Source organism: Amphiura filiformis, chromosome 2, assembly GCF_039555335.1.
Source record: "Amphiura filiformis chromosome 2, Afil_fr2py, whole genome shotgun sequence".
Taxonomy (NCBI): Eukaryota; Metazoa; Echinodermata; class Ophiuroidea; order Amphilepidida; family Amphiuridae; genus Amphiura; species Amphiura filiformis.
The window spans coordinates 32,060,713-32,121,660 of record NC_092629.1 but is presented as its reverse complement, the minus strand read 5'-3'; the positions used below and the strand labels follow the sequence as shown (position 1 = coordinate 32,121,660).

The window sequence follows — 60,948 nt, the reverse complement described above, 5'->3', positions numbered from 1 at the left end:
CTACTGAAGATAGTTCATATATCCAACTTGCTATCTACTGAAGATAGTCCATGTCCAACTTGCTATCTACTGAAGATAGTCCATATGTCCAACTTGCTATCTACTGACTTGCTATCCACTGTATAGTCCACATATATAACTTCCTATCTACTGAAGATAGTCAATATATATCCACCCTGCTATCTACTGAAGATAGTCCATATATCCAAATTACTATCTACTGAAGATAGTAAATATGTCCAACTTGCTATATACTGAAGATAGTGAATGTGTTCAACTTGCTATCTACTGAAGATAATAAATATGTACTACTTGCTATCTACTGAAGATAGTTAATATATCCAACTTGCTATATCTACTGAAGATAGTCCATGTCCAACTTGCTATCTACTGAAGATAGTCCATATGTCCAACTTGCTATCTACTGACTTGCTATCCACTGTATAGTCCATATATAACTTCCTATCTACTGAAGATAGTCAATATAATTATATCCACGCTGCTATCTACTGAAGATAGTAAATATATCCAAATTGCTATCTACTGAAGATAGTAAATATGTCCAACTTGCTTCTAATGAAGATAGTAAATATGTACAACGTGCTATCTACTGAAGATAATAAATATGTACAGAGTGATATCTACTGAATATACCGTAAAACCTTGTCTACAAGCATATATATGCCTCTAAACGGGGTTTTTTTTAATGCAAGAGACGAGAGGCAGAAACTCTCCACAAAAACATTATTTGGAGTTTGAACAACTATATTACTGATATAGGCGACTGTACAAACACGTATTATTGTAAGACCAATCTATTGTAATGTATTTGTGGAGGGTATTTGCCTTTCGTCTCTTTCGTCAAAAAATACCTCGTTTAGAGGCATATATGCTTGTAGACGGAATTCTACGGTAGTTTGTTAAAAACTTCTGAAAAAATGCCCAACTTGCAATCTACTGTCCATATGTCCAGCTTGGTATCTACTGAAGATGGTCCATGCATATATGTTCAGCTTGCTCTATTGAAGCATTGAAGATAGTTCATATATCCAACTTGCTATCTACTGAAGATAGTCAATATATATCCACCCTTCTATCTTATGAAAATAGTCCACATAGCCAACTTGCTATCTACTGAAGATAATCCATATATCAAACTTGCTATCTACTGAAGATAATCCATATGTTCAACTTGCTATCTGCTAAAGATTGTCCGTTTTATATAATACGTAAAGGTATAGGAGGCGTTGCGTACGAGTATAACACGTTTAAACGGTTTATAGAAGGGCTTAAGTTGGTTTTTTTTCCAGTGCATACCAGTGAAAAAGGCCTGCATGTTACTTAAAAAAATGTCCAAACTTGGCCAAACCTGTACAATATTGCATTGCCTGTTAAAGTTGCGCAAAGGCTGGTAACATTTTGCAAAGTTGCAGAAAGTTGACAATTAATATGGCAATATTGTATATCAATTAAGGTCCAAATTATACAGGATACTTAACAATATGGCCACTTTTTTCAAAATGTTAAACCCTTTAAACTAGATTGGATAAGCCAGGGGGCTAGTGTAAGTTCACGTTTTGCATGCATTATGATGTAAGCGATAAATATATTTCGGAAAAGGTTTACTTTTTGGAAATTTGGCACCCTCGCTAAAAAAAACCTGGGTATAGCCTAGGCCTATTATAGGCGTATAATACGCCCCTGCCATGCCCTCGCTGATGAAAAATGAAGTTCCATCTGCTAAATTCCGAGCAGGAATTATTTCTTTTATTTGGCTCGACAGCTTTTAAAAATTAAAATCACACTTGATATTGTTCATATATAATTGAAATTAAAAAAAACCGTGAAAAAGCTCGAAAACACACCCTTAAAATCAAACAGATATCCATCCAGAACTATCCAGATTACAATCCACACAGAGCTTCACTGAAATCTTTCCTTGAAATTGAATAAATTCAATCTGATTTGGATCAAATGTAACCATATATGGCATGAACGTATCAACTCGCCTTTTTTTTCACGAAATCTCTTCTTCCGTGTAAATTTATGCCCGTCACTTTACGCGCATTCGTATCCCAATCTTTTTATATATCTTTATTTAATACTATGAGGTGTGTGACGTGATCATATCGTCATAGCATATGATCGCCCGTAAAAACGTCAGTATAGTTCTGTAATCTGTATATCGGAATATTTTAACGGTATTAATATTTCGCGATTTTATCTGATCTGATTATTTTCACGGTTTATTTTATTCGCGGTCTCAAAAACAGCTGCACATTGAACTTGTTGAAGCCTATTTTGGGTTTAAAATATTTCTGCGTGAAATCAATCGTTAAAAGCGCGAAAATGTACCCCTCACAAAAATTTTCCGATATAGAATATTAGTTTCATCATTGAAGTAAGTTCTCCCTTTCTGCTCGAATATGTACGTCACCCCCGGGACGTTAGTATTGTGATAATGCCCATTGTTGAATTGATTACTGAATGTTTAAAGCAACGAACATGCCGGCCTATCAGTGTTAAATTCTTTGAATGTCCCGTTCAGAGATGATTTATCTTGAGATAACTTGGATAACTTAAGAAAACAAAAGAAAAATTAGTGTTTAAATTGAAATCGGATCGTAAAAGAAGTGACAAAGTTGCTCAATTGTTACTACCGTAAAGCATGTAGAGTAGGCCTATAGTTTGCGCATGCAGGGGTTAACTTTAGTGATCATCGATTACGTTGCGTTGGGTGAGAAAGGGCATTTTTATTTATTTTTAAACCCTGATACCTGATACTCAAATGCTAATGCTAATGCTAAACATTATGATGATACGATGTTTTGATGTGATAGGCCAATCAATCAACCAATCAGTTATCGATATAGGCCCCTATTTAGTATTTTATGATGAACGTTAGCCTATATCAGCAGTTAGGGCCTAATAGGCAATACATGTAGGCATAGGCTAAATAGCCTACGAGCTATCTTCAGTAGATAGCAAGTTGTACATAGGCCTATCATCAGCTATCTTCAGTTGTTGGTGCTAGGACCTACGGTGCAGGTGCTATCTTGCCCCAATCTTGAGTAACTTGAAACATCAATCGATCGATGGCAATCAATCGATCAAACAATCAATCAAACAATCAACATATCAACCAATCAAATCGATCATCACATTCAATCACCATAGGCCTATATCAATATCAATATCAATCAATCAATTAATTAATTGTTGTCATCATTTGCATAATTTTATTTTTCTTAAGATTTTTTATTTTAGTAGGCCTACTAGTTTTTGTATCACAAAATATTAATCAACTGGCCTAGGCATATCACTTTTCAGTTTATAGCAAGTCAAAGTCCGGGATCAAAGTACAAAATATTATCAAAGAAGAAAGAAAATCGCTTCATGTAGCTACATGAGCTTACATGGTTCAGCTGTCATTTTGAATGTCACTATGCAATTAGGTCAAGTTTTTTTCTTTTTTTTTCTTTTCTTTTTTTAAAACTATTTTATGTGCCTAACAAAGTTGGATCTGTGCCATATGACATAATGACAGTCATGTCATGTGCTCATGTGCCAATTCCATATTAATTATCACATTAAAATAATTCGCAATTATACTACATCAACTAAGCCGGCTGACTCGGGAAACCCCCTTCAAAATACCAAGAAACTTACTGCGGTTTGTTGTGAATACTGACTCAGGTGTTGGGGAAACACCCCTGCACCGCAATGATTTCTTCCCATTCCCGGCATTATTGACCAATCAAAGCCCGCCATTCAGTCACATGACCGGCTGCTTCGGGTGCATTTCTTTGTACAGCTTGTACACACAGAGCGAATGTGAAATGTATTATTTTTCCTAAAATGACAGTTATTTAACTAGATTTGTTAAATTATACAGACAGACGGATGGAGTGAAGATCGGAGAAGTATTCGATGGCGAAAAGAATTGAGATTAAATAGTCCGGCAGGGACAGAATCGGCGGTTTATTCGTGGCCACTACAGCACACGGTACAGTATTATTTTTATACTATAGCGTGTGTACGTGTGTACGCGTGTTGTATACAATTCCGTAGCCAGCGTGCATAGACTTGTGACATTTAAATTTTGGGATTTTGTATAGTGTACAGTGTAAACGCGGTATAATACCGTTCTGGAATTCTACTACATGTATGATCTTATGGCTAGTGTTGTGCCAATGGTTAATGTCATCCATCATGTCTATGGATGCGTGTTTTGGGCTTTTGTTCTTGTTGATTTCACATGTTTGTACGCATGAATGATTGTCAACTGATTTGTTCTTGTTGCTAAATTTGTGTGATGTCTTTCATGAGTGTTTAGTCTGTTTATAGTGTACTGACTGTGTCTATGTACTGACTGTATACTGTATGTATGATCATGATGTGTACAAAGTGTAGATTGTACTCGGTGGTTGTTGTCCTCCAAAAATAGATCAACAATGCAATATCATGTACACTCGGTTTCAGAGAACTCGAACGGTAGTCCATGATGGCGGATGGCCCAGTAATGCGAGCGCCCTCCAGTCCGTGGGGGTACATACAATTACAAGGGGCAGCAGTCCGCAGCACCCCTGGAAGCTCCTGTCCTAGGTTTGATGCATGCTTTTTCACATGTGGACAAATAATTACTGCACAGCCCTTACCTGTTTGTGCTGTACAGTAATACATGTGCATCGTGTACTGATTGTCGGAATTATGGAATATTTAGAAATACTTGCAGAAGTTGCAGTCTGCAATTCTGGTGTTTCCTGGATTCACAGTGATGCCTGTGATAGATCTACATGTAAGAGAATGTTTGTAATGTATACGCTACAATTTCTAGCATTTTCTGCCATGATGATAGTGGTTTTTTTTCTGTACCATAAATCCGTTGCAGTACACTATTTAATGAAAGACGGAGGTATAATTAGACTAAATCACGCCTAAGTTCTAACGCCAGAGCAAAGGGGTGCCATGATTGGTTGGTTGCTGACCTGCATTTTCTGTTTAGTTGTCAGAATTTTAGATGAGAACTAGTCTTTTTATCTCTGTCTTTAATTATACATCATTTAGGTATGCCAGGCAAACCTTAGTTAACACATAATTTGCTAGTCAGCCAAATTCGCCGACAATGTCAATGCATATTTACATAGAAAAAGAACTGGCCGGTCAAGGAAACCTACATAAATGTGTTTTCTATACTTCACTTGACCCAAATATATTCATGATTTTTTATGGTGATAAGACCAATCGCACATGGAATTTTAGAGGGATTTTGATAGCAGTTCCATTAAAAAAAGCTGCTATCATAATGAGACTAAGAAGAAAAGGTTTTCAGTTTTGGCTTTGTTTACTCAAGGGCTTATAAAATGATGCAGTTTGATGGCAAATTTGAATTCACCTAGCATACCTACATCAATAGACGATCAGGTGAACTAGAGATGTGACACAGGGGCAAATATTTGTTGGTACATAAAAAGGGGGCAAGTATCAAGTACCCCCCAACATAATTATTACCCGTCCCTTGACTTCATGCTTTTACAACTGTAGTGATTTCTCACAAAAAAACACGACATTGATGCCTGTTTTAATATTATGAATTTTTTTCCTTTTCAATTTCATAATTTTGTTTCACAGGACAAGAGTGATGGAGCTAAAGAAATTGTTGACACCATCAAGTGAGTAACCTTTTTGTCAACTTTGTTTAAAATTAATTTTTTTGCAAAAATGCAATGAAAAAGTTACTACATGTGAGTTTGTGTGATACATAGCAGTTGTTGCAATGTGAGACATAGCCAGAGGCGTGCACCGACTACCCGACCAGGGAGGTGACGCATAATTAGTTGCTCTCTGTGCTCCGCTCGAAATACTGGGCAAAAGGTTCAAAATACCGCAAAAATAATACCTTCAATTGGTATTGGTAATATCTACAAATTTTTGTTCTAATTTTGGCCCATTTTGTTTTTTGCATTGAAATTGCATTTGTTGCTAGTGATAGTATCACTGCATACTGCGAAGCTGGTTTAACTAGTTACTAATGAAAAAAATAAAATTTTAGATATATATTTTTGTGACAAATAGTAGTCGGCCTATAATATTTCGGCTATGGCTTATTTTGTTGATTTCTCTAACATGTTTTGATGGATTTCAATGGGACACAATCATCCTTGGGTACATTGACACGCAGTGATGTCAACAGGTGTTGTAAGGTCAAAGGTCATCTAGGGGGTCACTTGCAAAATTTACTAATCTACTTGTTTTTTTGTTTTTTTTTACAGGTGGGTTTGTGACGACATCCCTGAGCTGCAGTTGGCTATGAAGAATAATGTCCTCAAAGATTATGACCCCAACTGGTAAGTTTGTAACAGGATTGGGATGAGACCCTTTTTAGGAAATTCTTGTTCACAAAATATGGTGTTTACAGTTAATTAGTGTGCATACTGACTCAACTGAGTCGACTCTGTTATACTGTTATTTTTGCAAGTGCCCATTTAGGGATGCCATTTGGGGAGCGGAAGGAGCTCTGTGCTCTGCCCATATGTGGTTGCTAAAAAATATGCAAATATAAGGCGGCAATTTACATAATTTATGCACAAATCATTGCAAATTATTAACGGAGCTTGTTACCAAATCATCTCAAGATCTGTCGGGCATATGGTAGCGTTGTAAAGTGTAAAGTTTTAAAACGTTGAGTTTGACTCATTTTTAAGGACCCCTAGAAATGAAAGTACTCAAGATACAGTTTTCAGCAAGTTCCCTTCACACTTGCTGATGTGTAATTTATGTGTATGCCCTGTTCATCATGTGAAATAACCAGGGCATGGCAGGCTCATGTGAATGTGATGGCATGCAGCTTGTTCCACAAATGAACTGCTTAAGAATACAAACTCTGATGGCAAGTGTACACTTTTGTAGCGATGAGCTAAAATTACAAAGTATGTACCGTGTAGTTCAAATATGGTACATTAATGGGGATCAGGATCATCAGGTCAGATCAGCAACTGATGTAAGTTCATATGATTCAGTGAACTTACTAATTTACATGTAAATACTCTGTAGACTATATGTATCGTATCTTGAAAATGAAAGTTTTCCTTAAAAACCTTAGTGAGGATTGTCACTGAATTTGAAATGAAATGCTTCAATCTGAGAACACTGAGTGCATCTAGTCATACCCTGGCTGGCTATGCCCAATGTTTACAAACATTGACAGACAACTGGCAAAACTAAACTGTAACTTGTGGAGACATCTGTATGGTGATACTACATTGTCTTGTAATGCAGTGTTTGGAATAGTATGTATCTGTATCTGTCGTTGAACGTACAATCACCATCTCTGGTTGTCGACACGTTGGGGGTGGGTCATGTGCAAAGTTGCAGTTAATTAAATATTGAAGTGGGCCTTTGAAGTCAGCGCCTTGATGTTGATGGTTTCTAGCTTGATCTTGAAGGTTTTGACGCGGGTGCGGTGCGTGAGGTCCTGGTCGAGTTGGTTCCATTCGCGAATAGTCTTTGGATGTAGCAGAATACACAATGAGTTATCAGTTCTGTGTTTTTCATGGTTACTTATTTTTTACTCCCAACAAAATTTGTTTTCTTTGTTGTCCAAACTTGTTGTCTTGCTTGCTAAACTTGTTGTCTTGCTACTTTGGACCTGCCACTATAATCCATCCATTTTACTTCCTCGAAACAGTAGCGTTCAATGCGGCGCAGTTGACTGCTCCCTACACATACACCGCCTTTGTCGTGTGTGTATCACACATGGACGCGACTGTCCAGGGCAGGCATGATAATTTTCTTGCTTTTGCAGGATTCCCTGCTTTTTGTGGTCCAAATTTCCGCACTTTCTTTTAATTTCAGCCCATTTTTGGCCTTTTTAGCCTCATTTCACACATCTTTTCAGGCTTTTTCAAACTTTTTTTTCATAGATAGGCCTAATCGTTCTCATGCCTGGTCCAGGGTCAGAATTTTGTTTTGCAGTGCGAGAATCAATATTGATTCTTGCAAAATAAATTTGCAGGAATCATTTGATTCTTGCAAATCAATTACCGTACAAAAGTTAATTTGCAAGAATTAACTTTGATTCATGCAAATCTTTGCGAGAATCGATTCTCGGATTCTTGCCGAAATTCTGACCCTGCTGTCTTGAGGTCCAAGCCAAATAGATTCGCTAACTTGTACATCCCCACTGTAACATTTATGAAGAAATTTTAAATCATTTTGAAAATAATATACATGTGTATGTACTTCAGGCCTGGTGCCCACACTCTTCACATTAGAAACTGAAACTGGTTGCATCAATTTCTCAGAAACTTACACAATTTGTTCATATATATGAGGTATCCCTTATAAGAGTTTGCTACTATCGCATGATAATTCTAGATAGCAAAACAGGATCCGATACCTCCAGGTTAGATGAGATTTGTGGAAAAAAAGAAATGTGGGAACAATATTCTGGGAACGTTTTTTAATATTAATAAGATTATGAAGTACATGTTGTTTGACAGCCTTGCATCTTCAATCAAACACCCACCATTCATCTTAAAATATAAATTTTCTCAAAACTGTTGTCGTGGTTTCTGACAGATTTTGAATTTTGAAGTACTAAACAAAAAGAGCATATAGTACATATTTATTTACCAACTTGGATGTTTGGAAATAAGGAAAACACAGACAATACGTAGATGCAGAGGGGCAAGAGACAACAAATGTAGACACACTCAAACAGCTGACATTTCGAGCAGATAAACTACGGTACTCTTTTTCAGGGATCCTCAACTGGCGGCAAGCATGCCACTTCTTGCGCATTTTCGCATTCCAAACGGCGCACAGTTGCAAATTTATGTCCAAGGAGAGCCCATCGTAAGCATTATATAAAACAGCTAAAATCCAATCCAGGGGGCTGGGGGCGCTGCCCCTGGACCGCCACTGGGTAGGTACACTATTTACCCACCTTGAGCGACAAGCAAACATGGCAGACTGACTGCTTATGTTCTGTTCTACATCATTAGAAATACATGTATCTGTTAACAGTCCTGACTCAAAATATACGGGGCTAAGGGCGATTCGCTGCAAAATACACCCCCACCCCCAGTGAAAAATGGCAATAAGTAATAGAATATGTTCAAAACAGCCCTTGTCATCAAAAAGAAATCATTTGAGCTCTGCCAGCCTGCCAGGTACGGAAAGTACTTGCATTCAAAGAATAAATGAGGTGTATGGTCATGTGGAACAGAAGTGAAGCAGGCTCAGAAATTCTGTGAAAATCCGGAGGATCCAATTCTCAGAGATTCTCCTAAAACTGATTTGTGTGAATTATGTAATAATTCTGATTCCTGTGACCCTGTTTAATAACTGGTGAGAATATAATGTCTTTAGGGGATTGATTTTCGAGAGGAGGTGGATATTAGAAACTAAATCTTAGAATGCCAGAGGGAGTTAGCTTGATGTAAAGATTGATTGGTGTGGGAAGGTTTTTTTTGTCTGATTCTCTCATCTGCAATGATTTGTGACAAGGTGGGATGAAGTAATCTTTATTTTCTATGATGGAGAGGATAATAATTATGATACATGTCTTAGGGGTGGATTGATGGCGATATAATGAAATAGGATGATAAATGTCTTACGGGTGGATTGATGCAAGAACTGTTGTTTCATGGTCAAGTGTCTTTTGTGGGTGGGAGGTTGGTTGATTTCCTTTTTGTATTTGGTGAAAGGTTGACAACATAATGAATGAGCTGTAGTTGATGTCTGAATTATTTGAAGGGGCGGATTGCTGCCAATCTGTGTTTTAGGGTCAATACAGAGGGGTCAATCTAGTTGGCATGGGTTTAAATTCTTCGTAGGTGTGATTTACAATTTTTCTACCAAGGTAATTAAACAGTTTCAATCAAGTTATGTAAATTTACCTCCAGGGAGAGGAAGGGGTGGGTGTTCTGACCATGGTAGGGTAGAAAGTATGGATGCTTATCATCTTACACCTCCCACAATGCATTTCTTCCATTTCAATTTTGTGTACTGATTTGCTATCTAGTGTAACATGGGTCGATAATGACAAAAACCACTTGTAAGTGAACGGAGCACATCCAGATCTTATAAAATATGTTTATAACTTCATGTTTAGCCAGACTACATTTTGTATTCTCAATCTCATATATGAAAGCAAAGGAGACAGGTCTTTGCAGAGTAATAGGGGTGTCATTTGATGTAATGAGGTCATGCATCATGTTTTTCGCTTGGTGCTCCGGTTTTTCCTCCTGCATCATAAAGTGGGTCTTCCCATATCCCTGCCCCGTCATATTCGGTTGGCAGTGCTTTGCCTGGTTTCGGCTGAATGTTATGAATTAAATGGCTCTCAAGATATCAGGACAAATGTATAGCCTGGCCTTTTACCTGAAATATTGGTGGGAGGCAGCTGACATTTGAAAGGGAAGATACCAACTAACATTTTGGTTTCAAACAAAATAAATTGGAGTGCAGTGAATAATGAAAAATTCACTTTTTTTTTCAGGGCCCAATTTCGAACTAACATTATTTTCAGCCCCCCCTTTTTTGGCCATGAAAAATGTATCTTGTCAACCCTGTAGAAAAAAATGTAAACTCATGTTCTACGAGAAAAATTAAGGTGATTTTTTTAAAGGCCCCCCTTCAGAGGAATAAAAAATTTCAGGCCCCCGTTACAAGTGTTTGAATGGTCCCTTAGGTTCTAGAGGTGACCTCCTCTTCCTTGTCACTGCATATCTAAATTTCCCTGAAATGGATCAAACACCTATTACTGCATGTTACTTGAATGTATCAATATCGTCAGCACTTGAATGCTTTCAAAATGTCAACAGTTCAAATGCATTCAGAAAATGTCATTTGATGCTCAAACTATTCGTAAGACCTAATTCCGTGTAAAACATCTACAATACAACGCCTCCTATACAGCTGTTCTAGTACTACGTGTACTACTACTACTACAGGTACATAGTACCGGTTGTAAATGTCAAATGTTCAAGTCATTCATTTGTTAACTTGCTAATTACATGATTTATAATTGATTTAGTTCATTCAGAAAAAATGTCCTTGTTGCAGCTCTAACTATTCATTCACTAGACCTAATTCAGTTTAAAATGTGTGTAGCCTATTATAGCTTCTACATTTAATTGCACGTCGCCCTATTACAGAACACGCCTAACTGTTATTAACTATATTATGCACATAGTATATCAGCTGTTACTACTACTACTACTACTACTACTACAGTAAGTACTTACTGTAGTTACCGGTTACAAATGTCAAGGTTCAAGTTCATTCATACAGTGTGTGTTTGTTTATTTGGTCATTTCCAGTTGTATATTTTGTTTCATGGCTTCCTCGTTAGCTGTGCTCGGTACCCTTCTCTCAGTGATTTTAAGCAAAAGTTTTTTTGTTCAGAAAATTTTAAAAAAAGGAAAAAAGAATTAGCCTAATTGATATATTTTCTGACTATTCAGATAAGTGCAATTATTCTCAGTGTTACGGAACCCCCTGGGAACAAAGTTGCCTTACCTAACACAGCGTTTCTGAAAATTGCCTTCACCTACAGCATTTCTGATTGGTTTATTTGTGAGATCTGAGTGACCAATTAGAATACAGCTTGTAAATTTTTAGTGCAATCCTGATGCTTACCATGTTTGCTGATTGGCTCAATAAATAATACATCAGCCTTCTTGTTGCCAATCAACAGGTAGCATTTATGGGAGGGTCTCATGAAACCTGAAATGCACTTTCTGTATAATTTTAGAATCTAGTCATCCAGTGGTTTGTGTGCCACGTGCATACATGTAAAGCTTACAAAATGGGTGGCAGGCAGGGATGTGCAAAACGAGCCAAGCGTGAAACATTCACCATAATAGGAGTTACCGGTTTGGAATGTCATGTAAACAATGGCGCTTCATTCATTCAGTCATTCATTACCGGTACTTGTGCACTGTCACAATCGAGTTGGTCCATTGAAAGAATGAAAATAACTTCCTGAATGAAGTGAAAGACAAACTAATGAATGAAAAGGGGGAGGATATATCCTATTGTGACGACCATGACATTTGCGGTGTAAACAAGACTGATGGCATGCAATTACAATCATATAATTACAGTTGATAATGATACGATATTTCCTGTACAATATGAGTTAATGGTTATTTGTTTTATTTGATAACGAAAATGTGATCTTCTACTTCTAGTATTAATATTTTTGTATAGTTTAGAGAGACCCATTTTTGACCATTTTCAAAAATCCCCGCACCCTTGAAAGATGCCTTGGCACAAGTCATGAGGTGTTCACAGCAGGGTCTCTTGGGTGACAAAATTTATGATCTGTGTAACATGCTAAATGCACAAGAGAGTTTTTAAAAATTGACAATCAGCGTGTTTATACTGAGCACCTCGCATTACCGCGAATTCACCTTCACCAGCATTTCAATCCTCTCGCATTCACCGGTCGCTTTCTACTGGGCTGAAAATGCAGGGTAACGATTCTCTATACGCATCGTTAATACGAGGGAAGGCAGAAGTCTCGAAAAACTTTTCGTAACCTTAGGGTCAGATTCAGGTCACTCGCGGAGATATTTCATGTTGTTCTTTAGGGATTTTTGCAGTTGCTGCATGGTGTGGTGGCTTCTGAGCTGAATTGTTGCATTACAGCTTCCGTCATATTTTTATTAGCATCAGCATTGCGCCTAGTCTTCCCATCTAAAACCTTCCTCACGACCATGTCTTGCCACTAATAAAATTAGAAACACAACCATATCGTTCGACCAAATAATAGACGCTGTATCAGACCCTTTTCCTTTTCAGACATGATTTAGGAGCTACCACGGTCAAGTAGAAATTATAGCAATTATAGAAAGATGAAATTATAGCAATTTAAAATATATTATCGGTGTCAGATCGTGAGAATGAACCACACACACCACATGAACTCACACAAATATTCGATCTGGTATGACCCCTTGCTTACGAGACTTCCGGTATCACTCGCAAATCGTCACCCGATCTGTTTCCACTGCAAACGTTACCTCAGATATTACCGCTATTAACCACCTCAAAAGGTGGTTGACGGATTCACTCGCATCACCGCACATTCGCCTTCACCCGTATTGTTTCTGCTGGGGCCGTTACCTCGATTCCCTCGCAAAGGCTCGCATCACCCCGAATTCACTCGCATTCACCCGCATTCGTTTGCTCAGTAGAAACAGGCTGAATGTGGCTCAAAATATGCTAAGGTGTCATATTATAGCCATATATTTTGACATCTTTTTTTAAAAATAATAATTATAGAAATGGAATATTTGCTAGTTTAGTGGCAAGTTTAGGTAGTAAAGACATAGCATACACAATTTAAGTAAAATCCTTTCACTCTAAATAATAAAAAAAATAAAAATAGCTGTAAAAATGCCTATTTTTACACTTTTATTTGTAACATGCCAAGAGACGCCATTTTTCAACAGCTTTTAATTTTTTTTATGGATCCTTATAGAAATTCATGTGACCTGTTTCCCAAAATGGTGCAGTAAACCAATCAAAAAAACAGAAAGAGGCATTATGAATTATAAGTTAACAGATCAAAAAAAGGATTTAAAAGTTTGCCTTGCGTATGTTACTATTGTCTGTCAAACTTTTGATTGATTTTGAAGTCCCTCAGTTTTTTATAAACAAAGACTTGAAGCATAAACTAAAGGGTAAATCTATTGTAAATAACTTCATTTCTCCATATTATAATCAATTTGTAAGTGGCTGCCATCTTTTTGAACATATAACAATTTTAAATTTTTCTTGAAATGTCTGTCAAATAGTAACATACGCAAGACGGTGCTGTAATTCCTGCTAAACTAGGGTGATACAGCTAATTATGCTACATGACATAGCATTTAGCTCCACCTAGCTTTGTGGCACTATCACTTTGTGAGGAGAAGCTTTTTGATGACACAATCCATTGTTAAGTGTTGTCTGTCAAACATTTGTACTAAGTAACATACGCAAGATTTGTATGTGTCTGTCAAAAGTAACATACTTAATACGCTTAAAAAAATTAAAAATCACTTGATGTTCACATTATGATGATAGTTTAGAGTTTATAAAAGTGTTTTAAAACATGTGATTTATAAACTGCATGTGATCTTTATTCAATTTCCCATCTTGAACTACTGTTTTTGCCAAATTATTATTCTGTATGTTACATTTGACAGACATCTTATGTATGTTATGGCTTGACAGACACACATATTTTATTTATAACAATTTATCCTCCTTATTGTAATATTTGGACACATTTTTTTCCACAATCAGTTGCTGTAGGTCCTACACCTAAATAACCACAAAATACCTTATGTAATACTTTATAAATTTTTATTTGATTGCAGAAAATCATCAAAATTGTGTCTGTCAAATATAACGTCGTACGCAAGGGCTAGCAAATTAAATTTGTGAAGTAAATGGTCTATAACTTATCTTTCTTTTAGTGTATTATGAACGATATATGTGCATACTATAATTTAAACCTGGTTGGAGACCAAAAGAAAAGAGCTGGAAAAATAATTGTGTGTTACACTTTTATGACACCTTAGCTTATTTTGAGCCATGTACATGTACTGTATACATGTACATTGTGTAATATGTATAGGGAATGGCTGAAAATTACTTAACGTCCATGATTGTTTGCAAAGAGATATAATCAACACCCATGATCCCAGAGGCAACGCCATAGATACATTGTATATTTTTGCAGAAAATATTGCATTATTTCAAGAGCTGAACCACAGATCCTGGAAAGAGATCTGTGTTTCAACAGACTTGTTTTCCAGGATATTTCAACAATGAAAAAAAAACCCTGCAATAAAGTTACTACAGATCTCTCAAATTTGCAAAATCATGTTGTTGAAAATGTGCTCACATTGTAACGCAATGCAAGCGAAAACATCCTATCGAGGGTAAATTTTTGGCTATTCCAGTTGAAACCCACACTACCCCTGTGTAAGATTTTGGAAATATCTTCCACAGTGGGAGTATGTTTTTCAAATGTAACTGGTTAGGGTTAATCATTTTGTAACCCATACTCCCCCTGTATTATGGCTTTACATGTACCTATATCACACAACTGGAGTGAGTTTTTCAAATGGAAGATACCCAATTGTTTATTGTATTCAAAACTCATGCTCCCTCTGTGGAAGACTTTAGCTAAATCTTCCACAGGGGTGGTATGGATTTTAAATGGAACAGCCCATTTAATATCCTAGTTGGTATATGAAACTTGAAAATTAATGTCTCTCTACTATCGTAGTAGCTAGTGGCTACGTACATGGTGACACCAAGGCCAATGTGGCAGAAGAACAGCCTACAAGTAGAGGTTCATATCCTAAACTTCCTTGATGTATTATCACATTTCCTGGAAAGAGTAGCCCACTCCAGAGACTAGAGCGCAAGCGACCTTAATCCCGTGCGGCTAGTAGCGATGATTGTTTAGTACTAGACTAGACTGAAAATCTCATACTTGTCTTATTTTTTGTTGCGATTTTATTTCACGTGTGACATGTATGATGTAAATCGTGGTCGTGCTGAAGTTCAATGGTTGACTTGTCTGTGTTCTATCCTGCCCAATCCTGTTATGTCTTCACTTGTTTTACGAGAAAAATTGAGTAAATCTTTCTCGTAAAACGATGTAAAAACACACAAATGAGGATAGTATAGAACGTGACAACTACAAGTGGAAGTTGTGAGAAATGACAGCAGACTTGTATTTGTGTGGAGGAGATGTGATGCTGATGGAGATGTCTTGGAAAGCGAGTAAAAATATGTATCTTGTTATCCGTGTGTTTTTTTCTATTGTTTTATGAGTAAAAATTGAGTAAATCTTTCTCGTAAAATGATGTAAAAACACACAAATATGAGGATAGCATAGAACGTGATAAAGTGGAAGTTGTGAGAAATGACAGCAGACGTGACTTTTTGTGGACTGTGGAGTAGATGTGATGCTAAAGGAGATGTCTCGGAGAGTATCATCATATAGAAGCAAGCGAGTAAAAATAAGTATCTTGTCAATGGCGTAGCGTCATAGCTGGCATGTGCCCCCAATTGATCTGAACTTTAAAAAAATCCCATAGGAATATTGCAGAAAAACGGCTTGTGCACCAATATGATGACGCCACTGTATCTTGTTACAGGTGGTTGATGATTTTAAGAAATTATATTAGCAGTGCTGGGTCGCTGGCTGAAGTAAAGAGCCTTGAAATAAGCGGACTGGAACCAGGAGCCATTTCTTTTTGAGCATTGCTCCTGGTTCACTGGGATATTACAAGGACCAGGAGCAATTTCTGAAGAAACAGGAGCAATTTCTGAAGAAACAGGAGCAATTTTCAAATGGTATATTCCTTTTCTGCATATAAACAGCCTACCATCAGCACTACTGCATCAAGTGCAAAATTGGAACCAGGAGCAATTTGTTTTAGAAAATTGCTCCTGTGTCCTGGTTCATGTGAATTTTACAAAGACCAGGAGTATGAGTTTTTGTACCCAAATTTTCAACGGTCATTCAATGAATGTGCAAATGTATTGGGGTTAAAGAACTGTGCCTCTGATTAGATGAGTATCTTGTGGATCCTAGTGATTCTGGGCAGTTCACAGATAAATAGCCGAGTCATGGCGAAAAACAAGATTTTAGTCAATGTTTTGTTTTTCAGTTGTCATTGACAAAACTTATTAACTACCGAAGAGGAAGTTACCCAAGTTCCTATTTCGGGTTTGCACTTGAAGGGAAATGGTGCAAAGTTGAATTGGTAAATGGACTTCCTAGTATGTTTGTAGCTGCTCTTCATTGGATCTGGGTTAAGAATGTGTGTTTGACACACCCAATTTTAGAGGAGCAACCATGGAAACGGGACCGGAAAACAACAAGGAAATACTACAATAATAACATCAATATACCGTAACTACATTAATAATAAGAGGCAAAGCACCAGAGCGGGAAAATTATCTGGGAAAATTTCACTTCAAATAGCATTTTAGAAGTCTTAATTTCTCATTTTTGTATTTCTTTCATCAGGATGCAAAATTTCCCTCCAAATTCCAAAACGTCCCTGGAAAGAGCTTTAAGATTCTACATTTTTCGAATTCTCCAGGCTTACAAAAGTAACAAAACACAGTATTAGGCTAGAGACATACCATTTTATTTATTTTTTTTTTTGGGGGGCCATGGGAGTTTGGGTCGGGCGGAATTCAGAATAGGATTTGGTTTTTAAAATGCTTACAAACTCTATTTATACGTGGATAAGAAATTTACATGCACTTGGCAAAAAAGATTGACTTCAGACGAGAGTTAAAAATAACTCAATATAATCATAACCAAGGGTAGTATGTGTAATGTGCCAAGTTATTTTTAACTTTGAAATTGAAATCATGTTGTTAATTTCCCCTTCTGCGTATGTGTCATTGCTAAACGCCACGTGACATTGCAGTTTCGGGTCACACACTGTACTAGTAATGTTAGGCCGACAAAACTTTTTTTGTTTGCAAAATTAATGCTTGTATTTACCGATTATTTTGAAGGAAATCCTTGATTAAAATGTCATACCGCAGTCTAGAATGCTAGACTGTCTATATTTTTTAAAGGTGTGGGTTGGACATGTGGTTCCATTCCCAACTCCTTTTTGTCACACAACAGGTGGATGTTCAGCATCCGGGGGGGGGGGGGTCCCATCTTTGGATTGGGTGGGGTGTGTGGTTGGGATTCTGGAAAACTACCAAACTTTAAACCAAATATGATTTTAAAAACAAACCAAAATTATACACATTTTTGGAAAATCTTCACAAATCTGGCTAAAAAACAATGGAAAATTGGCATTTTTTCGAGAAAGATTTTAAAACATACACCTTTCTTAATGGAATTTTCATGAAATTGAGGGCCACTGAGTGGCAAGTGTACTCCCATGCCCCCATAGCGACTGATTGGGTGGGGTGTGTGGTTGGGATTCTGGAAAACTACCAAACTTTAAACCAAATATGATTTTAAAAACAAACCAAAATTATACACATTTTTGGAAAATCTTCACAAATCTGGCTAAAAAACAATGGAAAATTGGCATTTTTTCGAGAAAGATTTTAAAACATACACCTTTCTTAAGGGATCTAAAATGAGCGTTTATTATGCTTTTGACAGTATTTTTTGTGGGACATGAGAGCACCTCAGACCTATCGAATTGCATTCTGAATACTGAAGCATGTCTTTCTGATATCAAATAATTTTCATTTTTTGAAAATCACAATATAATACATTTTACGACAAATTATAAAAATTTGATATTTTTCAAATTTTGATATATAACAGTCCTCGAAGTAAATTATATAAATCTAATGACATATTCTTAAAGTGTATGTAGCAGGGAGGAAAAGCCGACGGTCAATTGAAAATTTTGACCTTTCATATTGAAGATATGGATTTTTTTCCCAAATAGACCTAATTTTTTTGGGTGTTTTGGGAAAAAAATCCATATCTTCAATACTGAAAGGTCAAAATTTTCAATTGATCGTCGGCTTTTCATCCCACCTACATACACTTTAAGTATAAATCATCAGATTTATAAATTTTACTGAGTACTGTTAAATATCAAAAATATCAATTTTTAATGATTTGCCATAAAATGTGTTACATTGCAATTTCAAAAATCAAAATTATTTGATATCAGAATGACATTCTTCGTATTCAGAATGCAATTGACATGTCTGATGTGCTCTAATGTCCCACAATAAATACTGTCCAAACGCTCATACCCCAGCCCTTAATGGAATTTTCATGAAATTGAGGGCCACTGAGTGGCAAGTGTATTCCCATGCCCCCATAGCCACTGTGGTTTCTGATCACATGATCTGCCCAGTTTATAACACTGGCTTTGAACCAGTGACCATGGCATGCTAGAACCTAATACCTAGTAAAGGACTTTTGGGGGTCATCTTCCACTGTTAAAGGACAGACCCTATATTGAGTGCTTTCATGAAAATAAACGACCAGTGAAATTTTAAGTTGAACTTGTACTTGAGCCAGGGCATAAATGTTTTGAGTTGTCCCCACTTCCCTATGAGGTATTTCCTCTCCTGCTATTAATAGATTGCCTGTCTCACTCTAGTTTAGACAATGAATATTTTGATGGACCGGTATTTTCATGCGACATAATATTCCGTAGTGGTGAATGAGTGGCTACTTTGCGGCCAAACCATGCACAGGGTTGGAATATTTATGGGTTATAAATGAAGTGCTGATTTTTTTAGGGAAAATTCTTATTAAAAATGAAGAAAACAATTAGTTTTGTGAAAAAAGTAGTGTTTCCAAGTTGATATTCTCTGATTTCTGATGAACTCATTGTGATTGTAATAGAACCCTGAACTAAAGAAAGGGGGGTGGAGGTGAAAATGGGGTCATACAGTCTGTAATCTCCATCTTGATCAACAGAGGGCTCACTTCAAGGTGTATAAATTTAGCTATTACTATTTACCAGCTTTCTTTCGCATTCTTTGTCGGTTTGGGATTCTGATTGACCTCCAGACACCAGAGATGTCGTCATTTGACGTCAGTACGCCTCAGGCCGATGCGCACATCGTTTAGCGAGCATCGTTACTGCGCATTGCAAGCAGTGTTGTAGTCGAGTCCTCGTCATCCGAGTCCGAGTCTGAGTCCGAGTCCTTGGTGTCCGAGTCCAAGTCCGAGTCCGAGTCCCTGCCAATTTCTGATGTCCGAGTCCGAGTCCGAGTCCGAGTCCTCAATGTTCGAGTCCGAGTCCGAGTCCGAGTCCTTATGTATCAAATTCAAGCATCGGGGTTTTCACCAATACTTTATCAACATAGGCCTATACTTAACCAGAATTTTAGTTCTATATTATTTTCTTGTAAATACATAATTTGCTTGTCCCACCTAGCATGCCTAGAATTGTTTTGGGGCTGTGCAATAATTATGCAGAGCCTGGGGAGGGATGAATTAGCAAAAAAATACTTATCCCCTCTCGCCCTGCCAAAAATTGCTTCCCCGGCCTGCCATAAATCTTTGCACCCCCATGGCACATGCCATTTTTTGAGATCCTAATTTACAAACCTTAAATGGTTTAGATATATAATGCGAGCGCAGCGAGCAGGAAAATTTGCATGTAAACGTTTCTGTACTGTTTTCTATAAGCGTTTTAGAGCGTTTTCTTTGAAAGGTGCCCCATATGTGCCAAAAATTATTTGTTCCCCCTCTCGGTTTGCCAAATATTAGTTCCACCCGCCAGAAAAATTCTTACCCCAATTTTCCCTTACCCCATGCTCACAATTTTTGCTCAGCCCCTTAGATAGCATACCTTGGAAACAGAGTATCACAGACTCACAGTTAACTTATTAGGCTTGTGTTTTAAAGAGGCAAAAGATGCAATATGACGTCACTACCAAACTTCAGGTGCCAAACGAAGGGGTGTTGGATCTGGCTGTAGGCCTATGCAGTATTATTCCGGGGGTGAGGGACTAACATGTACAGGCAGTGGCGTGGCGTGGGTCATCATATTGAGGAGGGGGCCGGGCACCGGTCTGATGGAGGGGGGGGCAAGCCATTTTTTTTGGCACTTTTACTATGGGATTTTCTAAATGTTGCCATCGACCCCGTGCCCCCATGACGCTACGCCACTGTGTAAAGGTGGTACGGGTATGTGCGGCGGTCAAGAGTCCCTTTTCCAGACTCTCCTGCAGTTCCTTAAGATCCCGATTTGCATCATGCTCCAGTTCATTAAGCCTAACACTCTGAAAATTGTAGCTCTTCAGCTCAAATTTGGAAACATTTTGAATTTGTTAGCTCCAAAGCCTATAATTTCGCCCAATTTTAGTTCACAGACCTCCACAAAAATGTTGAAATTTCAGTTCATCAAGCCCCTATTTTTCCCCCAAATCAGTTCTTAGCTCCCAAAGTTTGGCACCGGACACACACACCTACCAAAATTTAACTTGAGTGCCCCAAGGTATTATTATTCATATATGGTCATTTTCACGGTAAAGGGTGTAACTTTTGATTTTTAGGGTCAAAATTTCAAACCACTTAAATATGTTTCTGTTTACTGAAATCATGCATAGAAGCAACTTAATTTCAAGTAAAATAATGTTTCAAGGCTTAAACCTTTTGATTTCTAATAAAAATTTGACATTTGCATAACATTTTGGTTAAAATCTAAGAAAAAATGTATTTTACATAACCTCAGAAAATTATGACATGAAAGCTGGAATACATGTGAAATACCATTCCAAAGTAAGTCAACAGATATAAGTTAAATTTTATACCATGTTTTGCTATGTTTGTAATTGCAGTTTTGAAAATTTTTAACATCAAGTGTCATTTACAATGGAAATTTCCAAACCTTAAACATATTTTTTAAGTTTTAATTGGGTTCCTAAAATAATTTGAATGTCTAACTTCATGTACAAATACTACTTGATGAAAGGAACCTCCCAGCCAAGTTTCACAGAAATTGGAGTTATTTTTTAGAATTGGCAATTCAAGCGATTTGTGTTTCGGAGGCTTCAGTTAACAACACAGGTGATCATAAAAGTAAAATATTTAGCTAACTACTACAAGTTGACATAAAAAAATAGGTAAAAAACATCACAATTACCAATTTTCATGCTTTGCTTCTAAGTATTGAATTTCAGTTGTGACAAAAATTAAATTATCACAGCAAGTCATTTTTTTTGTTTCGGAGGCTTCATGTTAACAATTGTTAAACATTGCAGAAGTAGTTTTTGAAAACAACAGTGTTGGGATCATCTAAGCTGTTATTTTCTTGTGTGTATTGAATCAATGATTCTATGCGGCAGATATTGTAGATTTATCACACATTAATTTTTTCACCCATTTGTTAAGTATGGTGTTTTTTGCATGTGAAGCCTCCGAAACAGGCTTTTTAAGGTATCAGTATATTTTTCAAACATTAACCATAATGTCAATTGTTTTTTTAATTTATGACATTCTGCACATATCAAGTAATAATTACAATGCAGATATCAGTATGAAACACACCAATTTAGATATGCATAGATGATAATTAAGTTTACTGTTGTTTCGGAGGCTTCATTTGTTTCGGAGGCTTCAATTGTTAACGGAAAGTTTGTATTGGGTCCCATTTTCAAACGGTGATATATATCTCCACGATTTAAAAAACATGTGACTTGAGGATCTAGTTTGCTACATTTTAATAAATAGATTGGATGAGCTCTTTTATTTATATTTGCACAAGCTTGCTGAACAGTTTGTTTCGGAAGCTTAAAAAAAGTTAACGGAAAAACGGCTATTTGAAGTCAAGATTTTATAAAAATTTTAAAAGCTTGCAAATCGCTAATTTTTGTTACCCATTTCAAGTTAAGATAACAACTGTTATGAATCAAGAAGAAGTGAAGAAATAACCAAGAATTATGAACCAAAGCTACACCCACAAAGTTTGTTAACAATTGTTAACGGAAAATGAAGCCTCGAAACGATAAATATCGAAGTCCGGTTCTCAAAAATACAGGGCCGTTCACAATTAAATCTAATGTGGCAGTGTTTATTGAACATATGACTGTACTTTCAGGATAAGAAAAATTATCCATGAACTAACTGAAGAAAACACAGGGTTTTACAAAAATGTTACTGTTTTTTATAGTTTTTCAAAATGGCAATATTAAGTACATTTAAGCCTGCTAAAACTGAACGCAGTAACTCCCAAAGCTGATTATGCTACCCAAGGTAGCTGCTAACTAGATGACTTATGTGGCCAAAAATTATGGAATTCTGTGGCTTTATTAGAACACTACCGATTAAAATGTTAAAAATCCAAAGTTACACCCTTTACCGTGAAAATGACCATATACATTCTAGATTTGCATCTAACAAAGCAGTCATATCAAAACAAACGATCATGATTAAAATCCATTTAACCAATTAAAGATAGGCCTATAACTGAAAACAATCTTGCTTTTTGGTTGTACATTTATTTACAAACTGAATTTATTTGCATGCAAAATTACTTATAGATTAATCATGTGATGTGATCATTGATCAAGTGGAAGTTTACAATGAACAAAAATAAAAGACCTAAAAAGACCCTATTTTGCCGGACTCGAGGAGGACTCGGAGCCGAGTCCCCGAGTCCTTGGGGTCCGAGTCCGAGTCCGAGTCCAAGTCCTTAGCTCCCGAGTCCAAGTCCGAGTCCTTGAAAAAAGGACTCGAGTCCGGACTCGAGTCCGAGTCCGAGTCCCGAGTCCTCCAACACTGATTGCAAGTCCGCATGTCGTCATCTCAGGTGTACGGCCGGGGTGTACGGTACCTCAATCTGCATAGCATCGCATTGCCATGGAGTGAACTGGTTCTTTTTACGCGATGATAAAATACATGTAGGCCTACCTCAGTGATAAAAGTGAGAATTTAATTAAAAACCCATTTTTTTTTCCATTTTGTTATTGCAGTTATGAAAGCATGAGTACGCTATGTGAGAAGTACAACCGAGCCATTGACGCCATCAAGAGTATGGTAAGTTATCAAATGGCTATTCCAGTTGAAATCCATACACCCCCTATGGAAGACATGACTTTAATCACTCACTCAGTCAGAAGGTGTAGATTTCATTTAGGTGGATGGATTTTTAACTGGCATAACCTCCAAGTGAAACAAAGTCAACACGGGTTGTCAAATACTTGCTCGCAGGCTATGGAGGGCCAAACAGATCAAAAAGATCTTTGTTTGAAGGCATACACTGTTTACTGTACACTCTTAGGCTGCTCAAGGGCTGGCCGCTATTAGCTGGCAGGCCGGATCTGCCTGTGAGCTGCCTATTAAGAACTCCCTGCTTTAGAAGTTATTGTTCAGAAGGCAGAATTCCAATTATTGGTATTGGACACAAATTACACTTGTTACAGATACGCAAGTGTATCTGTGATGTTTTGCCCTCACTAAAGAGCACACATATTCAATTTGTAGATCACCTACTATGTACCGTCCTTTGTTGCTTTTATTTTCAGTGGAAGGGGACATCAGTCAACCGGCCCAAGACCCGAGCCACACCCGACCACCTGAAGCACATCATGCAGCAGGTTTACAGCCACGCTATAGACGACCCAGACAAACTTAACGCATACGAACCATTCTCACCAGAGGTAGGTCTCGTCCAGAGGTAAAGTGTGTTTGGCTTATAAATTGGCAAAAATTATTCGGTTACTGCATGCATCAATAAAGTCCCAGCTTACACTTGTGTAGATTCGCATAAGTGTGCGCCAGCCACGCAATACGCAAGGCGGAACTAGCGCAAGTGTGTTCCCCAACTGTGTGCACATGGCATGCCATTCTATATCAATACACAATGTTATTTTTTCGCCAACTATAAGCCAAACAATGTTTAATGACACCTGTGACATATACACACAATTACCATGTACCTGCTCTTTTTAGTTTAAAACAAATGAATATGGGTGTGGTTGTATTATTAAGCAGAGTTGATAAACCGCATATCATGAAGAGTTTCATCGCAAAACGCGATAAGCACCAAGTATATGAAAATTGAGATAACACTTCCAAATTGTCGAGAGATGGCGCGATTTCGTAAAAATAATTTCACTAACTCGCAATATATCCAGCAGTAAACTGGTGCGTAAGTTATTTCATTTTTGCAAAATGCGATAAATGTCACATCTATTTTTAAACACAATTTGGTCTTTTTCTCAAATATGGATTTACCACGTTTTGCGATGAAACTCTTCATATATATTGTGATAGCCTGAAAGAAGATAGAAACAATTTAACTTTCGGGGGCTACGTTTGCGAATGCTCATATTCCCCAATTATTTTTGAGCCACAAGTCTCAAACTAGTTTTCTTTTCATGGGCTACTTATAAGATGTTAAGTTATAACTGTCACTTTTTAACCCGCTTTTAAAACCAAATCTTGTAAATTTGTTGAAAAAAACAATTTTAATAACAATATACAGTTTGCCCATTAAAAATTGAACAGACTTTCTAATAATAGCAGTGCGAAATCACACAATGTGCAAATATGTTAATTTTGTGCGCTTGAAATGTTCCTGTGCAAAGGATGCTCCCGCGCGAAAGTCATTGTACAACATAAATCCCTCACTATGGCACACATGGAAGTCATTGATAGATATCAATAACTCCGCGCGGCGCCTGTGTTCGTATGTGTTTTTATATGAAAAAGTATACTATGATTGTCATATAATGTTTCTGGATCAATAGGCAAGATGTCGCCACAGTCAGTTCCTTACACATGTAAACTTATATCCATTTATAGGTATATGGGGAGACGTCCTATGACCTTGTAGCCCAGATGCTGGAACATGTCGTCGTCAAAGATACAGATTTGTTCATCGATCTCGGTAGTGGTGAGTGTCTATCCTTGGTACATTCAAGGGGTTCTGTAACTTAAAAACCATATCAACCTAAAACCATATCAACCGGTGCAAAACTTCCATCATGATGCTGTGGAGCAGGCGACCACAAGATTTCTCCATGCACAGCAATCTTTGGCAAGTGCGGCTATCTGTTTGTGCCGTCATCATACCCCAGCACACTTTGGATGTAGGTAAAATAGGAGGTGCATGGGTGTCCAGGTCACCTTTTCCCATGAGGTGGTATGTAGAGAACATACCTTCTAGCAGGCTCTTCCTCGGACGGACAAAGGATATGCCCTAGGAATCTCAGCTGGTAATTCCTCAGCTCGGTGTTGGTTGTGTCATATATGATGGTGATTGAGACATGATCTGCCTGTTTACTACTTCGCATAATCCTGTAGCAGGAGGCAGCAAAAGCATTCATTTTGCTTTTCATATCTTGTGATAGCATCCAGGAAATTGGGCTATTCCATTTAAAATCCACACTACCCCTGTGAAAGATTTTGGAAATATTTCCCACGCCTGTTCATAAAAAGTTTTCATAGCCTCCCATCCTAGGAAATCCTATGGTACGTAAGGGGGGGGGGTGGTGGTTAACTAAATAAAAGACAGGCAGGAGGGTGGGATGTCCGGTGAGTGGTCACCAGTGATGCCAACGCCGTAACTTAGATGCCCAATTGGGCTAACTTTGCGATCACTTGCCGCTACTCATAAAAGTATGCTGCAACTGGGAACCTTTGTGTATCTATATAAAGATAACACTCAACAGGATATTAACCCCCTGGACACTATTGGTCATCTAACAGCATTTTTAATTGGTTGATAACTTCAAATGCTCATTTCAATTGCCAATTATGACTAGGCTTAGAACTACTTATGGTCAAACTTGCATTTTATTAATCTTATTAATACCCTCCTTGATTGGTTCAAAATCGGACACAATATTCATTTTGGCCAATCGGCAGGTAGTTCTCATGGTTTAATCCAATCATCTGTTTTCCTACAGGTGTGGGCCAAGTGGTTCTTCAGATTTCAGCGGCTACACCGTGTAAATTGGCTTTGGCATTGAGAAAGCTGAGGTACCTGCTAAATACTCTAAGGTAAGAACTCCACAATCCCCATTTTGGTGTCAGCATTGGAAGGATGGTCATACCAAAACAAGGATTTAAAATAAAAATATGCCAAAGTCGCTGGCCAGAAAACTGATGTGTTATGATATTTACTGCGCTACATGCTGTATTTGGCAGGGGTTTTCGGGCAAGTTTGGGTGACGTATTCGGAACTCAATATCAATGACAGGCATGATCTTGTACATGATTATTACGTGCAAATGCAAAAAGTATTGCTTAAACAAGTTTTAAAGCCATTCCCCACTTAATTGTTAAGCACAGAAACAAAAATATAAAAACATAAAAACAAAATGGCGGTGAGTCAGCAGGCAAGGTGGCTTGCCATGGTCTACTGGAAAGCGTTGTAATTTATAGGCCTATTTTGTAAATTATTTACTTTTTATCAATTTACAAGTGCCTATGGATAATATTATTTTTTTATAAAAACAATGTAAGCGATCTGGGTCGTGAATAAAATGAACAGGCATTTCTATTGTTTGTCAAGACCAATTTAAGATATCCTTTTGGGCTCTTTTTTTTTTTTTAAAGCAGTGGGGCTTTAGGGGTCAGGTTGACTCTTGGACATTAAAATTTGAAAAAACAAGGAGGTCGGACCCCGTTAATTTTGTTCCCAACTCTAACCCTGGTATATCTTTGTTATCCTCAGTTAATGGAGAGAGAATTCAAACGTTGGATGGCTTGGTATGGTAAAGAGTACAGTCCGTATCATCTGATAAAGGGCGACTTTTTAACCAAAGAAATGCAACAGAAAATAAGTGAAGCAAAGTAAGTGTTTCTATTTTATTCTAGTATTTTTCTTTTTTAAATTGATGACAGCATGAATTTTTGTAAATGTAAGTGAATAAAGTAATTAGTAATATACAGACAATTCACCAACTGGCAAAGTCTCAGCATCATCTGTTAATGAGCAGAGATGTACTTCCGGAATTTTATTTTTTGTTTAAATTATTTTATTTTTTTTACATTTCCGGAGTTGGATGATGATAATTTGTCATAAAAAGAGCAAAAAACAAATTTGGTGAGGGGTGAATCTCGCCAGGGCTCTGCCCCATGGACCCCATTACGCACGCCTCGCCTTGAGCCGACTGCTCGCCAACGGCTCGCATGATTTTTAGGAAGTGGATCATTACCTCCCTTACATCTCTGAATGAGGGCCTATAGTTCCACGGAGTGTGACATATGAAACTGCTATGCACATACCTGGTACTTTTACGGTCTTTCGCTTAAACACAAAGACACACAACGTTCTTTCGCATACATGCACAGGTACGCAATGTTGGGGTGATTTGTTGGACATGCACGATCAAACAATTTGCCCTCATGAGTATGCAAGAATTCCCTCAGCACAGGGACTTTGCCTCTTGGTGAATAGTCTGTATCACTTTATTCTATGGAAGAATGTTTGATATGTAAACGTCGGTAAAATATGTGTTTAAAAGAAAATTGTTTGGAAAAAAAAATGGGGCTATACTAGTTTGAAATCCATATACCCCCTATGGTAAATTCTGGTAACCCCACTTGAAATTTGAAATTCACACTCCCTGTGTGGAAGATGAAGGTCATGTCTTCCAAAGGGGTTTCAACTGGAATATACCAGTAGGAGTGCATAAAACTAGTGACATGGTAATTTTATGAATTTGCGAAGTTGCAGATTTGGCCTTTATAAAAGCAAGCTAAATGTGCATGCACCGTAGTCATTCCAATAAGCGCCCAGGGTGCTTTACAAAGTCATTTTGGGTGGGTGATTATTTTTTACCTGGTTTACCTAATTTTTTTGTAAGCGCTGTTTATTAGAGGTAAATTTACCTACGTTATGTAGGGTCCTGAGACATTCCAGTAGCTTTCCTGATGCAGTAAATGTATTTTTGCAAGTTTACACATGACTTCAAATCCTCAAGCTATTTCACTGTATCAACGTATATCAGTCACTTCAACATCAATGGTACCCTTTAGCAAATTGAAAATACGGGCGCTTATTGGGGTATGGGCGCTTATTGGAACAAATACGGTACTGTAAAAGTGGTAATTTTCGCGTGTGTATTTTTTTGCGCTTTGCCGATTTTGAACTACATTGCTAGTTTTTAAATTTGCGATTTTGAGTTTTCTTACATAGACCTATACATTAAAAGAACATACTCGCTTGTTTTTATTTTCGTGGTAGCTGTGTTGGGCGCAAAAATTAATGTACCGCGAAAATTTCCGCTTTTACAGTATTTGTATGTAATGAGGCTATTCCATTTGAAATCTATACCCCTTTTGTAGAAGATGCTGCTGCTGCTATCTCAAGTTCAGTCCAACTAGATGTATTGTCGATCCAGGTGGATTTTGTGTGTGTTTTATGTTGGAATCCAGCTGCAATCTGGAAAAATTTTGAAATTGTGTTGGATTTACACAATTTGACCACCTTTGACAATTTTATGTGGAATGTCGAAATTGTCCACACCTTTACAGATGGAAACTCATGGATCTGAATTAACTGATGAATTTGGTTGGAATTTAAAAATCTTCCACAAGGGGTGTGGTTTTTAAATGGAAGAGCCCATTGATACAAACTCTTTTATATAAAGTATATATTTTAATTGTTTCCTATGTGAATCTTTCCTTTGCAGCATAATTTTTGTCAATAACTTTGCATTTGGGCCAGCTGTTGACCACAGGGTAGGTACATGTATGAGTATGAACTGGTTTGCACTTCGGTTTTTGTCTGTAAAAAAGACAGTGTGGGAGTGGTGGGAGGGAGAAGAGTGAAAAAAGACAGAATGTGGGAAAGAGAGAAACTGGTTTACACTTCGGTTTCTATCTGTAAAAAGGAGATTTGCACTTTTGTTTCTATCTGTCATAAAGAAGCATGTTGACATGTTGAGAATGTTGGGAAGAGCGGGAAAAAAGAGGGCGTCTGAGAATGGATTGGGGGAGGGAGGGAAAGATACGGGAGGGAGAGAGAGAGAGAGAGAGTGAAAGAAGGAGAATGTCGGAAAGACAATGGTGGGAAAGAGGGAAGAAAGGGGGAGGGAGGGAGTGAGAGAAAAGGGGAGGGATAGAGAGAGGAGGGACTACTTACTACCGATAGGAAGAGAGAAGGGAAAGGAGGGAGGGACTCCAGGAGACAAACAGAGGGAAAGACGGAGTGAGAGAGAGAGTACTGACCGACGGGGAGAGAGAAGGGAAAGGAGGGGGGAGAGAAGGAATGAGAGGGGGAGAGAGACAGTGAGATAAAGAGGGGAGGGAGCACTGCCTTTTGAAATTTGAAATATCATGATTGTTCGATTATTCAGGGAGTCCATCCAATCTTTTAGGTAGTCCCTCCTGACGAGATGTATGGTGGCTGAGGAATTTTGAACCCACAAACTTACTATCTGACAAATATATTTGATTCTTAATCTCATATGAATTTAACATTATTAGAGAGCAATGGTTGATGCATCTGTCTCTTATACCAACCAATCTCTTCAACCAACAACAACTGTAACACTTCTGGCATTAATCCCTGCATCAACTAAATTGTCCCATGTGTCTGTATTGTTTCAATGAGTTGACTCGCAATTCTCTGTGTTTTCTTTGTAGCTGAAAGAACGTTTTGCCAACATGAAAGAGGGCGCTAAAATCGTCTCTGCCTAAAGCATTCTGCCCGCTAAACTTTCGTGATCACCGACAGAAACCTCAGCGGTAAGTATAGAAGACATTCTTACTAGTTGAAACAAAAGAGGTTACAATTAGACAGTCCAGTCTTCACCATGTTCTCTGGTCACTCATAGAGGACAAATTGCTTCCTGAGTGCTTGTGAAAAAAACGTTGTGGAGATTATTATTATGTCCCCATTTTGTTCAAATTGGGTTATCTCATCAAAATTGAGATTTTGGTATCTGGGAAAATCTGTTTTTTGTCCTCATAAAAGTAAAAGTTTCAGGCCTACCTACCAGAATTAGGTTTTGTTAAGATTTTACAAACAACATGGTAGCATAGGGTGTACCACCTAGGATTATGTACCTTTCTTTGTGCTATTGTGATACATTTGTGATCGTAATATCCAAACTGCTGAAGCAAAATAACTTGTGGAAGAAGAATGTTGGGCGATGCGCCGTATGGAAAAATTGGACCTTCATTTGAAATAAAATTGAACCACTCTCCTTTAAGTTGTGCCTTTGAATAAAATGGGGCCACCCACCTTTAAGTTTTGCTTTCATTTGATATGTGCATATGTTTTTGTGTATTTATTTCAGATATTGGGAGTATTTTACAAATAGTAGAATTATCACCCCTCAAAGGCTCCGTGTCATGGACCGGCAAACCTGTTTCCTACTACCTCCACACCATTGACAGAACGCTGGTAAGTTCCATATAAGGCAATTGATATTCCATATAAAGTAATTGATATTCTATATAAGGTAATTCATATTCCAGACAAGGTAATTCATATATGCAGAAGGTTCAAACCTTTTTGGTTTTCATGAAGCCTGCCTTCAGAATGACACCTTTTTATTTAAACAATTTATTCTGTATAATTCTGTATTTTTCTTGTAGTGACTAAACTTGCTTTTTCACCATTTCTTTCCAGCTTGAAAAATATTTCCAGAGGCTTAAGGATCCCAAAGCTAGAGTAAGTCAAGTTTATCGTAAAATGTTATTAGATTTATTAGTGGAACAAGAAGTTCATTATTTTCGAACAACACTATTGTCACCAAATGTCCAGAATACACAAAGATGTTGACAAATGTAGCTCAATGAACAGAGCATATCCAGATCTTGCAAAATATGTTTCTTTCTTGACTATCGACCCATGTTTAACCAGTCTTGTGTATTGTCAAAATGAAAACAAAGGGAACCTGTACAAAGTAATGGGAGTGTCATTTTGTCGGGTGCATTACAAATTGACGGATGTTAAACCCAGGGTGTATTACATAGTGACGGATGTTGATCGCAAATTTATCAAAAAATGGGCATCAGGAAAACGTTGAGTAGGTAAATTGTATTGGCCATAGATTATAAACTTGCTATTAATGTTCAGCAATTCATGTGTCTATTAAAAGTAGACCCTTGAAAGATATTTTCAAAATGTTAAAATGTAGTAAAATCGTACATCTCATATATGTAATAGATTGCCAAAGTTATCTGTCTTGGGCATTTTTTTTTTGAGTACTCAATATCAGTCAAAGTGCAGATCTGTCATTATATAATGCATCCGACGATTCGATGAAATAAGGTGATGTATCATGTTGCAAAGGATTCTGGGAAGAGTAACATATCTTCCCTGGTAGTTGCAAAATTTTGAACCATCTTCTTTTTTTTACATTTTCAAAGGAGGAGGAATACCAGAAGTGGAAAAGGAGAAGAGGACCGGTGGATTACAATGCAATCAAGTACTTGGATTTCAAGAATTCTAGCGAGAGTGACTCGTCCTCCGTGCACGGTCCCACAACGAGGAAGAAATGGACTGAATATATCGCCAAGGATGCACAGAAGGAGAATAAAGACAAGGTTAGTGTTTGTTTAAATGGTCGCTCCGTGTGGGACCAGGCTCAAGCAAATTGTTCAAACCAGGCTAAAAAAAGCCTAGTATTATCAGCTTGCTGGCCTATATGAGTTAAGGAGGGCATTATGTGTAGTCCATTATCATTGTCCTCCTTTGGCTGGGTTTCTCAAAGCCGCCTCGCACGTTCGTTTTTTCTTAGCATGTCCATGTCCGCTGAAATGGCAAATTCATTTTTTATTTTTGAAATTCTGAGACAAATTTGGAAGAAAAGTTACTTAATTTGATTTGATACTTGCATTGTTTAGGTATAAAACAATTGATATTTGTACTTCAATCAACCACAATTTTATGCTGTGTACTTTTGAATACTTGAAAATAACATTTTAATTCAAAATTAAGTTTTGAAATTAAAAAAAAAAAAAACAACAGCAAAAAAAACCCCAACGCATTCCGCATTTGTTTGTGAAACTGCCATGGGCTTTGAGACATAAGTATGTTTGGCCTTATCATCTTGCTGATTCTCCCTGTGGCAGACAAAGGATGTGCCATAAGAATTTCAACTGGATGTCACACTCGGAAGAAGAATGCGTACCAGTTTAAAATTCTCAAAATCAGAAAAAGGATCATGGTGAGGGGAGGCTGGACAAATGCTATGCATGTAAAATCAGTTGGCAAATGGTATTGAACGCAAGTAAAAAACCATAGAAAGGTTGTTGTATTTTTGGTCGCCTAATGGTAAAACAAATGTTTCATCTTTCAGAGCGATGGTGATAGTGACAGTACAACTACAACAGGAAGTCTGCCATCGAAGAGAAAACGAGCTAGAAAGCCTCTGGCAAAGGTAGGAGTTGAACAAGTTTCTTTGCAATTATAGTCATTTTGAATACACCAGTCATTAGTTAATCAGTGTATGAGATGAATATCCCTGATTTTACCCCTTACCCCTAAAACCTTACCCAAATTCAGCTGCTATTCTAAAGTCTTACTGCTTGTTCCATCTATTCTGAACTCCATTAATCTTTACAAAAAACAGCAAGTAAAATATGAGTGTTAATAAGGGCCACCCCTGATTACTAAATCACTCATTTGAATGTTATTGTTTTCTTTCTCAGACGCTGACTCCCAAGCGTGGTCGTGGCAGACCACGGAAGGGGGCACACAGCAGCCCTACCTCTGTGTTAGGAAAAGCAAATTCCGCGGCATTAGGACTTGATCTTCTGCATCAGCATACAGTGTCTATGAGTAAATCACCTCCGACAAAACCAGATGGTAAGTAGGGAAGAGAGGACGGATGGGTCAGAGGTGTGAGAGTTCTTCTTTTCAGCTGATTTCCTGTTTTTGTTGCCCAAATTTATGGGTTTTTTTAAATTTTTAACCCATGATATTTTTACCCCAATTTTACGTTTTTCGCACCCCATAATTTATGGAAGGAACATTGGTTTATGGGTAACTCCCTCTCCCCCCAAAAAAAACATGTCAGGGCTGATTTGAGGCCATTTCGGGGTTACCTTGACAGTTTAATAAATTTACTTAATACACCCTTTTTTGTGTACTGCTGTGCCTGCAATGAGGCAAATCAAAGTGCTTAAGCTTAATGCTGGTGCTTGTCCATGATCACCCAGGTATCTGAAGCATCAACATCTCAGCGTGCATGCATTGTTTTGTCTATGGGGCTATTCAAATTGAAATCCATACACCCTCTGTAGAAAGCGTTAACATAGTCTTCCACATAGGGGTGTGTATTTTAAATGGGATTACCTGGATAGGTGACTTCATTTGAATTCTACACTCCCTGTGTGGGAGATTAAAGTCATGTCTTCCATAGGGGGTTTATGGATTTCAACTGGAATAGCTCAATGTTTCTCTCAAGATGTTTTATCGTATAAGTTACCAGCATTCCATTCATTTCCACAGGTTCACCCCCTGATCCCAATTTGCCTTTGTTTAATCTACCAAGCATGTTATCTGGAGTGGCTAAAGAAAATATCATTGACACTGTGGTTCAGTTTACACCCAAACAACAAATGGACATGGAAAAAAGCCTGGATAATCTGTTAGGTAAGAACAAAGAATGGATGCTGACCTTTGACCTGACCTTAGAAGTATAACCTTTGACCTGGGATGGGTAGAATTTGAATTTTTAGGTATATCCTGAAAGCCCTTATGAGTTGATCCTAGCTACATCATACTGATGTGCACATTGTTGCCGCCCAGTTCAACGATCGCGGTGATGATGTGCGCAAATAATCATTTGTGTTAAATCGCAAAGGCTTTCAGGATTTGAACTTATCCGAAATGATCTTTCGGACAAGACCCCTAGCCAGTGTATTGTATAATGAAAAAGAAAGGATGAGATATACATGACCTTTGACCTGAATTGAGGTCAAACCGTACAAGATAATGGTTACGTTAGAATTGACATTAGAATTGCAGTTAGAATTGTGCTGAATGGATGAGCAGTATTCAGGTGCTTGTAGGATTTTAAGGCATATTATTTGGAAGTTTTCCCCTGCACACAAGTGTAGGAAAGTGCATTTCCAGCTTTTCTGCAGCTTATGAAGAGTTTCTTAATTATTATGTGGTTCTTGTTTTTCCTCCCCAGAATCTTACAAGCAAGATTTACTGCAATACATAGCTCAAATGAAGACTCCCGACTACCGTCAGCTTGTAATGCAACAGATAGAGGAAGAGAAGGTATGTCGAGTGTTTTTCTTGCAGCATTGTTTCTAACCCATTATCACTATGGCACCACTGCCAATGTTGTTCCACCTTGAGATTGACCCTCGATGCTTTGATGCTAGTTATTAATGAACTATCAACTAATTAATCAGAATTAATGGTAATTTTGTTTTGGTCATCATTACATCCAAAGATTCATATGTTGTCATAATAATTAACACGAGTCAAATTATTTCAGAAATAATAATTTTGATCTTTTGCCTAGAGTGTTCCTTTTACAACATGACTGTGGGCTAGTCCAGTCAAAATCCCAACACCATCTATAAAAGGCATGACCATTATCTTATCTTCCATACTGGGAGTGTGAATTACAAATGGGGTTACCTGAATGGGTGACTCGCATTTGAAATCAGAGAGTTCTGTACTCGCACAGTACTACAAAGGGAACACAAAGCCCCACCTATTTCGCTCATTAACAGGGCCCACACATCAGTCATATCAAGAGAGGGCGGTTCTTCTCTGGAAGCGAGTGTAGTGCTCATTGTACAAGCTCCACAACATTTTATGACCCATTGTGGCAGATAGCATCACAAATAAATGTGTGTTTTTTTTCCTTCCATTTTCAGAATCATCATCAGCAGCTACGCAATCAACAGGTGCAACTTGAGAAACAGATTAAGTACCTGACAGGGGACAGCATGACGTTACTGCATACCAGATTGGAGGAGGTAAGTGTTGGCTGCTTCACTCCACCTAGGGGAAATGGGCAGCTGTCTAAAGCCACACTATTGAGTTCAGTTTTGGTATTTAATATCAGATTTTGTTGTACAAGTCCAGAATTTTACTCGCGTTTTAGACGTTTCATCTTCTGTGCCGAAGATTTCATCAGTAATGCGCTGATACAGCCACTGCACCACCTCTGGTCCTCCTACTCTCATCCCCAAGGTGTGTAGTTGTTTGCAGAAGCTGATCATATACATAACTCAAAGAATATGTTCCTTCATCGCGATTGATAACATGGTCCCCGCACTTTCTAATCCACATTCAGTTTTGGTATGGTGTGGAAAATGTGCAGCTTTTGGCCCGAGATATCTTTTCATGTGGTATTTTATCTTTATTTCCACTATTCCAGCTTGGAATCCAGGCCAAAACGCCGGCAGAACTGGTGGCCAAATCCAAAGAAATTGTTGGAACACATCGAGAATTACAAGCACAGGCACAACATCTACAGGCACAGATTAAAGAGTTGGAAGTTAGCAATGTGAAATTGGTAAGTTGGGAGTCAATTTCAAGAGTTATATTGAGAGTCATTTATGAATGCTAACTCATCAAGAGTTACATTGGAAGTTACTAACAAAGCTATATCCAGAGAAATGATAGGGTCGCATCAAGAACTACAGTGGCATACACAACATCCGCAGGCACAGACTAATCTTATTTAGTTTGAAGTCAGCAACATGAAATTGGAAACTTAGGGAGTCAAATTCAAGAGTAACATTGGGTGTCACTAGAAAGCTAAATTCAGAGAAATTGTTGGAACATATCGAGAATTGCAGGCACAGGCTGAACATCTGCAGGCACAGATTAAAGAGTTGGAAGTCAGCAAATGTGAAATTGTTAGGTTAGGAGTCAAATTCAAGAGTTATATTTGGAGATATTAAAAAGCTAAATCCCCCTTTTCTTCTCTGCAAATTTGTACCTTCAGTTTGAGCAGAAGTCAAAAGATATGCTGAGTCAGCTGGTGGCAAGTGGCAAATTAAACGGCACCGGTGACGGTGGCCATAATCCAGTGGCAGATGACAAGGCGACTATTATAAAGGAGCAGATCTTGGAGGAGTTTAATAATCAAAAGGAGCTGAGGAAACAACTGCAGAAATTAGAATCAGAGGTGGGTGGTGTTAACAGGGCTTCACACAGCCCCATATATGTCCTATTTTGCTCTTTAATTTGTTTAAATTCTTCCTGTATTTTTCTTTATTGTAACAGAATGGTAAATGTGGCATTTAAGACAAATGACCTGTAAACCTAACCTCTAACCCCTAACCCCTGTCCCTAATTTGCATATGGTGATGTTTCTGTCGTAAATGCCACATCTACCAACAAAATGTCCTATAATTTTTTACAAATTTAGGGAATGAAAATATTTGTTAATTAAATAATTAAATAAGTAAATTTTTGGTAAAATTCATATGTTAGTGCGCATGTGTCGTAAAGTTCCAGCAGGTCAGGGGATAGATTTTACTGCCCTCCATTTTTTGCCTAGTATATTATTTATAGACATTATACCAGTCCAAAATTTCGTACACATCATGCAAAATATTTGGGATTTTTCCCCTTTAACAATAGTTACTGGTCTGTGATACCCACTGTATTTGAATTCCATTGTCCTATATTTTCATTCAAAATGTTCCTATACTACACTATTCCTGTATTTTTACAAGGGCTGACTTGAAGTGTTTAGATACAAATTATGAATATAAACAAATTATGAATTAGCATGTGACACGATCTGATCCACTCAGACCCAAGTTTGAAATATTGAACATTTGAGTTAATACCATTACTAACTTGTTCAGTACCTAAGAGTCCCTTTATAACTTTTAAAATGTCCATTTATGTTAGTTTTTTGGTTTTTTGCTCTTTATCTATATCTCAATTTTATTATTGCCGACTTTGGACCGATTGGATCAGATCATGTCACATACAGGCATGAGAATTTTCAAGGATTTTGCCTGAATTCAGACAGTTTTGTTGTCCAAATTTGACATTTCTATTATTTTTTCAGCCTGTTTTGGGCCTTTTCACACGCTTTTTCAGGCACTTTTCAAAAAAAAAAAAAGCCAGTTGCATGCCTGCACATGAGATTTTGAATTGATTTTAATGTGTTATTTTGAACTTTTATTTATTATTTTCATATCAATTAGAAGTAGGTAAATAGAAATATGTTTTGTTTTCTATTGTGTGTATGTAACAGGTGAATGCCTTAGAAAAACTGAAAGGTGAGAATGAGGACACCAAGACGTCAAAGAGGCGACAACGTTCCAAGAAGAAGGAAGAAAAATTCAACAAGGCTCTCATCAAAGAAGAAGCGTTTATTATTAAAGGCGGCACCATTAGTCCGTTGCGGTCAAAATCGGCCGGCTCGGACAGCTCCACACCAGGGACACCTACGACTAGGACGCTACCGACGAATCTGTCACCGCGTTCCACGGCGCTGGCGGCCGGCATGCACGATTACGTTCCCATGAATCCGGCGGTGAAAGCCGCGTTGCAGAAACATTTGTCCGGGCAGGATCTGGATGCATCAAAAGGATTGTCTGATGCGAAAAGTAAGCTGAACTCGAGTGGTCTGTCGGTTTCAAACAGTACTACCTTATCGAACACTGCCCATTTAGTACAACACAGGATAGCTACATCTACACCTGTCGGTGGTGGACTCCAATCCACAGGAGCTAACAGTAGAAACATTATATTACATATGACCCCCGGTGACACTGGTGGGGTGAAAACAGTAGAGGGTCAGAAATTAGTAGCATCCTCAGCAGGGAACTTACTAATGACAACAATGGGGCAACCTAGTCGGGTCACCGTCACATTAGCGGGGGCGCCGCCGCAACTGTCGCAAAGCGCCACCGCTGGATTGTCCGCAGCCAAGCTGTCTATGCTGCATCCGTTAGATGTTAAACATCATCAAACAATATACAACTATATGAACCCAAATGTGGGAGGATTGTTAGACCCCAGCATGAGTGGTTCCGAACCGCCGCTCAGTCCTCAGAATGTGACGTTGTATCCGTCGGACAGTGTTTCGTCAACTTCAAACAGTACTACGGTATCTTCCGAGGGAGCGCCAATGCTGCAGCGATGACACCGGCTACCTCAAAGTGCAATCCCCAATCCAGCACGGTTGCGACGAGCGCCATGTACACGGTCACTAGTTCAACTCTTGTTACGCCGCAACACGAGAAACAGCAGGTGTTTGTCGCCACTGCGGGACCTGCGTGCTCCACCCAACTTGCACGGGCTGAAGCTGCAGACGTACTAGTCTCAGTCGGGCGATCCCTACCCCCCATTTCCACAGCAGCAGCGCCACCACATACCCAGACTACCTCAGTAGGGCCGACGAAATCAAGACGAGGACGAAAGCGTGGATCGTCCAGCGTCGCCAGCCATAACATTCCAGCCAAAATGGCTGCCACCTCGTCTGCGACCGGTAGCGGCAAAGGTGGCCAACCAGTGCATGGTTCCATGGATACTCAACAAGAGAGCATTATCTCTATGGTGACTAATGTACACCAACCATTGGGGATTAGTGCGATTCCATCGCCAGAGTTGAAAGGTGGTGCTGGTGCAGGTGCTGCGGGAAGTAGCAGAGGAGGTGGGAGGCCACACGGAAGCCACAGGAGGGGAGAATCGGATGGTAGAAGTAAAAGGTAAGAAAATAACAAATTAGAAAGTGTTATAAAAATTCATGCCTAGGTAAGGTCAATGCTTTTCGCTGGTATGAATTAACAATGCGTGAAAATGTTCATTTAGCCTTTATGTGCCATGTAGAAAACTTCTTCAAATGCGACACGATCTGGTCCATGGGGGCCAAAGGAGGCTTTTTTGAAATTTGAGTTGCTGTAATTATTACTTTATACATACTATAGGTTGTCATTTACTGAATACTTGGTTCTAAAGTTATGGAGTTTTTTGATGTCTATTTTCATATGTATTTTATTGTTTTTTACTTCCTATTTTTACCTTTAACTCGGTTTCAAATTTGCCGCCTTTGGCCCCCATGGACCAGATCGTGTCACAAATAGGCAAAAGTAACAACGAGCGTATTTTTATATTTGAGATTAGCAACACATAAAAAAACCCCATAACTGGCTTGAAATTGTTGTGGCGCAAAAAATGAAGTGCGCAATAATTCCTGTTTTGAATGATCGTAGTGGAGCGTGCCAATTACAGACTTTCCTGAAATTATAATGGTACAATCATTTACAAAGAGTTTGGGGCAAAGCATGATATTTGGGCTATTTCAGTTGAAATCCATACACCCCATATGGAAGACATGACCTTAATCTCCCACACAGGGAGTGTGGATTTCAAGTGGGGTTACCTGAAAGGGTGACTTCATTTGAAATCTACACCTCTGTTTGTTTGTTTGTTTAAACGGTCGCTCCGTGTAGAGACACGCTTGGGTCCTGGTAGGACCAGGCTCAAACAAAGATTAAGGTCATGTTTTCCATAGGGGTGCATGAATTTCATCTGGTATAGCCCATCGGTAAGATTGAATGATAAATTGATTGATGCTAGCTGAAGAACAATCGATTAACCCCCTGAGCACACTACCTGCCGATCTAACATTGCCTCTGATTGGTCAATTACATGATATCTTCCACTTTAATAACCAATCAGAATGAATCTTTGCAAATAATTCACCCCAATTTTTTTTTGTGTGTGTGATGAAGTTATTCTAACAATGTTGCTGATTGGTCCAATTGATAATGAAAACTTTGTTTTGGCCAATCGGCAGGTAGCTCTCATGGGGTTAAGCAAATTATGGATGTTTGACATTGCTACCAGAAAAGTTCAGCACTTGCCGATGCTTGCTTCCTGTTTATCATGTAAAAAGAACAGGGCAAAGAACATTATGGCGCATGAGGTGCTGATGCTTCATAGCTTTTAAAGTCATGTTTGAATCAGCCAATCAGAACACCACTTCAGTGTTATGCAATGTATGTCCTAAAGAAAAACTTATATGATAATAATTATACTTCTTTTATACTTTCTTGTATGTGTGCCCAGTAGCAGAAAGAAGCAACCTGGACTAGTACTGGAAAACAAACCAGTCAGCCAGTTGGGTAAGTTTCAAATTTCTTTTTTTCCTCTTTTTTTAAATTGATTCAGAGATGTAACTTTCCCACAGAATTAGAGGAGAACCGGGACTCGACCGCCATCTTGATACAAGGCATTCGTTGTCATGCAACCGCGACATCGCATGCTAAGCGTAATTTGACACGCTTCATAGTGAAACGCGTCGATTGTAAGATGTAAAAGATCAGACGCAGAATTGTTTTTGTTCTTCTCTGCAAGGACCCCGAATACCCTCAATTTTCTCCCCATAGCTGACGGCGCGATTGTATGTGGTGGTATAAGGAGTCCCAGTTCTCCATCTCTAATTCTGTGAACTCTTGAAAATTTGGATTTCGGGCCATTAAAAAAAATCTGGATATGTATGTAGCCTATTCCCGGACTATGTTCCCATAAAAGCGCTCAGTTGTCTAGCTAAGGGCCATATCAATTGTCTAACGTAGGGGTGTATGGTGTATGGGTTACAACTGGTGCAGCCCATTGATTGTTTAAATAATTGATTGATATCATAAATTTTTGTAATCTTCATGATGGCTGCTAGTAGTATTGATATCACAAAACTTGTGATCACTAAATTAAATGAGTTGTGGATGCAAATATGACAACAGACTGTTGTAAAAATAATTGTTGGGTTTTTTTTTTAAAGAAAACTGCAGAGAAGTTTACAAAATTGTAGATTAGGTTTAATAGATTGAGTAAACAAGATTATACTTCACTTTGCTAGTTTTTGATGGATTTCACAATGATTCTGGCATACAACTTAAATTAGAATTAGAAATCTAGAATTACAACTTCAATCCTAAACATAACCCCAAAAGGCAGGGTGCACACTGTCAGTGTTCGAAATATGCCTCAAAAAGTTACAGGCCAGCCGGGCTTGACCTTAAAAAGTTACCAGCCAGCCGGGACGGCAACTAGATGCCAGTCAGAAAAGTTACCGCCAGGCCAAAAGTTACAGGCCAATGGCGGCTGACCGCCCTATTTCTCAACGCTGCACACTGTATACCAGAATTACGACCTTGGTTTAGATAGAAAGATTTCATTGACAGTAAAGTTAAAAATAAACATGAGTAATGTAAAGGGTGATATTTTTGCTGTAGTCATTTTTCACAATTTGAACTGTTTGGAGCAGTTTTGCAGTTTGTTATATTCAAACATGTTACACATTAAGCCCATGAGAACTACCTGCCGATTGGGCAAAATGAATATTGTCTCCAATTTTGAACCAATCAAGGAGGGTATAAATAAGATAACCTACAAATGTAAGTTTGACCATGAATAGTTTAAAGCCTGGTCATAATTTGCAATTGAAATGAGCATTTCAAGTTACCAACCAATCTGTTCTGAAATTAACTTGGAAAAGCACAAAAATAAAAACCTGGTGAAAATGTCCTGCTTTGCAGTATTTTAACCACTTGAGCACTACCTGCAGATCTAACATTGCCTCTGATTGGTCGATTATATGATATCATTACTTCAATCAGAATGGAGCTTTGAAAATAATTCACCCCAATGTTTTTGTGTGATGAAACTATTCTAACAATGTTGACGATTGGACCAATTGATATGAAAACTTCTTTTTGGCCAATTGGCAGGTAGTTCTCATGGATTAATTGTATGTATTTACTTTGTTGTTTTGTACAGAGAGATCATCAACGCCGGTGTCGGATCACGACGGCTCACCAGGTGTCAAGGAATCTCCCACTTCACGCAAATGGCAAGCTCAGATTAGCAGCGGATTTGATGCGCTAGTAGCCCTTGCCTCGTCCGAGTTGGATCGTAGCAAACAGATCCGTCGCCAAAGTGCGACCAGTCCAGAATACACGACTAGCAAGAGTCCAGGAAGCAGCAGCTTTAACCGATCCCACGAGAGTCACCGAAAACCGTCGGCCACATCCGTCGACCAAAATAACCCATCCGAAGCAAGCGGTGGGGGCGAAATGGCTGCAAGGTCGTCATCATCGATGGCGGCAACATTCAATGCTGCATTTTCTAGGAGTCTTGCCAGTATGCAAACATTATCCGATGCTGCCAACCAACGATCCTCGAGTCAATCTGTTCCTTCACAAAATACGGATGAAGACATGCAAGTCGATGTGGAAGATATAGATTGGTTGCAAGACGACATGAAGCCGAGAACTCCAGGCCGCACCGATCCTGACGAAGAAGATGTGGACATAGAGAAGAAAAACGAGAGAGGGACACCAACGCCAGGTCGAAATATGCAAATTCCTGTGAATAAACTTCCAGATTTTACGCATTCCAAAGATGTTGCTATTTGTCAAAGCAATACCACTACCATTGCTGCTCCTCCTAAGATAAACACAAGTAACCATGGTAACAGTGCCACTGCCAAGATGAATCCAAACTATAGCACTTTGACTTTAACTTTAGCACCGCCGGAGAGCAAACCGGTCCAGAGTCCGGTCGATGCAGTCGACATACAGCAGTTTCATAAGAAGTTCTCTCGTAAAGAAGGGCGCAAATTCGCCAAGCATTATCAGGAGCATCAGCTGCAGCAACAATGCCAGCATATACAGAGTCAGCAGATTCCACCTCAACACCAGCAGCAGGTGCCAAGGCAGGGTTTATCAGTAGTAGGTCATAGTTCATCAGCAACGCTACTGACAGCCGAGGGCATGAGAGCTATTATAACATCGGTTCCCAGCCCAACACCCAACTTGTTTACGGGTTACATCAATTTACAGAAATCAAACACTGTCAGGTTGCCACACGGAGCAGTCAGTCCTGGCTACCGAGTGGTCACGCCATCGACACCTCGTAATCAAGCGCCTCAGCTGCAAAGTCCAAGGTCAGTGGCGCAACCTTCTAAGAAGAAAGAGACGCCACAGAGGGTTGTAGGTAGTAGCAGCAGCAGCAGTAGTAATACCCAACTTAGTCATAGTCAGAGCAGTACTGTTTCAACTAGTAACATCAAAACAACACCTATTTATCCGTACATTGAACTGAAAAGTCACAAAGCTAATAATCCATCGCAGATCTCACCATCAATGCCCAAGTCAACATCAGGGACAATTACTACCATGACTACCTCGCCGTATGGGTCAACGACGCATCCTTTTGCCCCCACGGCAGCGACTACTCTACTGACACAGCAACCCACGCGAGCACCACTGTTGCAGCAACCCACACGCAAGCCACCATCGCAGCAACCCACACGCACGCCACAGTCGCCGCAACCAACACGCACGCCACCGCCCCCGCAACCAACACGCACGCCGCCGTCGCAGCAACCAACACGCACACCACCGTCGCAGCAACCCACCCGCACGCCGCCGTCGCAGCAACCAACACGCACGCCACCGTCGCAGCAACCAACACGCACGCCGCCGTCGCAGCCGTCGCAGCAACCAACACGCACGCCACCACCGTCAATGGGAGCGTTTCACGGCAGGAACTCCATCTCGCCACATGGACCTTACGGTGCTCATCCAGCCCCAGCGCCCTCACCAGTTGGCCACTTCAGGTCTCCGTACCCGTCACCGACTCCATCAAGAGGTACACCGGTATCGACACCCCCATTACATTCACCGACTGTAACGGTCAAGCAAGAAGCGCAACCATCGCAACAACAGATGCCACCGATACCATCCCGTATGGCCATGCGACCTGGAATGCCCATCAACGCCAGTACCGGTTTTTCAACCGTGACGTGATGGCGAAAGCAGACCGAATTGACGGCAGTACCGGCGACATTCACCCGCTCAGTATCCGCCTTCTCAAGCTGGAATAGCATTTAGGAACCGGCTCCTACACCTGGCTATATTATGCAGTATCCAAGATAACAGATCATGTGGTAAGTCAAAAGATTTTAACCAGTGTGGTTTTTGTTAAAATAAGTATTTTACATGTTCAGTGGCATATCAGGGTCAGTTGTCTGAGGGGGCAAAAACAACAAAATTTCTGGTGGGCATCATTTTGGTCCTTTGTTCTGTGATAATTGTGTGCGTAGCACAAAACCATTTTCAAGATTAACACTATTTTTGCACAAAACAAATGGAGTAACCTTTATTTTTGAGTTATTATCGTCAATTGACGGGCTCACTGACTCCACACCAGGGGTTTGGCAATATTGCGTTTTGGGTGATTTTGTGCATATTTTTGTCATTTTCGTGCAAAAAATGTGCTCTTTGATGAAGCCAAGGGGTTTTCTGGTGTGCAACATTTTCGGGACCTTTTGTTCCAAGAGATATTGTTATCCATGCCAAATACCAGTTACATGTGTGTGCTGTTGAAATATAGTTTATGGTCTAGCGAGATTGACCTAGAGAGATCACAAAACTGTAATGAGTTTGATCAGGCTTGGCCTCTTAGGGGAAAACCCTTGCTCACATCATTGTCACCGTTGTTTATAAATTTGATCTTCAAAATACAGAGGACAAAACAAACAAATGCAACTACACAACAAGAATTGTGTTCAGGAGATGTCAAATTCATTCAATTGGAATACCGTAAGATGAATTCTGCATTGTGTGTGCTAAGTAGATGCTATTTTAGTAGGCCTGTTATCGACTGTCGAAAGTGTCGATAGTCGGAAAATTCACAGACTTCCGACATGTTGGAACACTCAATGGTAGTATCGATACACAAACGATGCACAAACGATGTACCGCATAGCACAAGACCAAAACAAACTTGTGACACCCAACATGATTAAGTTTGTTGACCTTAAGTTCACAGTTCAACAAAAATTATACACCATTATATTAAGACATACCCCCTCAACGAGGAGCATAGAATTCACAAATTATGTGACATGCAAAAGAAGTCATCACAGTGATGTGAATAATAACATAATAAATGGACAAACACATATATGTAAATATCATGTCAGTGACATGGGCACCTTCCAACCAATTACAGCTTTGGAATATCATGACATAATGTTCACAACTGTGCAGACCACGTGAGGTAGAGCAGTAATGCCACACCACGATCTTAGTAGAGCATTTGTTTTGATGAATTGGGTAAGCTTAATTGGAGGTTGGTGATCAATGGGCAAGTTAAGATATTTCCCACGCTGTCAGGTTGTTGACTGTCGATACATGTCGATTGTCGGAAGTATTTTCTTCCGACATGGCGATACACAAAATCTCTATCGATAACACCACTATATTTTAGGGTAGCAGAATTTGACACCATTGTCGAATACTAAAACCCTTAAGTCTTTAAGAAAACCCCTTGTTTTTAGAGAATCAGGGGTGTTTAGGGATTTTTGAAACCCCTCACTATCAAACCCTAGTGCGACCACGCTATCTAGTTAAGAAGAGGTCACTAACACTTAATTCTGTTACCTATTTTGGAAATGCTCTTAAACCTTTTCCCAATGCTCCAATGTAATATGGAATTATATTATAGTGACCGAGTTACGTCTTTTTGAATACAGTATTTGAAGCGACATTAAACCGATTTCTCTGTCCATATTTTTGTCTTTCTAACAGATCACCATCGGCATGGTACACAGCATCCCTATCAAGCAAAATGGTTTCATCCACCTTGCATGAAGTTACTATGTGAAGTGCAACTTACACGGAAAAACATACCACTGAGTCGGAAGGGGAGAAATGATGTACATTTTGATTCTTGCCACCATCCTGAAATTATGTGTAGCAAGTAGAAATGATCGTCCCCTCGTACTAAAATAATTTGAAATTATATTTTGATATTGTAAAAAGAAAACAATATACAGAATGTTCACTGCCGATTCATTAATATGCTTTGCTCTTGCAGGAATTTGGCTGTTCCAATTGATATCCATACACCCACTATGTAAGACATGACCTTAATCTTCAAATGGACTTACATATTCAGGTTATTCCATTTGAAATTTATACTCCCGCGTGGAAGGTTAAAATCATGACTTCCGTAGAGGGGGTGTGGGGATTTCAACTGGAATAGTCTATGTTGACCAATATGTATTGTAAAAGTGGGATTTGTTTTTAAAACCACTATGAATGATCACAGCAAAAGTGTAAAAAAATTTTTCTAGGAATTGTTTGAAAGTGATGAATAAAATTGTCATTCCCTTTATGGAAGACATGACTTTCATATCCCACACATAGGGTGTAGATTTCAAATGGAATCGCCCATTCAGGTAACCCAATTTGAAATTCACACTCCCTGTGTGGAAGGTTAAAGTCACACCTTCCACAGAGAGTGTATGGATTTCAACTAGAACAGCCCATAGATGGCAACAGAAATTGCCACTTTTCCAATACAGGTGTACATAGTTAAAATCTTTAATTAAACTAATTAATGCTGCTTGTTTTCAACATTGGTGGAATGTACTAAAAGTGCAACTATGTTGGGCATTTAATAGTCTATCATGTAACGGTAAAATAACCATATTTAAGTTGTTCCTTATCTTTTGTTAAGAGAGGCCTAAACAGTATCAAATCATCTAATGCTGGTTTCATACTTTGCTGCTGCTCTGACAACGATTTTGCTTGACTGCGCAGTCGCACCAGAAATGCCAGCGGTGACCAGCTGCAAAAATCGTTCACTCCACCGCTTTGGTGGCTGATTGCTAGGAGTTGAATTTAAGTCAACTCGGGAGCGGCGCCGCTCTGACGTATGAGAACAGGAAACAATTTTGGCGGTGCTGAGCGGGAACATTGGCTTTCATAGTCAGCGCGCCGCTCTGCTTGCAGACAAGATAAATCACACCCGCGACAGAAAGTATGAAACCAGCATAAGTTGATGTGCAACAGATCTGAGGTTGTGGCATATCTGTATAGTACCTCATATAAAAGTAGAAGTATATATGATGAACTAATGTCACTAATGCATTATTTGGTCAAAATACAGCCAAAGCCAAACTACACCAAGCAAAAATCATTTCCAACTCTACATACACCGTTCAATTATTTCCATATTCGTTATCATGGTAATTGCAAAATATTTCTACGCAGGAATCTTTGGATCTCAGGATAGTGAAATCAGTGATGCTTTCAATCACTGCCAATATTTTTTATTAAAATTAGAAATAAAATTTGCTCTTTAAAGAATATTCAGCAACCAATTTTCAGTATTAAGATTGAAATATTATTCCCTTGATTATTTACAAAAGCTGCAAAATATAGAGTTTTAGAGAAAGCTATTTTGTATTTGCCAAATAAAACAGTATTTTTTGTACGATTAAAATTATGCGAAATTTGACTCTCTGTTTACACTGGGTGGAAGTCACAATTCAGCGCAGAAATCTGTGTCAATATTGAGAGTTTTGCCTCGTGTTCACAGGGCCTAAAACCTAGCTAAGTAGTGAACATGTGGTATAGGTTCATTTTAAGATGTACACATGTCAATTGAATTTGCTATCCCAATTGAAATACATACACCCCCTATGGAAAATAACTCCATTTGAAATTTACACTCCCTGTGTGGGAGATTAAGTTCATGTTTTTCATAGAGGGTGTATGGTATTTCAACTGGAATAGGCCAGTATAATTGGAAACCTAGGGAATCATGTAGGATTGGTGTAGACTTGTCAAAAACTTGTATACAATAATGGCTGCACAGGAGTCTAGGTTTGGTGTAGACTCAACCAGAATAGTTGTATAAACACAGTCATAACTTGCGAGGTGTAGACCTGTGACTGCGCAGGAGGCTCACTGTCTGGGATTGGTGTAGACTCAATCAAAAAGCAGTCTTCACTTGTCAAGCTTTTATAGAGGTCTATCACTCTTGATGTTGTCATGTGACATGTAAAGTTCAAAAAAACATTTTCTTGTGGTGAATTTGGGTAAAAATGTTTCATATTTCAATATATTCCTTTCAGCTGAAGATGGTATCGGCAAATTTGAATATAGTATTTTGGCAAAAGAAGCATAAATTTAAGGAGCTTTATGTGTAAGTCTGTATGAACAGTGTAATTATGTGACTAAAATTATAAAGTAATATTATAACCATGCATCGACTGCCAGAAGAGTTGGGTATCACCTATGCTATTTTTTTGTACCAAAAATGTGAAAATAGTAAGAGAATACTAAAAAGTTGTATAATTGTTTACTTTTTGCACAAAAATGAAAAGTTGGAAAAAAAATTGTAATGGTCCACGGTAATGTAAGTGTGCTGTGCATGTTGACGGTGTCGCACTTTTGGGAAAAAATTGCCTAAGTTATGTGTATGGTTTACTCTGTTTTCTAGTACAAATTTGTCAAGTTATTAGCTTGTTGTGAAATTTATTTGTAACTTAACTAAATGCTGCCACTTTGTCCTAGTCGCTCCATTCTGATGTGTCGATATAATACTCTGTCCAAGGTGAAGTTAGAACTTAAATGGTAACATTTCCAGCTGGGTTGACCATAAGGTGCAACTAGAATTAAGAAGGTTGTAAAATATTCCACAGGGGGTGTGGAGTTCAAACGGAACAGCCCGTTGGGAGATTGATTACAATTCCTGGGTTTGTTGAGTGGGGAGGTTTTTCTTTCATAGATTCAAAAGTTTTGCTTGTATTCACGCTATCTCGTACACTGTCAAAACAGCTGAATAGGCACAATTGGGCTATTCCAGTTGAAATTCATATACCCTCTGTGGAAGACAATCAAAGACATTACCACTCTCCCTGTGTGGGAGATTCAGGTCATTTCTTTCATAGGGGGTGTATGGATTTCAACTTGAATAGCCCATTTATGCTAGATCTCATACACTATCAAACAGCTGAACCAGTTTGTATACAATGTCACACAGTGTTAAAATCAGGGAATCATTGATGATGCTTGCTTTTTAATAATCAATTACTGATTCAGCAGGAATATTTAATAATCACTTCAGGAGAATTTCCGTAAACTGAAATTTTTAGCAAAATTATTCTGGAAACGTCTGACATTCAGGTGCTGTCTGAGCATTGCAGGCTTGACACAAGTCAAGCTTGCCGAGATGTAGGCGTGTGACTTGTGATCAGATCACACCTCTGGGATATTCTTTCAATATCAGGGTTGTTGTACAATGTACATATAACATACCTTGTGATAACGTTAGGCGTGTGTTGGCATGCACTCATATGCCTCAGAACACCAAGCCTGCCTATAGACTAATCCAAATACACGCATTCCTACACCTGACTAGCAGCCTTTAGTTGGGTAGCCGTGGCTACAATGCACTCAAATGTGAAATGATTCGCCTTGGCGGAAATTTTAAACTGCATTCCATCACCCGCTTTACACCTCCCGCGAAAACACAGGCAGACAAAAGAATAACACAATACAGTTCCCTTCGACAAAACACACAGCATGGTCTATTCGCTGTTGGAGTGACATAATAATCGGATTAACTACACGCGGTATGTATGCATTGATGTATTTGCGAACAAAAGGACTATGTGGAATAGATGCGACGGGATTACCTGCGGAATTATCTCCATTATATAGATTATTAGCTATTATTCTATTAATCCACCTCGTCCTTGCATCTTCTCTAGGTGTTAGGCGGCTTTTATTTGCACAATTGGACGCTCAAAACACCAGGTTGGTGCAAGCGGCTACCCAAAGATGTCCGACCAAATCCTGACCATGACTTGGCTCCTTGGATTCGTCTATTGCTACTTTGTGGCACAGTCCAACCTCGCATATCTGGCCACGATGGGACCAAATATTATTAAGCGCATTTAAGTAAAAAATCAGGATATTAAATTACGTGCAAGTTTGAATTGGAAAAGTATTGTGTTTGAGTAGAACACAAATGGGCTATTCCATTTAAAATCTACACTACCCCTGTAGAAGATTTTAGAAATATCTTCCACAGGGGGAGTATGAATTTCAAATGGAATGAACACATTAGGCAGCTCCATTTGAATTTCATACACCCTCTAAGAAAGATTTAACCTGAATCTTCCACAGAGGGAGGGTGAGTTTCAAATGGAGCTGCCTAAATGTGTTCCATTCCATATGAAACTATTACCCCCCTGTGGGAGATGTTTCCAAAATCTTCCACAGGGGTAGTGAGGATTTTAAATGGAATAGCCCAATGTTGCAGACAATGAAGAGTTGGCCATCCAAAACTTAAAAGCATAAAAATAAGTAGGCATATTTGGTGTAGCAGAAGTACACAAAATTTGGTATCATTCTTTGTCATTATTCAGAAGTCTTTCAGTTCGTGCGAGTGTCCTTGACTATGCTTCAGTTGTCATGAAAAGACTCAAAAGATAATCCCTGCCCCCGTAATCTCCTCTATTGTCAGAAACTGTTACACAGAATATGACTAAAAGTCAGTCTTCAAATGATAATCATCAAATGGCCAACAGTATGACGGTCTATCATTGAAGACCTGAGTTCCTCAGTTTAAAAAATTAGGTGTTATGGCATTGAAAAAACATTTTTTTAAAGAAGATTATTCAGGTGGATAAAAAGATTCTTATAATAGATGTGGCGGTAAGAGAGGTTGGGCTGTATATCATTTGTCTGTGAGATGCCTTGCAGTCATAGCGTAAGCTTGGTAACTTAGGCATTTGGCCCGATGTCTGAAGTGCACTTTACATTGCAACAACATTAAAAGCATCCATGTGAATATTTTTTTCTGTACTATTAAGAATTAAAATTGGGCACAATTAATAAAATCATGAATGCAGTGAAGTGTTTTTTAGGTGAATCAACCTCGGATTGTATTGTGTGATGCATTGTAATGCCGTGAAAATGTCTGGCTGAATTTTGTAATGAAATTGTTGGGATTACCCGTTTATGTTAAAGCTTTTGATACTGAAGATCTGTTAAAATTTTATGATACAATATCTCATTCCGTATTATATCAGAGAGGATTTTGTAATGAAATTGGGCCGTTTATGGTAAAGTCTTTGATATTAAAGATCTGTCGCTCTCCTAAGGCAGTAGGAGAGCTGTTCCAATTCCAGTGATACAGCATGCATAATGTCCTGGGTAGGATTAGGCCAATGCTCAATGGAGGGGCATGAAAACGACCACTACAACACTGTTGTATTGATTTTTCAAAGTAAAATGCTAATATATATTTACAATGCATCAAAAGGTCCAGAGAAACTAATGATGTGTCACTGGAGCTGGAATAGATCATAGGAGAATACACCAATCCGAGAAGCGTTTACTGTATTTGGCCCTCTATTGACGGCAACACAGATGTACCAGAGCGGGAGATTTAATTCGTAATTCAATACTCATGATTGTGTATTGAATATCACTGTTGTGTACAATTCCGGGTACAATTCTGCATAGCACACAATAAATAATGGATGGAACCCCCGACGTCGGGACACCGCAGTTTAACATCGGGGACACCGCAGTAATGGCGAAGTCGGATAGGTGTATAGCTGTAAACTTAACCCCATTAGCACTACAGACTTTCTTACAAAGCCCCTTATTGGTTAATTATATGATATAGTCATCCGATTAACCAATCAAAACAGAGCTTTCAGATCTCTTAGCAATTTTAAGCTTAGACCCCTTCATCCTTACTGGGCATTCTTATATTATCTCTTATTGGCTCAGTTCATGATATTGCCCCTTTTGTAACCAATCAAAATAGTCCTTACAGATCGGTTGATAGTGCCATGGGGTTAACAATTATTTTGTGTGTGTGCAATATTTCTGTACATTTTCGTATTTTTTGTTAGCCAATCAAAGTCTCACATGTGCGATATAATATTGTAATCTAAACTCAAATAAATGTACAAAGTATTTGTTATAATTCAAATAAATAATAAGCCTTAGATAGCTATTTTGTATTTTGTAAATTTATCTTTTAAGATTACATACAGGGTGTCCCAAAAAAACTTCCATTTTTGAACACCCTAAGCTGCAAGTCTTAAAAACGTCTATAGGGTGTCCCAAAATTTGTACACATCTATTCTGACATCCTGTGTGAAGTCTTTTAATTTACAGGGTGTCCCAAAGACCAATTGAACATGTGATGTCATTCGGACACCCTGAGTAATATATGTTACACAGTACTAAATATACTGCCATTGGTAAACAAAAGTTGTTTGTCTCTCTCTCTCAACCCACGCGTAATTACTACTTAGGAAGTTCAAATCGGACCAAAACTGCCCGTTCTACCTTTGTATGCAAAACATTCACCGTTTTAAGTCTTCAATTTATAGTACCTCTCAGACAGACAAGCTTTGCGTGAGTGGGTCATTTACAAATCTACGACTAGATTAGTAAATCGACATCAAGAAGGATGACTTGACATAATATGTGCCCATCCACCACAAACTGGTCGTAAAGTCAGCATTTTCCATTTTGAGATAAATCAAAAACAGTATATGGATTTCTATGTAAAATATATTAGGAATTTGACCTTTGATGAACCATAACTTCACTTCCAAATGTCCGGAGAAGCTGGTTGAGGTGTCATTTTAAAGCTGAAAGTGAAATCTTTCAAACATAAACAGAAAATGACCTAGAGCCGACTTTACTACCACTTTGTGGTGGATGGTCACATATATGGTGGTCGTCCAGATGTTGTTGTCGTAAATCTGAATAGGAGACAAAGGTTACAATCACTTGTTTCAAGTCTTCAATTTACAAATTGATATTAAAACTCCACCGCCAAGACATCTTTTTTAAGGCTACCGGTCAGAGCTCTGGCTGCTGGTCTCTTGCCAAAGTGGTTTGAAATCCAAGTAGAAACATTGAAATGCTGCATTTTTTGTTGATTTGCCACAAAATCCAGGTACAATTTTCCAAGTTGTTGGTGTTTGAGTTTGCACTTTGACCTCTTGAACTTTAACACATAGGGCTTCCATTCACCTTTTCATTGAGTCTCAAAAGCCTTTGCAATGTAACCCTACGTACATCCAAACGATGCGCACATCGTTTACAACCATTAGCAAGCTGTGCAGTACTGATGTGCAGCGTGGCACACTGGTTAAGGTCTTTGCCTTTGGTGCGAGAGGTCCAGGGTTCAATTCCCCGCAGGGACCAAAAAACCTCCGCTCTCCCGTGGTTTATCTGGTAATGGCGGGGCAGATGATCCATGATAAAGACCTCGTTTACAGGTGGTTTCGATCAGGGCTATCTACAGCGACCCCTTCGTTCACCAGGTCACTTGTGCCTGGCTGAAGTTTCGTCAGCGTTATCACCTAGATTTCAGCTGTTAATGCCTAGATATGCCTGACATAAAAAAATAAAAAATATCGTTAGGTGACATGTGCAAGAGTAAATTGCCAAAGCTTTCGGGATTGACTGAAAAAGGTGAATTATGGTAACCATTTAATGCTCCCAAGTTAAGCTCCTCCCAAGTATTAAGCGTATCCATCGCTATGTCTTGTCTATCTTTCATACAAAAGCAGTGCTACTTCAATTGGCCAATACCGAGGCTGGTAACAAAACTGGTGCTAATGTCCAATTTGGCGTAATTGTTTTCCTTTCTTTGTTTGAATACTCAAATTGGGCAGTGGAACATTTATATGCAAACTGTGCCTTGACAATGCAGAGAACTTGCGATACTTAATAAAGCACAGCCGATAAACAGGGGGGCTTGTATGATCGTGACTAGCTGTTGCCACGATCAAGTGCTGGTAGCAATTTGAATGCTCAGTGCCAGAAGTGGGTAAGTGCAATAGCTGCAATGCGTAGCTGCCATGTGTAGATGAGTACAATATACTGTGTGTAAATTGCCAAATGTTCACAGAGCAGCTAATGCACTTACTCACATTTGTTGACCGAGTTCTACTTGTAGTCGTGATTTGACATACCAGCTATATTTCTGATCAATATCAATTTTCAAGTGACTGCTTAATAGGAAAATGTTGTAACTGTAGGAAAGATACACTAAGATTGTGTTGATGTTTGTCAGGAATGGTGCACACAAATATCTGGTATAGGGACTTCACTTCCATCAATTGCTGTAAAATTAGACAAGAAATTGGCTGTTCCATGTGAAATCCATACACCCCCTGTGGAGGACATGGCCTTAGTGTGATTACCAGAATGGGTAACTCCATTTGAAATCTACACTCCCTGTGTGGGAGATAAAGGTTACATCTTCTGCAGGGGGTGTATGCATTTTAACTGTAATAGCCCAATATGGCTGCCTTGTTTACTAAACACCTCAGGGATAGTTTAGGGTTGAGGTCCCTATGTAGAGAGAATGTCATCTGAGGTCACCAGTAGAGGGAATCTTGCCCAATATTATATGGCCTATCTGTTACAGTATATAGTTTGATGCGGTGCTGTTGGCACATGTCAAATGCATACTACATATTACTATACTTGATTGTAAAATGTATTATGTATATTCCAGTTGAAATCCATACACCCCTTATGGAAGATGTGACCTTAATCTCCCACACAGGGGATATATATTTCAAATTGAAGTCGGGTAACACTCCCTGTGTTGGGAGATTAAGGTCATGTCTTCCATAGGGGTGTATGGGTTTCAACCTAATTATGCGAATGCTGGCTACAAACAAGGAACTATATACTAACTCTGCCTAAGATGGGGCAAAGATTATCATGCTGATATATCAAATTAATTTTAGTACCTCATGTCATAAACACTGCAATATAAATTGCTGTCTCCAGCATGGACTGTTATCGTACGTTGCTTCAACCCATTGCTTCTGAATTTAAATCGACAGTTTCACTGATACGGTAGTCGGTAATAAAATTATGGGAGCACTTTATCTTTTCGATATCAGATTTTGTATTTAGCAGATTGCTTTCACATTGCTTTCCACTTATTTGCTTCTTAAATTATATATCGTCACTGGGCGGGAAAAACCTCATGTACTTTTGGCCCTTGAACATGGATAAAGCCTTGTAGGTGTAGACTTTATATTGAAGAGGCTGCTTCATCCATGTTCAAGGGCCAAAAGTACATGCAGACAACACGCCATTATTTAATTTTGGCCCTTGATAATGGATAAAGCATTGTAGGTGTAGACTTTATATTGAAGGGTTTGCTTCATCCATGTTCAAGGGCAAAAAGTACATACGAGGTTTTTCCTGCCCGGTGACGATATCTACCTTCAGTCAGCGGCACTAGCTTTGAAGTTCAGCGTGTTCTGCGTTAACTACTTGGTGTATGTACATACCTTTACGCGCACGATCAACATGGCGCATTTGAACGCCAAACCAATGCAGCACACGCTGAACTTCAAAGCTAGTGCTACTGACTGGAAGTATAGACTACAGTACAACTATAGTTGTTACACAAATGCAATGTTTTCTTTCCATACACAACACAACAACTTCACTTTTTTTTCTGATTCTTTAAAAAAACGAATTTGAGTATCATTAATGCCAGTGGTGCTATTATATGCCATACATAAAATGCTGCATTCTTATAATGTCCGAGTCCTCAAATATACTCCAATTTGTGTTTGTTTATGAATCTAATAAAGTTGCATAGGTAGACAAATATTTACAGTACATTGTAATTACCTAATAGTTCAACTTGTTCATATTTTTTTTAATTAATAGACCTTGTTCTATGTATTAAAAAATAACCAATTTTGGTGTAGATATTAGTTTTTTGATAAAACATACCCTGTCGCCATGGTAACTTCAGTCTGCTATAAAATTCAATCAATGTCAGATTTTGTCTTGTGTTTTAAGAGAATTGGCTGTTCCAGTTGAAATTCATACACCCTTTGGAAGACAATCCTCTTTGGAAGACAGGACCTTAATTTTTCACACACGGCTGAATTTCAAATGGGATTATCTGAATGGGCGACTCCCATGGCTCATTGTCAGCCCTTTTTCAGTTTTGGCCTTGATGCCCCAGATCTTTGTCAACTTCTTGTCAACTTCAAGGCATTCTTGATCACTTGTTGGTCTGGGTGTCCTACTTTGTTTTTGGCCAATGACCTTAAAAAGGGGTACCCTAAAAAAAATTAAAATTAGAGGCCTGGTGACTCTATTTGAAATTTACACCCCCTTGTATGGGAGATTAAAGTAATGTCTTCCATAGGGGTGTATGGATTGTAACTGGAATAGCCCAATGGCTGCTGTGAAAATGATTAGCAGTTGTCTGCATGTATGTATCGAAGTATGTGAAAAACATGTTGTTAATGTGTTGCTAGGGAGGTACTTTGAATTATGGGTAATATTGCATTATGTGACATGATCAAGTAGAGCAGATTTATACAAGAATCATGGATCAAGTTGTACGTTTATCAAGTGTGCTAGTGTAGATTTCACAGCAACCTTTATTTTTACCCTACTCGATAGTTGCCAAATTATAAAACAGCTTGAATTACAAACGTCCGAATTTGGAATTTAGAGGTAAGCAAGGCTGAAGCCGATAATAGAAATTGCTGTTAGTTTTTTAACACCCCTTGCACTTATCCAAATAATGGTGCTTAATTCTGTATGGTACAAATACTGAATACCATCCCACTGGAATCTGTGTTCATATAAAAACAATTTATTTCTGTAGGAAGTGTTAAGAAATTTAAAATGGAAGTGCTCAAAAGTAAGCAAAAAATTTATACAATTTGCCTGTACTTGTTGTTATGGTGGGTTTACAGACAACAAGTTTAGATGTGAGTGTAGTGGTCGGACTTTCAAGAAATTGAGTTCAAAAAAGGTTGAGAACCCTGTGACTGGAGAAGATATCTTACCCTTCCCAGAATCCTTTGCAACTCCTGTTGAGAATGGCACTTCATGTTGAGAATAGACTCCCTAAACAATAATTGATGATAGTCATGTAATAAATATATTTTGCAAGATCTGGATGTGCTCTTTTCATTTTGGTACATTTCGTCATATCGACCCATGTTGCACTAGATAGCAAATCAGTACAGAAAATTGAAATGGAAGAAATGCATTGTGGGAAGTGTTAGTTATCTTTGCTCGGTGACTAAGAGGCAAATCAGTCAATTGACCTTTTTGGTAAATCCCATAAGCCTTTGCGAGTACACCTGAGAACTCGTCATTTGACGTCACACCGACTTGCAATGCGCAGTAACGATGCTCGATAAACGATCGGCGCAGATCGGTGTGACGTCAAATGACGAGGTCTCAGGTGTACTCGCAAAGGCTTATGGGATTTACAGAAAAGGTGAATAAAACTTTGGGAAAGTCAAATGAAGAGAAAAGATTTTTCCTTGCACAGTACATCTTTTATTTATTTTTGATTATTTTGGTTAATAAAGTGGTGGTTACATAAGATGCTGCATAAGTGGTCATTATGGGATTTAGATTTAGATGCAAATAATGTAAGAAAACTTTTGTAATTTTCATCAGGATTGTGTACAATTTGTTAGATATAGTAAATGTTCTTCAGGTAGAATAGTTTAGAATCAGATGTTTTACAGCAAGTGACTGGAACTCTTTTTTGCCTGAAATTGTTATCATGAAAGTTCACTTTCAACACAAATGTATTTTTTTTTGTGTGATTTGATTCTTTTTCATGCTTTTCACCAGAAAATAAATAAGTCTGAAAAGCGGTAGAAATGTGCTTTGAAATTGTGAACCAACCGATCGCCTTTAGTATAACTATGATTATTATACTTGAATGCCAGTAACAGAAGTATGTGTAAGTTTACACTGCATGGTGTGAAAGCAAAGACTATTCCATTTGGAGTCTGTCCTACCCCTGTGGTAGATTTAAGAAAAATCTTCCACAGAGGGAGTATGTTTTTCAAATGGAATTGACTCAGATTAATTATTTTGAAACCCATACTCCCCCTGTATGTGGCTTTACCTATATCATCCACAGCTGGAGTGAATATTTCAAATAGAAGTTACCCAATTATCTATTTCATTTGAAACCCATACTCCCTCTGTGGAAGACTTTAGCAGATTATTCCACAGGGGTTGTGTGAATTTCAGATGGAAGATCTGAATGGACAACAGGCTAATTTCACAATATTTTAATGTTAGCTACAAGCAAATGTTGTGCCTAGTTTCAGTAGCCTTTTGTCTGTCAAATTTAGTGATGGCTTAAAATGTGCTCAGTGTTGGGTTGGGTTGGTTTATTTATGTATTTATTTTTCGTGGTTTTTTTTTGTCAAAAAAAGTTCCATTCACTTACTGTTACTTAAAACTTTGTAAATGTACTTGTAATATACTATAACCACAAAGTCTTTAATTTATTTTAAGGGTGTAACACAGGTCATGTACAATAGAAAAATGTGTTGATAATTATGTAAAAGAAGATATTGTAAGACAATATAATGAAAAGACTGTACAAACAATGGAATTATTTTATTGTTGGAGTGAAGCTATTTTTTTGAATGGTGTCTTTTTAAATATTACTATTAGTAATAAGAAAAAGATATTTTGGGTCAACATTTTGTAGTGAAAAGGTGTGCTGAAAAATGGTGTATGCATAGTATTTGAACTATGGGTGACAATTACTAATAGGTCGGAGGAAGGGGTCTCGTTAGCTCTGGGATAAACAATACTTAATTTGTAATTTGGGGCTGGATCACAGCCATCATGATGATCAGACGGCATGTCCCACTGAATTTAACTTTTACAAAAATCCATTTTAAGGGAGATTTCTAAGACTGTACATCTTTTTTCATTCCCTTTTTGGTTTGTGGGCCGCAAGTCCTGGTGGACCAGATCTTATCAGCATGCTGCCAGTTGTGATGTCTGCCATTTGTGATATCCACTAATTGTGATTTCCACCAATTGTTCAAAAGTAGTTTTATTGGTAGATTATGACTTTGCAGGCCAGATTGAACACTGAGTGAAATAGATAAGAGCCCAGCAAGTCCCTCATGGTACACTGGTATCAAGAGAAACAAAACACTTAGCCTGAAGCTCACCTATAGGGCTTTCGGTACAATTCTGGTTTACCCTGTGTTTTCAATACAATTCTGCTTTACCCTGCATACCCTATTTTTTAGGGTTGAGGTTAGAGTAGGGTTATACTTGTGCGCAGGGTATACCAGAATTATTCTGGGCTTTCTTGGTATTAAAAAAAAGTGAACATCATGTCAAACTTATTACATTTAAATCCAAGCCAACTAAGCAATGGGCTATTCCTGTTGAAATCCTTACACCCCCTATGGAAGACATGACCTTAATCGCCCATATGGGGTGTTGATTTCAAATGGATTCGCCCATTCAGGTAACCCCATTTGAAATTCACACCCTGTGTGGGAGATTAAGATCATGTCTTCCATAGGGGTGTATGGATTTCAACTGGATTGGTTAGTATTACTTGTCCTAAATTTGTCCATGGCTCTCTAATGGTAATTGTTCAGCAGGCTTCCATTAGCTATAGGTAAGCCAGATGAGTTCTCAATAATAATATCTTAAAATTATGACCTATCCTCTCTAATGTGCCCTCATTCAACAGACCGATGTTGACAGTTACCTCGTTTGTGATTGGTGAATACACTCCGTGGTCACTGAAAAATTGTAGTCTCAGGGCTTCTGCAATCACAGGACTTATGCCGTCTCATGAGGGGTTTGTTTTCCCGCCACAGCATCTGCCAAGTGTTTCTAGAATTTTAGGGAATTGGGAAAATTTATGTATGGCGTAGGGAGGAGTGTTTTACCTCCAACATCACATGAGTTATTCCGGTTGAAATCCATACATCTCCGTATGGAAGACATAATCTTCCACACACTGAGAACTGAGTGTGAAGTCCAAATTTCGGTTTACCTGAATTAAGCGACTTCATTTGAAATGTGAGTGATAAAAGTCATGTCTTCTATAGGGTGTATGGATTTCAACTGGAAAAGCCCAATAAGTGGCAGTTGACCAATATTCGGTCTCAGGATTTTGTAGGCATAGTTAGGGACTGCCTTTTGAGGAGAGTGAGAGCAATCACTCCACTGCTCTCCTTAAATCTGATATAGGAGAGTGATTTTAGCTCTCCTTAGTTGTCCATTCTCTCCTTACATTCTATTGTAAATGCTCTAAACAGCTCTCCTTGACGGCTCAAGAAGAGCTATTTAATGCTCTCCTGCAAATTCCAAAAGACTATCCCTGCTGATAGTAAGGTTCTTTTTGAAGGAGGACGGGGTGCCAAAAGAGACCCTAAACAGGGTTAAAAATGGATGAAGTCCAAAACTCACAGATGAATAAATGGAAACCAAATTCCTACCTTTCTGAGACTTTTTGATACAATTTCTGGGAACTATTAATTTTGGTCCAGAAAATAATGCCCTTTCCAGGAAAGAACTGGTTTTGATATCCAGTAATATAAGTGTACTGTCTATTATTGCTACATTTCCCCTGCCAAAGTAAACCTGAAGAAATTCCATGACCTACTGCGCTGCTGGACAGTCACTGGCCTGATCAGGACACAATTTCTTTTATTTTCAGCCCGTTTTAGGGCCAGTCTGGTCATTTTCATGCTGTTTTAATTTTTCAGGCGTTTTTGTGAAGTGGACTTGCATCCCTGCCTGATAAATTGGGCAAAAGCAATTACTGTAACCTGTGGAATATAAGCCACCACTTTTATACATTGGACTATTCCAGTTGAAATCCATTCATCGCCTATGGAGGACTTGACCTT

At 38.5% G+C, this 60,948-nt stretch overlaps 1 protein-coding gene across 1 annotated transcript; it reads left to right on the top strand.

The window, feature by feature from the left end:
• Nucleotides 1–558: 558 nt before the first annotated feature.
• On the top strand, nt 559–44,209 carry LOC140171488 (uncharacterized). Its single transcript, XM_072194760.1, is given in 28 exon segments — nt 559–585; nt 3,896–4,006; nt 5,632–5,672; nt 6,273–6,347; nt 23,458–23,521; nt 24,010–24,144; nt 25,292–25,382; nt 26,398–26,448; nt 26,451–26,491; nt 27,168–27,286; nt 29,131–29,179; nt 30,086–30,136; nt 30,138–30,164; nt 30,166–30,187; nt 30,742–30,848; nt 31,077–31,118; nt 31,820–31,996; nt 32,752–32,832; nt 33,104–33,260; nt 33,906–34,049; nt 34,594–34,685; nt 35,297–35,398; nt 35,803–35,940; nt 36,376–36,558; nt 37,645–38,535; nt 38,538–39,103; nt 40,467–40,522; nt 42,177–44,209. Coding segments are annotated over 28 exon segments (5,673 nt in total).
• The last annotated feature ends 16,739 nt before the right edge of the window (nt 44,210–60,948 follow it).